Raw genomic sequence first — 72,089 nt, forward strand, 5'->3', positions numbered from 1 at the left:
CATACAAGGCTATCATAAAGAAAACCATTTTATCATATACACTAGAAAATTTAAAGTAATACACAAACTAAATGTAAAAGTCAATCTTCTTAGAGAAGGAAAAATAACTTCTCTTTCATCTGTTTGGCCCAAATTGGATTTTTACACTATTAAGATAAACAAAACTAAAGACAAAACCACAATTGATGTCATATTTACCTTCAAATGATTGTTTTACAAAAAATAAATAAATAAAACTAGGATTAAAAATCTAATAAAAGAAATAATAGACCTCTATGATGAAAAGTAAAACTTGAAGTAAAAATTTGATAATCAGAAAATGGAGAACATTCCTGTGTGCACAGACTGGCATGATTAAAACTATTAATGTAACAATGTTCCAAAAAGTATACTATAGATTCAATGCTATTCCTCTGAAATTACTGACATTTTTTCAGGAATGGAAAAAATCCTAAACCAAAAGCCAATGACCAATACCTATAATCTTAAATGAGAATATGAAGATGCTTGTGTGAATTCAGCTGGGGCAAAGTGTTTATGGGGGTGACAGATGTCTGTCATCCCAGCTCTGTAAGAGATGGAGATGGTGGCAATCGGGAATCAGAATTCCAGTGGAATATTGTAAGATATTGGTGAACACCTGTAATCACAGCTATGACAGAAATCTACAAAAGGATTGAAGTCCTGGCCTAGGCTTATGCCCAATAACATGTTGGTGTCATTTGACAAGTGTCTTGGCCTTGTTTATTTTCTACAGTATGCAGAATCACACTAATCATGGTGGCAGGGAACTTGATATGGCTCTAGTCTTGGATTGGCATCTGTTTATAGAGGGGCTAGGAGCAGCATTCCAGTACCTAGACCTCGTTTGAGATCTGAGGTGAAGACACTGGTTCCCACTATGATTTAAAGGGAGATTGTTCTCACACAACTGGATTGAGACAGATGTGGGCTTCAGAGGAGACAGGCTCCCACAGGCAGGTGCAGGATTCATATCTTAGGCCAGCATCTTCCTTGTCCCACTGTTGGTTTCTACTTCTCATGGAGTGAGGGACTCCAGCCACTGGACTGGCATGCTCGTGGGCCCTGGCTGGCTTGTTTGTACCTTGTTGGTGGCACTCACTTGGCCCTGGCTTGGCTCACACCTGGAAGGTGGTGTGCACTTGGCCCTAGGCTTACTCACACTGGGTGAACTAGGCTACTCTTGCCCCCCAGGCTAGCAAACTTTCCTCTGGATGGTGAGTGCTCTGGGTCGGGACTGGGGGAGGCTAAGTTCTAGGCAACGTGAGCTTCGGAAGAAACAGGTTCTCACCAGGTGTGAGGGAGATTGTCCCCACAGTCTTTTAGTAGTTGAGGTTATTCCACAAGGAGCCAGGGCTACATAGGATGCAGGGTCTTATTACACAACCAGTATTATTTCTTGTGTTATCCCACTGGAAGCAGACAAAGGATGGGGATGAGGAAAGCTTATGGAGATTGAACAACACATTGTGGAAGAACCAGTGGGTAACTGTAGAGATTAGAACAAAAATTCAAACAGTTATGGTATTTAATGAAAACAACCACACCAAATACTAGCTCCTCTGTGATATAGCAAAGGCAGTATTCAGAGGAAAATTTATATCACTGAGTGTATATATCAACAAATTAGAGAAACTTCAAACCAACAATTTATGATGCACCTTAAGCTCCTTGAAAAAAGGAACAAGCCAAATCCAAAACCAGTCAGTGGAAACAAATAATTAAAATTAAAACTGAAATGAGTGAGAGTCCAAAAATAGAAAGAATCAACAAAACAAAGAGTTAGTTCGTTGAAAAAATTAACAAAATTGGCAGACTCTTAGCAAATCAGATTTAAAAAAAAAAGAAAATACACCCAGGAATAGTGGGAGAAAAACAAGAAAGGGGGTAACAATGTTCAACAAGAAATGTACTCATTACCTTACTTATAGAACTTTAACCCCTCTGTACATCACCATGACAATAAAATTTTAAAAAGAAAAACAATTTATAAAAATGTTTTTAAAAGTATTTAAACAGAGAACACACCCAAATAAAATCAGAGATGTGAATGCGAACATCACAACAGAAACAAGCATCATTAATAACATTATAAAAGGAATATTTTACAAATCTTTCTGATAACAAATTGGAGAATCTTGGGGGGGCGGGGAGGGTTAGAGGGCAGGGGAAGGACGGGTAGGGATGGAAGGGATGGGAAGGGGAAACAAAGGAGGAGGCTACAATGCTTGATAAGAAATGCACTCATTATCTTGCTCATGTAATTGTAACCCCTCTGTACAGTATTTTCACTATAAAAATTTAAATTTAAAAAAGAAAAATAAAAAAAACAAATTGGAGAATCTGGAAGAAATGGAAGAATTCCTACCAAATTGGCACACCCAGACTAAGCCAAGATTTAAACCAACCAAATAGATGCATTCAAGTAATGAAATATAAATGGCAATAAAAGACCTCCTATTCAAGAAAAGCCTAGGAGCATATAGATTCACAGTGGAATTCTACAAAGCCTTCAAAGGAGAACCTACTCCAATATGCTCTCTTCATAAATCTTCAATATAGTATTGAAATTCCTAGGTAGAGCAAAAAGAGAAGAAACAAACATAAAGGGAATCCAAATAAGAAAATAAGTAAAACTCTCTCTTTGCAGATGACATGATCCTGAAGTAGCTCTGTTCTCCAGCACCACTGAAGTCTCTGCATGGAATTTGGGTCTAACATATGTTGACAAGTAGAAAACAGAGAGTTGCTTTTGATTTTGATTTGGGTTTGTGTTAAGAGAAGAATTTCCTCTAACTATACCAGATTCTCAACCCAGTGCATCATGGAAATATCTTGATCTATGTTATCAACTCAAGTAATAATGACCTGTTTGAAGATAAAATGTCAGAATGCAAAAGAGAAACTCAATTTCAACATTGACCTTGAGTTATTGACATGGAATTGCTAGTTTAAGCAACATCATTGCTACTTCAGGCAATAGTGAGTGAGTGTATTACTGGAGGCCGCTGCACATGAAATTGTTATAGAAAGCTGCCAGTGTCAACCATCAATGTTTTGTGGTTGTTATGGACATTGTGTGTATGTGAACACATCCTCTGGGTGTGATGCTCTCAAAACGTTAGCTGACATCTCACAGGCAAAGACTTTGTGTGGACATTTCACTAGTCACAGGACATAGCATCCTCTGAAGCAATCCAGTTGCATCATCCCAAATGGTTTTCATGCAAACAGTTTCTTGACAGGCATTGGATGAAAATATTCCCAAGATAACTCCATCTTGGGGGCCTCACTATCTTAGATGAAATCACAGCACCTGGGGTGATGAAGACAAATCTGCAAACATACTTTCCAACTCATGTTTTTCTCCTGGATGAAGGCCACAGATGTAGAGCCCCAGGGAATAATTTTACACATGACTTCTGGGGACTTACAAGAGGCTTTGATGAAAGGAGAGCTGTAGTATAGATCTCTGTCATTAAAGAGACAAATATGCACATATAAAAAGATATACAAATATACATGACATGAGGTTCTCACTTCTAGTCAGAATTTCAGTGTGGCAGATGTTTCAGGAATGTACCTGTTGACTTTCACACTCCTTCTCCAACTTCCCCTCCTTGTCAGGTCCTTGGCTGGCACTAGCTGCTTATCTACTATGAAGCACCGAGCACACATAGATGGAAATGTGATGGTCGCTGGGTTTTTCCCTCTGAACAGTTTGGGAATAGATCACAGCAACAGCCATGCTTCTGGCCAAGAAGAGAACACACAGTAAGTAACTCATCATTTTATTCTCATTTACTGTTTTGTTCTGAAGATGGGTGATGGCTGAGGAAACTCAGAGTGCACACATCAATATTCTCTGTCTTCTCTATGCTGAACTCCATCCTTATAGCACCAAGAGTAGCTCAATTTCATTACTTTGTCTTACATCTATTGTTAAGCAATTTTTTGCCTGCTAGTAGGAGAGGACTTTATTCCTTCCATACAGCTTCTTTCCAGGCTGGTGAATTCTTTACTCAAGTATGCCTGTATGTCCTCCATTTCAGCTGTCATCACAGAAGATGAAGTGATGCTATTACAATCACCCTGAGTCACTGGTGTGAGATCTGTACTAAAACTCTGCAACCTAGGTCAGTAGTGTGAGAATTTTGCTTTAGTAACAGCTATACTTTGAGAACATGGGTAAAATTTCTTATTGTAGGCTGGTAGTTCGTGCTTGTAAACTTAACTACCCATGTTGCTGATATCTGAGGATCATGGTTAGAAGCCAACCCAGACAGAAACATCTGTGCTATTTTATCTCCAATTAACCAGCCAAAAGCTGGAAGTGAAGCTGTGGATCAAGTGACGGAGTGTTAGCCTGGAACAAAGAAGTTCAAGGACACCATCCAGGCACTGATTCCAAGCCCATAGCCTCTCTCTCTCTCTCTCTCTCTCTCTCTCTCTCTCTCTCTCTCTCTCTCTCTCTCTCTCTCTCTCTCTCTCTCTCTCTCTCTCTCTCTCTCTCTCTCTCTCTCTCTCTGTCTCCTCTGTCTCCATGTCTGTCTGTCTGTCTCTCTCTCTCATCTCTCTCTCTCTCTCTCTCTCTCACACACACACACATTCTTACTGTAGACAAGTACTATTTCAAATTAAGCCTTCTGTCATTATTTTAGTCAGATATGCCTCATCAGGCAGGTTAGCATTATAATGATTACTTATGGGAGAATTTTATCTGCCCAAGGTGAATTCTACTTCACTTGTGCTCATGCATGTTTTGGTCTTTAACAGAGAGTCTCACTAATGTGACTATACTAAAAAAAGAAAATTGGCTGTACAGAACTTCAAGAAATTCTAGCATACTATCTGATTCCTATCACAAGATAAAATGTCATTGTGTCTATCACTTGCAATTGTTTACAAGGACTGGTGACAAGTAGACCCTGAGGTAGTTGTCCACAATTGAGAGCAGTGATCCCAGGAGAGGAATTACTCTCTACTATGCTATGGATTACATGTGTCCTTATCTTATATGTCACTGGTATGTTTATCTTTCTATCGTTTTTGCTGTTCCAAGGATCTTAGGACCTGGACGCTGTCCCTGAACACTTTTGCTGAAGGCAAGTGCATTTTCTGGTAGTTAAATGGAGATAAGAGTCTCATAAACATCCCTGCCCAAGCTGGCTTCAACACATGATCCTCAGACCTCAGCCTCTTGAGTATTTAACACTACAAGTATGAATATATAGTGCCTGTCTTAGCTTATTCTATGTATTCCCCACTATTTACCCATTTTCAGCTGATTTTCATTACCTTAATTGCTAAAAATATATTTTAGTACGTTTGTGAGTGTGCTAATGTAGACACATTGAGTACTATGGTTTCAGTTGATGGAGGTTCTTAGCTATACAAAGATAGGAAGTAAAGTCTGGTCTGGGTTAGTAACTTTTAATGTATGCTATTGACTACAGGTAGCAATATTTATCTACTAAGCTTTTCTTGCAGATAAATAGAGCACTGCAATTAGACATTAGTAGGTAAGAGATTTGACTCAAGTTTATGGCCAGTGATGTTACAGTGATGTTTACCAATTTTTATACAACATATGCTTGTGCCAAGTACCTGGTTCATATTGTAATTCCACACTGCAGGTAGTGTACTTTGATAATATTCAAACACTCATGTGTGGCCATGTTTTATATTTTATCACACATCCTTTTCTCCTCTCCCCTATCTCTAATTTCTTCTGCTCATTTTTACCTTTCTCAGTTAGTTACAATAGAGCCAGTGGTGATTGGCTTGCTTTGCACTCTTGGTTGGCTTTTTCTCTCAAAGATGACACTCCATCACTTGAGTTTCAGAAGCACTTCTAGGTTTTTGGCTAGAAGGCTTTGATTCAGGATCCTTGGCTCTCAGCTTCCTGTTAAGCTAGGATTACAGTCATAAGCCACCAGTAGAGGTAGTTTTAATTTCTTGAGGAATCTTCAATCTTTCATTTTGACACACCATTGCCAAAACTGCAATTTCTGTCTAGATGGATGGGTAACACTTGGGTGAACTGATTGCACATACCATTGAACATTTTTTGGTTCTGATTTCTATTTGTGCTTTATAATTTTTAAAGCACCTCTTCTCTGGATTTTTCTCTACTGCTATTTAATTTTAGAGTAGTTAGTTCTACATAATGTATCAATCTATCAATCCTCTGGGAACTGAGTAGTTGGCAAGATTTTTAACTATTCATTTTCTGTCTCACCATTTCTTTCAATGTGCTGAAGCTTTTTAATTGGAAAAAAAAGCATAACTACTTTACATTTCCATTGCTGGGGGTGGAATTAACCACCTTGTAAATGAAACAAAGGATTCTACCACTTAGTCAAAAGCAGCACTTAATTCTTGCTATTATTTTATGAGCTGAGTTCTACTTAAGTTACTTTTGTATGTATGTTTTCCTTCATTTTCTCTATTACTTGTAAAGTTCCGGTCTCTAGTAAGAACTAATTAGTTTTGATTTTAAAAATATCCAGGATCTAGTTTTAGTGTTTGACACATGGATATTGAATTTCACAATGCCACACTTTACTAAGGGTGTCATGTTTAGGCTGTATATTCTTTAATAACTTCTCCAAGAGTCATTTATCTGTAGCTGTTTGCAATTACTACTTGGTTTTAATTTCTTGATCTATGTGTCCATTTTTATCAGTATTTTTTCTGCTATTATGTCACCACAGTAGAAGAGAAAAACAGGTATAAGGATACTCCAGGATTACTCTTATGTCTAAAGATAGCTCTGACTAATTAATGAATTCCTTTTTTATAAAATTTCACTTTGCCTTTTCTATTTCTGTAAAGAAAATGATAGGAATTTTGATAGAAACAACTGAATCTGTAGTTGACTTTTCAATGATGTGGCTATTTTCACCATACTTATTCTGGCATCCAGAATAATGAGAGGTATGTGTTTACATGTATATTCTGTTGCTTTCCCCTTTGATGGTTTATGATTTTTACATCATCCTTACCTCTCTGTTGTTTTTGTAGAACTTCCTCTTTGCTATATTGATTATTGCTATTGTGTTTTTATTGTTTAACTTTCTTCTATTTGATTATTTTATTCCTTCTACTAAGTTTGGTTTTTTCTAGTTTCTTGAGATGCAACATATGTTCTTTAATACATTACCTGTACTCCTGATTTAAACAAAGGATGTTAAAATTTCATATTAGTCCTCATTTTTCTGTATCTATAGATTCCAATATACTATTTTCATTTTTATTTGTTCCAATATTTAGTTAATTTCTAGAAATTTTCCTTTAAAAACAGCTCATTTAACCAATTATTTAATCAGTTAAAGTGAATGCTTTCAATAACATTGTTATTCATTTATGATTGAAAAATAATTCATTGCACTTTCATGTTATGTGCATATTTTCGGTGTGTTCCTCGTTAATTTCTAGGCTTATTAAAGTGTGATTGGCATGTATGTTCAGTATACTTTCAATACTTTTAAAATCTGGTACTATACTCAGAGAAACCACGCAACATGTGTTTCTCTGGGTCTGGCTTACATTCCTTTCTTATAGTCATTGAGGGCCATTGATGGTGAATTGATTTTTTTGGAATCAACCTATTGTTTGGACTGGCAGCTTTATTCATTCAGACATTCTAACTCTTATTGGTAGAGTTTTCTGCATTTCCATTCCCAGTCATTGTTGACAGATCACTTCTCACTACTGCCATTATGTAACTTCTTTTCCAGTTTACTGAAGGTTCTTTCTCTCCTTTTAGAGACTTTGGTATTTATTGAGTTTAATAGTAGTGAGTTTTGACTTGTGGATTATGACTTTTTATTTGTCTGTTATACATTCAGTGCTACTTATGGTGCTTAAAATAAATTACAACAAGCTATTTTGGAATAATGAGAACTATCCGTGATGTAATAAGTGAGGTGCCTTGATTAAATCAATAAGTGAATGTACAGAAATGTTATAACATCTTTTCATTTAACTTCTAATGATGTGTTTCATTTAATAGTTTAAGATAATATATTAAAGTCATAAAAATGAAAACAGCAATTGTCTTGTATTTCTCTCAACATTTGTAATATTGGATATCTATATACTATACTAATTCCTAGATATATTAATAATTTTTCCTCTTCATAAGAATTATGTCTTTGGTTTCTCTAACACATTTACAATGTTAGCACATTTCAGCTCACCTGTGTAGTTACTCTTATCAGTAAGTTTTGTACATTTTTGAAATTTTATTTTCTTTAGCTACCTGTCTGAAGTTGCCATTTTACAGAGCAGTGTATAAATACAGTACCTCTTGATCAATGTCACCTCTTTTAACATTATCACTCACACATGCTACTCACAACTTCCTTCACTTGTCCTAATTGTAAATAATATATCCAATTTTTGCCATGTAACAAACAATTCATGTATACTTTAAGTATAATTATGTATATAGACCCACACAAGTATTCCTAATACTCATTTTGTGGGCTTTGACTCTACCTTTCTAAAGAATTATACTTTTTGTGTTATCCATAGATTTTTATTATACCACAGTTAATGCATGGATAAATGCTTTGGTGCCACCCAGGCACTTTCTACTTCTCACTAATCTCTGGATCTGGCTTAGTTTACTTAACATAATTTTCTCCAAGTCTTTCTATTTCTTTATAAATGGTTTAATGTCATTCTTTGTAATGGAAAAGCAATCCAATTGTGTAAATAAAGTACATTTTCTTGATCCACTGGTCCATGGAGGGACATCTTGGCTGTTCCCATATCTTGATTATTGTAAATAAAGCTGCAGTAAACATGATTGTTCTGGTAGCATTAGTGTATCCTTGTTTGTGCGCCAGTGCATAAATGCCTGAAAGAGGAGTTGCTGAGTCCTAAAGTAGTTCTATGTTTAGTTTTGGCTTTTATAATTTTTTCTTTTTATTTTATTGTAAAGATGTTGTACAGAGGGGTTACAGTTACACGAGTGAGGTAATGAATACATATCTTGTCAAACATTGTTACCCACTCTTTTTGTTCCGCTATCCCTTCCCTCCCCCACCTTTCCCACTTCCCCTCCACCAAAGTTGTAAAGTTTATATCTAACACAGTATCTTGTGAGTCTCATTGTTGCAATGGGTTATCCTCTGTCCTTATTTCAGCATTTTGTTATTCCTCTTCCCTTCCCCAAATTAGATAAATGTATATACAAGATGCAGGGTACCAAAATCAAATACACTGACAAGAGGGGATGTATTATAGGGGGAAGAACATACAAAACAAACAAAAGAAAATCACATAGTACATTAAAATCAGCAAAGAAAAACTTCTTGTGTCCATGTCTTGAGGTTTATTTTGTTTGTTTCAAAAAGATTATTATAATAAAACCCCAACCAAATGATAATTCAAACAAGTTTAAAATCTTGAAGATGTAAAGACACCTAAAAGAGCTCATTTAAATTTTACATTATTAAAATTCTTATCACTTTTATATTCCCAACTGCCAAACAATGAGTGATACAAGAATGAATTCACTAGATGTTTCCTGAGTTAGTAAGAGACAAGATTCATGTCATGTCTGGAGAAATTTATAATAAATGAGATATAATTTGGTAAGTGTTTTCTCCAGAAGACAGATGTGTCAAGGCAGAAATAGCATATATGCCCTTCCTTGACTCTGCTTTCCTTACATTCTGTTTTTTATTAAAAAGCTGATGAGCAGGGGAGTTACAGTTACATAAGTAAGGTAATAAGTACATTTGATTTTAATCATTGTTACCCAATCCCTCATTATCTCTCCCTAACCTCCCTATTCCTTCTCCCTAAGTAGTACTGTATATATCCAACATAGTGTCAAATGGATATTAATGTTGCTTTGGTTCATCCTTTGTCCTGCTATTTCTGTGATTCCCTTTCCCTTCTACATATTGAATGATCTTATATACAAGACACAAGGTACAGAAAAATAAGAGAAATGAAAAAAAAGAACAAACTACATTCAGGGCCTAATGAGAACCTCTGGTTTTCATATATTGGAGTTAATGCTGATACATTTCCTTTTATGGTTCTAGGCACTAAGCAGCTGGATTATTGAGATTATAATAGCTGGATTGTTAAGAATATAATAGATATATTCTAGTTTATACAAATGAGGGAAATCATGAAAGCAACTTTTCTTTGGTCTCTTAATTCACTTAATATAATTTTTCCAAGGCTTTCCATTTTCTTATGAATAGAGCAATTTTATTCTTTCTCATAAAAGCAAAGCATTCCAGTGTGTGTGTGTGTGTGTGTGTGTGTGTGTGTGTGTGTGTGTGTGTGTGTGTGTGTGTGTGTGTGTGTGTGTTTGTGTTTATGTGTATATCACATTTTGTTAACCCATTCATCTACTTAGGGGCATCTGGGTTGGTTCCATATATTAGCTATGGTAAATAATTCTGCTATAAACATAGTTGTGCTGATTGCTTTAGTATAACCTTGTTTGTGATCATTAAGGTAAATATCCAGAAGTGCTACTGCTTGGTCATAGGGCAGCTTGATGTTTAGTATTTTGAGGAATCTCCATACTGCTTTCAAGAGTGGTTGAACAAGTTTACACTCCCTCCAACAATGTAGTAGCATTCTATTTTAGTCACATCCTCTCTAATATCTGTTGTTATTAGATTTGTTATTAGATTTATTTGATTATAGCCATTCTAACTGGGGTGAGGTGGAATCTCAATGTTGTTTGATTTGCATTTCTTTTATAGCTAGAGAAGTTGAGCATTTTTCATGTCTCTTGGCCATTCTTATGTCATCTTCATAGAAGTCTCTCTTTAAATCTTTTTTAAAATTATAATTTTATTATCAAGGTGATGTATATAGGGGTTACAGTTTCTTAAGTAAAGTAGTAAGTGCATTTCTTTTGTGTGTGTGTGTCTGTGCGTGTGTGTGTGTATGTGTATGTGTTTTCTGTTTTGGAAATAGATTTCTTGTTGAATTTGTTACCCTCTCCCTCATTTTTCTCCCACAACCAACCCTCTCCAACCCCCCCCCACAAGTTGTACAGATTATTCAACATATTGCCTTGTGGGTATCACTGTTGCAATGGTCCCCCTTTGTCCTTTGTCTCACCAATTTTTGTTCCACTTCCCTTTCCTAATTCAGATAAACATACATACCCAGGGTAAGAAAATCAAATAGAGGACAACAGGGGATAAACCAAAACGGGGGGGAACACAAAAGAAAAAAAAGAAATTACATAGAACATTATGGAGTTCATTTCACTAAGCATCATCTTATATGGTCATATGTAAATAATTATTGTGCTATTCTGTTCATCTGCTAAGATTATCCTAGACATATACTATTTATTACAAATCATTTAATATGGTTTCAACCAAGTCCTCCCATTTTCTTAGAAATGGGGCACTGTCATTCTTTCTGATGAAAGCATATAATTCATTTGTGTGTGTGTGTGTGTGTGTGAGAGAGAGAGAGAGAGAGAGAGAGAGAGAGAGAGAGAGAGAGAAAGAGAGAGAGAGAGAGAGAGAGAGAGAGATTTTCTTGATCCATTTATCTACTGAGCGGCATCCGGTTGCTTCCATATCCTAGCTATGGTGAATAATGCTAGGAAAAGCATAGCTGTGCTGGTAACTTAATTAAGGCAATGTTTGTGATGATTTGGGTAAATGCCCAGAAGTGGGAATGCTGGGTCATAGGGAAGCTCTATGTGGAGTCTTTAGAGGAACCTCCATACTGTTTACTGTTTCCATGGTGGTTTAACAAGATTACACTCCCATAAACAGTGCAGTAGGGTTCCCTTTTGGCCACATCACCTCCAGCATCTGTTGTTATTAGATTTCTTGATTATAGCCATTCTAAGTGGGGTGAGGTGGAATCTCAATGTTGTTTTGAATTGCATTTATTTATGGCCATAGAAGCTGAGAATTTCCTCATATGTCTATTGGCCATTCTTATTTCCTCCTCAGAGAAGTCTCTCTTTAGGATTTTAGCCCACTTCTTAATGGGGTTGTTGTTTCTTTGAGATTTTCTTGTTGGAGGACTTAACTTTTTGAGTTCCAGATATATTTTAGATATGAGACCCTTGTCTGTTGTATGGCTAGTGAAGATCTTCTCCCAATCCGTGGGCTTTCTATTGATCTTTCTAGGTATGTCCTTTGCCATGCAGAAGCAATTTCATGCAATCCCATTTGTCCAAACTTTTTTTAATTTGTTGTGTTTCTGGGTCTTTATTAAGAAAATTTCTGTCTGTACCAAGGAGCCCTACGGTTTCTCTTACTTCTGGCTGCAATGTTTCTGGGTTTCTGCTTTGACTTTGAGGTCTTTCATCCATTTGGAGTTGGTTATGATGCAGGGTGATATATAAGGATCTAACTTTAGTTTTCTGTAGGTGTTTCACCAAATTTTCCAGCAACATAAACAAAAAATACTGTCTTTCTTCCATCCCAGTTTTTGGCTCCCTTAGCGAAGATTAGGTGGCCATAGGGCTACGGGTTCATTTCAGGGTCTTTAGTTCTAGTTCATTGGTACTCAATTCTGTTCTTGTACCAATACAAAACTGTTTTGAATAGTATAGCTTTATAGAGTTTGAAGTTTGATATTAATATTCCTCCACCAATATTCTTTCTGTTCACATTTATTTTTGCTACTCAGGGTTCCATAAAAACTTTGGATTGTTACCTCTATTTTATTACAGAATGATGTTGGGATATTGATAGGTATCACATTGAATTTGTAGATACCCTTTGGCAATATTGCCATTTTCATAATGGTAATCCTCCCAATCAGTAGCATGGGAGGTTTTTCCATTTCCTTAGTTCTGCTTTAATTTCCTTTTTCAGGTTAATAAAGTTTTCATCAGAAGGGTGCTTCATTTCTTTAGTTAATTTAATTACTAGGTATTTTACTTTTTGTAGGGCTATTACAAAAGGAGTTGCTTTCCTGATTCCAGCCTCACTTTTCCTATTATTGGTATATAGAAAAGCCATTGTTTTTTTAATTTATTATGAAAATACCGTACAGAGGGGTTAAATTACATGGTCAAAGTACTGAGTACATTTCTTATCAAGCATTGTTTCCTCCTCCTTTGTTTCCCCTCCCCATCCCTTCCCATCCCCCTTCCCACGCCTCCACCCACCAAAGCTATAGTTTGTTTTTTGACATAACGTCTTCTACATCTCATTGTTAGATGTATCCACATGTATCCCTATTTAAACGATTTTTTTCCTTCCCCTCTACAAATTATACCAACATCAAATACAGTGAAAACAGGGGTTATACCTGGGGGAGGGACATACAAAACAACAAAGAAATCACCTTATAAACATGTTAGAAATATTAGCAAGAGAAAAAAACGAACATTTGAGTCCTTATCTTGGGGTTCATTTTGCCTAGCATCAACTTATGTGACCTTTAGTGCTTGTCTCAGACATATACTGTTATTGAAAATAAGGGAAACCATGGGACCTATGTTTCTTTGGACCTGGCTTACTTCACTTAATATAATTTTTTGAAAGTCTTTCCATTTCCTAACAAATGGGGCAATGTCATTCTTTCTGTTGGAGGCATAGAAATCCATTGTGTATATATACCACATTTTCTTAATCCATTCATCTACTGAGGGGCATCTGGGTTGGTTCCATATCTTATCTATGGTAAATAATGTTGCAATAAACACAGTCATGCTGTTAGCTTTAGTATGTTTTTGTTTGTGATCATTCAGGTAAATGTCCAAAAGTGGGATTGCTGGGTCCTAGGGGAGCTCTATGTGGAGTCTTTTGAGGAACCTCCATATTACTTTCCAAGTGGATGAATAAGTTTACACTCCCACCAACCTTCTGTCCACATCCCCTCCAGCATCTGTTGTTATTAGAATTCTTGATTATAGCCATTCTAAGTGGGGTGAGGTGATATCTCAATGTTGTTTTGATTTACATTTCTTTTATGGCTAGGGAGGTTGAGCATTTCCTCATGTGTCTATTGACCATCATTCTTTCCTCTTCAGGGAAGTTTCTCTGTAAATCTTTAACCCACTTACTTATTGTGCAGTTGTTTCTTTGAGGATTTGTCTTGGGGGATGTAATTTTTTGAGTTCCAGGTATATTTTAGATATGAGACCCTTGTCCGTTGTATGGCTAGTGAAGATCTTCTCCCAATCCGTGGGCTTTCTATTGACCTTGCTAGCTATGTCTTTTGCCATGCAGAAGTTCTGCAATTTCATGCAATCCCCATTTGTCCAACTTTCTTTGATGTGTTGTGTTTCTCGGTCTTTATTAAGAAAATTTCGGCCTGTGCCCAGGAGACCTAGGGTTTCTCCTATTCTGTCTTGTAATGTTTTCAGAGTGTCTCTTTGACTCTGAGGTCTTTGATCCATTTGGAGTTGATTCTGGTGCAGGGTGATACATAAAGTTCTAGCTTTAGTTTTCTACAAGTGATTAACCAATTTTTCCAGCACCATTTAACTAAAGAGGCTGTCTTTTTTCCATTCTATTTTTTAGCTCCTTTATCGAAGATTAGATGGCTATAGATCTGAGAATGCCTAGCTACAGCAGTAAGACAAAATGCAAACATAAAAGGGATCCAAATAGGGAAAGATGAAGTAAAACTCTCCTTCTTTGTAGATGACATGATCTTGTATTTAAAGAATCCCACGGACTCCACTCCCATATTACTGAAGATGATTAAAAACGTTGACAAAGTAGCAGGGTATAAAATCCACCCTCAAAATCAATGGCTTTTCTGTAAGCCAACAATGAGAAAAGCGTGGCTGAAATCAGGAAAGCAACTCCTTTCACAATAGCCCCACAAAAAATAAAATACCTAGGAATTAACTTAACCAAAGAAGTGAAGGACCTCTATGATGAAAACTTTTAAAACCTGTAAAAGGAAATCAAAACAGAACTTAGAAAGTGGCAAAAACTCCCACGCTCCTAGATTGGAAAGATCAACTTTGTGAAAATGGCAATACTTCCCAAGGCTATCTACAAATTCAATGCGATACCTATCAATATTCCAACCGCATTCTTCTAGGAAATAGGCAATCCAAAAATTCATATGGAACAATAAAAGACCCCGAATAGCAAAAAAAATCCTTAACAGAAAGAACAGCGCTGAAGGAATATCAACACCAAATTTCAAACTTTACTACAAAGCCATAGTAATCAAAACAGCTTGGTACTGGCACAAGAATAGACCTCAGGACCTATGGAATAGAATTGACAACAGAGAAATGAACCTACAGGAAAGCCATTGATTTTTGAGTGTTAATCTTATACCCTGCTACTTTACTAAAGTTTCCAATCAGCTCAAGTAACTTAGGAGTTGAGTCTATGGGGTTCTTTAAGTACAGGATCATGTCATCTGCAAAGAGGGAGAGTTTTACATCAACCTTCCCTACTTGGATCCCCTTTGTGTTTGTGTCTTGTCTTATTGCCCTAGCTACACGTTCTAATACTATATGAAGAGGAGTGGAGAGAGCAGACCTCCTTGTCTCCTTCCTGAATTTAGAGGAAATGGTTTTAGCTTTTTGCCATTAAGTATAATGCTAGCAGTAAGTTTGTCATACACAGCCTTCATTATATTGAGGAATGTTCCATGGATTTCTAGTTTTTTTCCTGAGCTTTCATCAGAAATGGTTATTGGATCTTGTTAAATATTTTTTTTCTGCATCTATTAAGATGATTATGTGGTTCATGTCCTTGCTTCTGTTGATGTTATAAAATATATTAACTGACTTGTGTACTTTGAACTAACTTTGCATTCCTGGAATGAAAACTGATCGTAGTTCTCTTAAAGTCTTTAGCCCAGTCATTAATGGGGCCGTTGTTTCTTTGAGGACTTGTTTTTTTTGTTTTGGAGGATTTAATTTTTTGATTGGTCATGTTTCTTGTGTTTTTGCAGTTAGTCCTACCCATTTGGAGACAAGAACCACACTGGTATGACAATAGGACAGTCTTTTAGAGCCAGAGACAACCCAGTGTCAATTAGATGTATAAATCTAGGGTTTCAGAATTATGGGTAGGTGTTTCCCTATTTAGCTCTCTTTTTCTTTGCTTGGAGAGGGAAGTTGTGGTTCTGGGGTTGAGATTACATATAATTGTAACTTGTGAGATGATCTGGGTTTGGCTGATAAGTGGTCTGCACCTCGGAGTTAACAAGATGGGCCCCTTGTACTCAGTCAAAATGGAACCAACTGTAAGTTGGGTCAGATATAAGCCATTAGGGATCACTGGACTGGATCATATGGAGAAGAGAAGGGTTAGGATTAGAGAGATATAAATTTAAGCTCAGAAGAAAAATAGAGTATAATGATAGTAGAGGGGTAAAAACAGCTTAGGAGAGTGGTATATGTAGTAGGAAGAGTATAGAGACCTTGTTTCTGAGTGTAAGAGGTAGAAAAGAATTTGAAGAAATATTGTGTAAGGAATAGCTTACAGATCTAGATGAAGATAAGAATTGTATATAGTATATTTGGAGAATTACTGAGATGAGAAAAAGTTTTGTTCAAAGAGTATTGGAAAGATAACTCCTGTAATTATTGTTTACACACATAGAAGGGGGCCTTAGTTTCTGTATAGAACTATAACAGGTAGCACTGGCAGAGTAGGAGTATAATGTGGAGAGAAACAAAAAGGAGAGAGTGAGAGGAAACAAAAAATTAAAATTAGGAAACTTAAAAGTGGAAGAAAAAACTAAATGATAGTGAAAAATAGAAGATTTAAGTGAAATAGCAAATCCTAAAAAACAATACACAAAAAAATACACAGAAACAAAAACAAACAACAAATGATTAGACACAAAAACAAAAAAGTCTAAAGAGTGTTTTTTTTCAGGTTGTTTGGGCAAAATTGAGTCTCCAGGTAGTAATCTAAGCCGATTCCTGATAAAACCTTGTTTGCCTTGCAATAGTCCACTGTCCTTGTGGCTTGGTTGGGTCCAAATGACATGGAAGGGTGTTTGCTAACTAGAATCCCACTCTCAGGCCTGGTGGCAGGGAGTTTGGGGGTTTCAAATTTGTAGACAGCTATCACTGTCTTGGAGCTGTGTTCCCAGGCTTTTGCAGGTAGTCACAGGAGATTTAGGAACAGAGCTTAAGTCTGTGTTCACCTCTTATGTGATCCCTCCCTATTGGAAAGGAGAGCTTTGGGATATCACATAGAATTGCCACCCCCAGGGAGTGGACCCAATTGGGTTACACACAAGGTCTGTAGCTGGTGGTGCACTGGACAATGGAGTCTGTGTTTTGGTGGCCAGGTAGGTGTTAGTTGGTTATCAGCCAGAAAGTCTGGGTATTGCCAGGACCAGGTTGGCAGGGGACGGGGGCAGGTATCTGCAGCAGCTGAAGGGTCTTGCTCTGTGACTTGAGGAGTCCAGGCACTGGGAGGACCATGTGGAGCTTGGTTCAGTAGGCTGCTGTGGGCAGTAGTGGCCATCCTCAGCTGTAGCAGCAGTGGTGGGAGGCGGTGGGCAGACTTGGGGATGGCTTCCTGCAGCTATGGGCTGTGTCAAAGGTGGTACCTGCATCAGAAGGGAGCAGGTCCAAGCAAAGAGCCCAGTCAGCAGGGTGGTTGACTTCAACAACTCATCAAAAAACTCATACATCACAATCAAACAGGATTCATTTCAGGGATAAAAATCTGGTTCAATACACACAAATCAAATAATATAATTCATCACATCAACAAGAACAAGGACAAGAACCACATGATTATTTCAATAGATGCCAAAAACAAGATTTGACACGATCCAACAATGCTTTATGATGATAGATCTGGAAAAACTAGGAATCTCTGAAACATTCCTCAATATAATAAAGGCTGTATATTACAAACCAAAGCCAGCATTACATACTTAATGGTGAAAAGTTAAAGCCCTTAGCTCTAAATTCAGGAATGAGACAAGTATGTCCACTCGCTCCACCACTCCTCTTCATATAGTATTAGCATGCCTCGTTAGTAGAAACCCTAGGTCTCCGTGGCACAGGACAAAATTATCTTAATAGAGACCCAGAAACACAACAAATCGAAGAAAGGTTGGAGAATGGGATTACATGAAGCTGCATGGCAAAGGATATAGCTAGCAAGATCAATAGAAAGCCCATGACCTGGGAGAAGATCTTTACTAGCCATACAACAAATAAGGGTTTCATATATAAAATATACTCGGAACTCAAAAAATTAAATCCCAAGTTTGGAGGAAGATGGCACAGGAGAAGCTGGAGGATAAACAAGCTCTTGCATAGAAAGCAGTTTTAGTGTTCCAGTGAACAGTCCTAGCCTAGAGAATCACACCAAGTGTGCCATCACAGTACAGCATTTGGCCAGAGAGGGAGAATCCAGGCAAGGAGACAAATCTGACCATTTGCCAGTAGCCCTGGCTGAAGCGGCTGGGGCAGCACCGGTGGCAGCTGCAAAAGCCATAGCCACCATAACTACAGAAAGAGTCTGGGACAAAGACACCAGATGCAGCGGGTGAGCAGATTCTACTCAACACCAGCAAGAACTGACAAGGAGCAGTTATCTTCATCCTACAGATGGCAGACCAGAGATAGCCCAGGAACCAAGACTCTGGCATGAGTAGAACACTGACATCCTCACTCCTTCTCAGGGAGCAGAGGAGGGAAGGCCACCTCTCCCCCACCACCAGAAATCTCAATCTTTGATATTGACAAAGGTCCAGCTGAGCCATTAGCTCCAATTCAGGCCTTGGAAGAAAACAAAAGAGTCATTTAGCAGGTCACAGGAACCTGCCCTTACCTCCCAGACTCAGCCCCACCGTGGGGGGGGGGTAGTCACCCAGCACAGCAGGAGCAAGCTCCACCCCCTAGGAGTGGCTTTCTACACTGGGTAAACAGAGCCAGAGGCTGCCCCTCCCTACAGCAGCCTAGAAAATCAACTGAAATTCAGTAAACATAAACCCTGAGAATGGCTCCAGGCTGGGCTCTGTGAGTGTCTCAGAAGCTAGCCCCTCAGGGAAAAGCTACTGTTTGCTGAAAGGCCTGCACTCTACCCAGAACCTACTCTCATCAGAGCATCTCCAAACTAGAGGAAACAGCCAACTTCCTCTTTTGTAATACTCAAAGCAGATCTCCCTTCTACTGAACTAGCCTGGGAGGAGGATCACAAAATCTTGGGTAAAACAGAGCATTTTTTTGCCTGCCCAAACAAACTGACTTAAGAAACCAATCAAGCCACAGGAAAACCAAACACCAAAAGCAGACCAGAGAATCCACCAAGAGACTGGTTACTGACACAAGGGATATACAGGATCTTCCCATTTCCTACTACCCGCCCCCCACACAAAAAAATCAAAGAACTCTTTTTTGTACCTTTTTAAAAACATTTTATTTTTTCTAAATTGTTTTCTATTAATCCTTTTTTTCCTCTTATAATTTTTATTTTAGGTGTATATGAGTGTGTGCATTTTTTAAAAATTGCTTCTGACCTTTTGGTCCTTTTTTATTCTTTTCATTTTTTTCTCTTTCTTTCTTGCGTGACTTAATTGCTGTTCTGCTCATCCCCAGATATATTCCCATCGTCGATTATTTATTACTCAATTCAAAACCTCTTAGACTTAACTTCTTGAATAGCAGTATAATCTCTCTATACCTATAAAATTTTCAATTAACTTATTTTAAGAATTTTTAGTTTTTAGTTTTTCATATCTCCTTTCTATCTCTCCCTTCCTCTCAACCTATTTTTTCTTCTCTCAATATCATTTCTTTACAATTACATAATTTATAAGTGTTTCACTTTAAAATTCAAATATTTGTTTTGCAATTTTTTTCCGGTTTTTAAAAAATTTCTCTCCTATCATTCTGTCCAATGCATTTCCCTCTCTGAGATTAGGACTTGGTTAAATTCACTCTCCTTTTACCTCTCCACATCCCTCTAATCGCATAGATCAACAGATATCTACTGAAAATTTCACTCAGCAGCATCAGAATACACAGTTTTCTCAGCAGCACATGAAAATTTTTCCAAAAGAGCCTACATTTAGGTTACAAAGCAAACTTATACAAATTCAGAAACATTGAAGTTACACCTTGCATTCTCTCAGACCACAAGGGAATACAATTAGAACTCAATATCAGAAGCTACCAAAGAAAATCCTGTAACACATGGAGGCTGAATAACACACTTTAATCACCAGTGGGTAACAGAAGAGATTAGAAAGGAAATTCAAATGTTCATGATATTCAACAAAAATGAACACACAAATTACCAGCTCCTCTATGATACAACAAAGACAGTACTCAGAGACAAGTTTATAGCTCTGAGTTCCTACATCAACAAATTGGAGAGATCTGAAACCAACAATTTAATGAGACATCTGAACCTCCTTGAAAAAGCAGCAGCAAGATAAACCCCAATCTAGTATATGGAGAGAAAAAATTATAATTAAATCAGAATTAAAATAATTAGAATCCAAAAAAAGATAGAAATAATCAACAAAACAAAGAGTTGGTTCTTCAAAAAAAAATTAACAAAATTGACAGGCCCTTAGTAAGTCTTATCAGAAAAAAAAGAGAACACACCCAAATAAATAAACTCAGAGATGAGAATGGAAACATCACCACAGAAACAACTAAGATTTGGAACATTATAAAGGAATACTTCTCAAACCTTTATGCTAATAAGTTTGAGAACTTGGCAGAAATGGAACTTTTCCTAGCAAATTGTGACATGCAGAAAATAAACCAAGATGAGTTAAACAATCTTAACAGTCCCATCTCAGGCATTGAAATAGAAACAGCAATAAAAGACCTCTAACCCAAGAAAAGCCCAGGACCCTCTCTGTTCTATTCTAGCTCTCTCTCTGTTATTTTCTAGTTCTCCCTGCTCTCTCTGCTCTCTGCTCTCTCTCTGCTCTCTCTGTGTGTTCTTTTCTTGCTCTCTCTGTTCCTCTCTGCTTTCTCTCTCTGCTCTCTCTGCTCTCTCTTTTCTTTTCTAGCTCTCACTGCTCTATTCTGGCTCTCTTTGCTACCTAGCTCTCTTGCTGCTCTTTTCTAGCTCTCTCTGCTTTCTCTCTGCTCTAGCTCTTTCCTTTCTCTTTCCTCTCTTTCCCAGCTGTCTCTCATTCCCAGGCCTTTCCCAGCCACGTGGGGTGCCAACCTTGCCTGGTCCCAGCAGGTCTACTGAATAAACCTACCCCTTACCTGAATACCACGTGTGTGGTGCAGTTCTTACTCGGTTACCTCTTTTTAAAAACCTAACATAAAAGTCTCCACCTAGTACCTGTGTTACTTAGGCAACTGGGACACCTGGAAGAGGTCACATCTGCATCTGCTGAGGTCACATCTGAATTTGATGTGGCCACACCTTTCTCTGCCCATACCCTACATAAGGCCTAGCACAGGCCCAGGCTCTCTCTCTCTCTGTGTTCTATTCTAGCACTCTCTCTGTTCTATTCTAGCTCTCTCTCTGTTCTTTTCTAGCTCTCCCTGCTCTCTCTGCTCTCTGCTCTCTCTCTGCTTTCTCTCTCTCTGTTCTTTTCTAGCTCTCACTGCTTTCTCTCTGCTCTAGCTCTTTCCTCTCTCTTTCCTCTCTTTCCCAGCTCTCTCTCATTCCCAGGCCTTTCCCAGCCACTTGTAGTGCCAACCTTGCCTGGTCCCAGCAGGTCTACTGAATAAACCAACCCCTTAACTGAAAAAAAAAGAAAAGCCCAGGACCAGATAGATTTACAGTGGAATTCTACAAGGCCTTCAAAGCAGAACTCACACCAACACTCCTTCAACTTTTCAATGAAATTGAAAGAGAAAGTTCACTACCGAACTTTCTATGAAGCCATCATAACCCTCATCCCAAAACCAGGCAGGGACTTATCAAAGAAAGAGAACTATAGACTCATTTTTGATGAATATTGATGCAAAACTTCTCAACCAAATTTTGGTCAAAAGACTTCAACAATTCATCCAAAAATTTGTACACCACTATCAAACAGGATTCATTTCAGGGATGCAAAGCTGGTTCAATATATACAAATCAATTAATATATTTCATCACATCAACAAGAGCAAGGATAAGAACCACATGGTTACCTCAATAGATGAAGAAAAAGCATTTGACAAGATCCAACACCCCTTTAGGATGAAAGTTCTGGAAAAAATAAAAATCCAGGGAACATTCCTCAATACAATAAAGGCTGTATATGACAAACCTACAGCTAGCATTATACTTAATGGCGAAAAGCTAAAGCCATTTGCTCTAAATTCAGGAATGAGAAAAGGATGCTCTCTCCACTCCTCTTCATGTAGTATAGAATGCCTAGAGAAGATGCAAACATCAAGGAAATCCAAGTAGGAAAGTTGATGTAAAACTCTCCCTCTTTGCAGATGATATGATCCTGTATTTAACGAACCCCATAGATTCCACTCCCACGTTACTCGAACTGATTGGAAACTTTAGCAAAGTAGCAGTGCATAAAATTAACCCTCAAAAGTCAATGGATTTTCTATATGCCAATAATTAGAAGAGTGAGCCATAGGCGGTATGACCCTCACCGTAATTTGCTTTCTCAGTGGCCTCTCTGAGTGGGGCATGCTCAGTGCAGCTCTGAAAAGCTTGACCTTTGACCTGTGCTTAAGGTTAGGGTCCCCCTCACAACCCATCCTGAGTGGAGGCAGCCTGGCCTGCCATCAGGAGAGGGAGTTACAGAGTAATTATTCTACTCTTCTTTTTACATACAGAAATGTTTATTTAAGAATATGAAATGGGATTTTCTTTCACAGATACTGATTATTTCCAATTAAATAAAAATACTTGATTTAAAAAAAAATAATGAGAAGAGTAAGGCTGAAATCAAGAAAGGAACTGGTTTTGTAATGTTCGCCCACAAATAAAATATCTAGAAATCAATTTAACAAAAGAGGTGAAGGACCTCTATGATGAAAACTTTTAAAACCTGAAAAGGGAAAGTAAAGCTGAATTAAACAAACCTCCTATGCTCCTGGATTGGTAGGATTAACATCATGAAAATGGCAATACTGCCAAAGAACATCTACAATTTCAATGCAATAACCATAAATATCCCAACATCATTCTTTATGTTTATTCTTTTCAGAACTCTCCATACTGTTTTCCAGACTGGTTGAACAAATTTACATTCCCACCAACAATATCATGGCCATATCTTGTCAGCATTTGTTATTGTTATCTTTTGATAATGGCCATTCTAACCAGGGTGAGTTGAAATGAACGTGGTGTTTTGATTTACATTTTCTTTATGAAAGGGGATCATGAAAATTTTTTCATGTGTCTATTGGCCATTCTTATTTCTTATAATAAGAAAGCTCTCTCTAACTCATTAGCTCATTTATTACTCGGTTTTTGTTTCTTTCACTACTAAGTATATTGTTTAGCTTTAAGTATATTTTGAAATCAAAGGATATTTTGATATGAAGCTGTTCTCTGATGGACACCTGTTTAAAAAACTCTCAGAAGTGGGAGTGTTGGTGAATAGGGGAGCTCTAAGTGGAGTCTTTTGAGGAATCTCCATACTTTCCAAAGTGGTGAAACAAGTTTACACTCCAACCAACAATTCAGTAGGGTTCCTTTTTGGCCATCACCCCTCCAATATCTGTTGTTATTAGTTTTCTTGATTCTAGGAATTCTAACTGGGGTGAGGAGGAATCTCCAGAGAAGTTGAGCATTTCTTTTTTTATATAATTTTATTGTAAAAATACTGTACAGAGGGGTTACAGTTGCATGAGTAAGATAATGAGTACATTTCTTGTTTTTTTTTATTTTTTTTGGGGGGGGGTCAGGTCGTGGGGCTTGAACTCTGGGCCTGGGCGCTGTCCCTCAGCTCTTCAGCTAAAGGCTAGCACTCTACCACTTGAGCCACAGCGCCACTTCTGGCGTTTTTTTCTTTTTGCTTATGTGGTGCTGAGGAATCGAACCCACGGCCTCAGGCATGCAAGGCAAGCGCTCTACCACTGAGCCACCTTCCCTGCCCCAATGAGTACATTTCTTATCGAGCATTCCTACCTTCTTCTTTGTTTTTCCTCTACGATCTCTTCGCTCCCTACTTCCCCAACTTCTCTCTCCCCATCTCCTGGAATTGTAAGATTCATCATCAACATAGTGTCTTATACATCTCATTTTTACAAAGGGTCATTCTCTAACCTAATTTCAGCATTTTGTTATTTTCCCTTCCCCTCACCAAATTAGAAAAATGTATATACAATATTCAGGGGACCGGATTCAAATACACTGAAAATAGGAGTTATGCCATGGGAGAACATACAAAAAAAATGACATGGTATATTATAAATACATTAAAAACAGCAAGAAAGAGAAAAACCACTTGTGTCTCAATCTTGGGGTTGATTTCTCTTAGCATCATATTTTTTTATTGTGAAAACACCGTACAGAAGAGTTACAATTACATGGGCAAGATAATGAGTGCATTTCTTATCAAGCATTGTTGCCTCCTCTTTTGTTTCCCCTTACCATCCCTTCCCATCTCCTCCCCCCCCCCCCCCCCCCCCCCCGCCACCCCCATACCCACCCACACACGAAAGTTGTAAAGTTCGTTTTTCCACATAACGACTTGTACATCTCATTGTTCCAATGGGTCCACATGTATCCCTATTTAAACTATTTTTTCCCTTCCCCTCCACAAATTATATCAACATCAAATACAATGAAAGCAGGGTTTTTAGCGTGGGGAGGGACATACAAAGCAACAAAGAAATCATCTTATAAATATGTTAGAAACAATCTCATGAATTCAAAAATATTTGAATACTTATCTTGAGGTTCATTTCACCTAACATCAACTTATCTGACCATTTCTGCTTGTCTCAGACATATACTAATTATTGAAAATAAGGGAAAACATGAGACCTATGTTTCTTTGGGCCTGGCTTACTTCACTTGATATAATTTTTTCCAAGTCTTTCCATTTCCTAACAAATGACATTGCCTGTCATTCTTTCTGATGGAGGCATAGAATTCCATTGTGTATATATACCACATTTTCTTGATCCATTCATCTACTGAGGGGTATCTGGGTTGCTTCCATATCTTAGCTATGGTAAATAATGCTGCAATAAACATAGTTGTGCTGGTAGCCTTAGTATGGTCTTGATCATTTGGATAAATTCACAAAAGTGGGATTGCTGGGTCTTATGGGTGCTCTATGTGGAGTCTTTTGAGGAACCTCCATACTACTTTCCAAAGTAGTTGAACAAGTTTACACTCCCACCAGCAATGCAGTAAGGTTCCCTTTTGTCCACATCCGCTCCAGCATCATCTTATATGGTCATATGTACATAGCTTTTAAACTTTCCTAATTGTCCTAGATGTATACTAGTTGTTGCAAATAAGGGAAGCCATGGGACGTATGTTTCTTTGGGCTTGGCTTACTTCACTTGCTATAATTTTTTCCAAGTCTTTCCATTTCCTAACAAATGGAGTAGTGTGAGTCTTTCTGATAGAGGTATAGAATTGCATTGCATGTGTGTGTGTGCACACACACACGCATGTACCACATTTCTTGATGCACTCATCTACTGAAGGGCATCTGGGTTACTTCCATAACAGCTATGGTAACTAATGCTGCAATAAACATAGTTGTGCTGGTAGTTCTGATATGAACTTATTTGTGATCGTTTGGGTAAATGCTCAAAAGTGGGATTTCTGGGTCACAGAGGAGCTCTACATGTAGTCTTTTCAGAAACCTCCATACTGCTTTCCAAAGACGTTGAACAAGTTTACATTCCCACCTACAATGCAGTAGGGTTCCCTTTTGGCCAAATCCCCTCCAGGACCTGTTGTTATTATATTTCTTGATTATAGCCATTCTAACTGGCATGAGGTAGAATCTCAGTTTTTTTGATTTGCATTTCTTTTATGGCTAGAGAAGTTGAGCATTTCTTCGTGATTCTATTGGCTATTGTTATTTCCTCTTCAGAGAAGTTTCTTCTTACATCTTTAGCCCACTTATTTATTGGGCAGTTGTTTCTTTGAGGATTTGTTTTTGGGGGATTTAATTTTTTGAGTTCTAAGTATATTTTAGATAAGAGACCCTTGTCGATTGTATGGCTAGTGAAGACCACCTTCCAGTCCTTGGGCTTTCTATTGATCTTGCTGGCTATGTCCTTTGCCATGCAAATGCTCTGCAGCTTCATACAATCCCATTTGTCCAACCTTTCTTTGATTTGTTGTGTTTCTCTTTCTTTTTTATGAAAATTTAATCCTCTGCAGAGGATCCCTAAAGATTCTCCTATTCCTTCCTATATTGTTTTCAGGGTGTTTGCCTCGACTTCGAGGTCTTTGATCCATTTAGTTTACTCTGGTACAGAGATATAAAATAATCTATCTTTATTTTAATACAGGTGTTTAACCAATTTTGCTAGCACCATTTACTGAAGAGGCCGACTTTCTTCCATTCTATTTTTTTAGCTCCCTTGTCGAAGATTAGCTGGGTACGTGTCTGTGGGTTCATTTCTGGGTCTTCAGTCCTATACCATTGGTCCTCAGGTTCCTTTCCCAGTACCAAGCTCTTTTGATTACTATGGCTTTGTAGTAGATTTGAAATTCAGTCTTGTTACTCTAGCACTGTTCTCTCTGCTAAAGATTGTTTTTACTCTTCGGGGTCTTTTATTGTTCCATATGAATTTTTGGATTGCCTCTTCTATTTCCTTGAAGAATGAGGTTGGCATAGTGAAAGGTATAAAATTGAATTTATAGATAGCCTTTGGCAGTATTGCTATTTTCACCATGCTAAGTTTTCACCATGCATGGGAAGTTTTTCCACTTACTCAGTTCTGTTTTAATTTCCTTTTTCAGGTTTCTAAGATTTTCATCATAGAGGTCCTTTGTTTATTAAGTTAACTCTTAGTTATTTTATTTTTTGTGGGCTATTAAAAAAGGAGTTGCTTTGCTGATTTCAGCTGCCCTCTTCTCATTGATGCCAGACAGAAAAGCCAATGATTTTTGAGGGTTAATTTTATGCCCTGCTACTTCATCAAAGTTTTGAATTAGTTTGAATAATTTGGGAGTGGAGTCCATGGGATTCTTTAAATACATGATCATGTCAACTCCAGAGAGGGAGAGTTTAACTTCATCTTTCCATATTTGGATCCCCTTTATGTTTGCATCTTGTCTTATTGCCCTAGCTAGGCATTCTAATACTAGGTTGACAAGAAGTGGAGAGACTGGACATCCATGTCTCGTTCCTGAGTTTAGAGGAAATGGCTTTAACATTTCATCATTAGGTATAATTTCATCGTAAGTATAAGGTTTGTTTTACACAACCTTTATTATATTGAGAAATGTTACATGGATTCTTAGTTTTTTCAGGGCCTTCATCATAAAGGGGTGTTGGATCTTGTCAAATGCTTTTTCTGCAATTATTGAGATAATCATATGGTTCTTATTCTTGCTCTTGTTGATGTGATGAATTATATTAATTGATTTTCATATATTGAGCCAACTTTGAATTCCTGAAATGAATCCAGTTTGATCGTGGTGTATGAGTTTTTTGATGAGTTGTTGAAGTCAATTGGCCAAAAGTTGGTTGATAAGTTTTGCATTGATGTTCATCAAAAAACTGAATCTATAGTTCTCTTTCTTTGATGAGTCCCTGACTGGTTTTGGGATAAGGGTTAAGATGGCTCCATAGAGAGTTTAGTAATGAACTTTCACTTTCAGTTTCATTGAAGAGTTGGAAGAGTATTGGTGTGAGTTCCTCTTTGAAGTCCTAGTAGAATTCAGTTTTAAATCCATCCAGTCCTGGGCTTTTCTTGTGTGAGAGGGCTTTTATTGCTCTATTTTGATGCTTGATATAGGTCTGTTAGGTTGGGTTAAATCATCTTGGTTTAGTTTTGGCATGTCGATATTTGCTAGAAAATTGTCCATTTCTTCCATTAGCATAAACGTTGGAGAAGTATTCCGTATAATGTTCTGAACCTTGGTTTATTCTGTGGTGATGTTTCCGTTCTTATTTCTGAGTTTGTTTATTTGGGTGTGTTCTCTTCTTTTTTCTGATAAGATTTGCTAAGGTTCTCTCAATTTTGTTATTTTTTTCAAAGAACCAACTCTGTTTTGTTGATTATATGGTTTTTTCTAGTCTAATTCATTTAATTCTGATTTAATTTTAATTATTTCTTTCCATCTGCTGGATGTGGTTTATCTTGCTGCTCTTTTTCAAGGAGCTTCAGGTGTCTCATTAAATTGTTAGCTACAGATCTCTTCAATTTGTTGATGTAGGAACTCAGAGCTATAAACTTGCCTCTGAGTATTGCCTTTGCTGTGTCCCAGGGGTGCTGGTGATTTGTGTGTTCATTTTTGTTGAATATCCTGAATATTTGAATTTCCTCTCTAATCTCTTCCATGGTCCACTGGTAGTTCAACAGTGTGTTGTTCAGCCTCAATGTGTTACAGCATTTTCTTTGGTGGCTTTTGGTGTTGAGTTCTAATTGTATTCCTTGTGGTCTGAGAGAATGCAGGGCATAATTTCAATGTTTCTGAATTTGGACAAATTATCTTTGTGACCTAAAATGAGGTCTATTTTGCACAATGTACCATTTCCTGCTGAGAAGAACGTGTATTCTGATGCTATTGGGTGAAATATTCGGTAGATATCTGTTAAGTCTAGATTATCTATACAGTTGTTTAGGTCTGAGGTTTCTCTGTTTAGTATTTGCTGAGTTGATCTATCCAGCGGGGATAATGGTGTGTTAAATTCCCCAGCAATTAATGTTTTTGGATCTGTGTGTGATTTTAGGGAAAGTAGGGAAAGTGTTTCTTGGGTAAATTTGTGTGCTCCATTGTTTGGTGAATAGATATTTAGAATTATAATATCCTCCTGAAGAAGAGATCCCTTAAATAGTATATAGTGACCTTCTTTATCTCTTCCTGCTAATTTTAATTTGAAACCTACTTTATGTGATATTAGGATTGCAACTGCTGCCTGTTTATGGAGGACATTTGCTTGGTAGATTTTATTCCAGCCTTTCACTTTGAGAATATGTTTGTTTTTTTGGGAATGTGTGTCTCTTGAAGGCAGTAGATAAAAGGATCATCCTTTTTGATCCAACTAGACAATCTACAACATATAATTGGAGAGTTAAGTCCATTAATATTTAGAGTTAGGACTGAGAGGTGTTTGGTCGTTCCTGCCAGGTTATCTACCTTCTTGGAGACTGTGCCAACTGGATCCTTTTTGTGATTCTTTGATACTCTGTTGGGGGCTGTTTCTTGGTCTTTATTGTGCTCTTGTTGGTTTTCTATGTGTAGGACATCTTTAAGTATCTTTTGTAGGCCTGGTTTGGTAGAGATAAATTGTTTCCATTTTTCTTCATTGTGGGTACAGTATTCATGATTGACAGTTGTCTGTCTGTAGAATGTGGCATACATCATTCCAGTCTCTTCTTGCTTTCATTGTCTCTGCTGAGAAATCTGAAGTTATTCTGATTGGTTTCCTTTTATATGTGATTGATCTTTTCTCCCCTAAAGCTTTAAGGATCCTTTTCTTGGTCTCATCATATCCTGTACAAATTACTATGTGATAGTGGGATGTCTTGCTCTGGTCTGGTCTATTTGGGATTTTAAAGGCCTCATGCATCTGAGTGGGCCTATCTTTTTGCAACTTTTGGAAGTTCTCTGCTAGGATCCTGTTAAATCAGTTTCCTAGACCTTTAACTTCTGTCTCTAGGCCCTCCTATACACCCATTAGCCTTAAATTAGGCCCTCTGATAGTGTCTTCTAACTATTGAATAGTTCTGTCATATTTCTTGGATTTTTTTTCAATACTTGTCTGTTCTTTCTCTATAATGTCTAGGCTGTATTCAATCCCAGAGATGTGATGTTCTGCATGGTCTAATCTACTGTAAAGACTTTTTACTTTGTGTTTTCTTTTCTTTCCTTCTAATTGTTCAGATTTGATGGTTTTAACTTCTTTGTTGGAGCTCTATTTTAGATCGTGTATGGACTTCTTTACCTCCTTAATTTGGTTTTCAGTGTTCATTCTCCAATCCTTTATTTGATTCATTATACTTTCATTGCACTCCCTTTCCTTCTGTTGGGCTTCATTCAGCATTCCCTTTGTGGCCTCCATAGATTCCTCCAGCTTTCTTTTTGTGGATGCCATGAATTCCTCTATTAATCTTTTTTATTCTCATCCCGCTCATGCACTTCCTGTATTAATATTTTATTAGCTTCCCCATGCTCATGAAATTCCTGTATTAATCTTTGGTTAGCCTCAACATGCTCACAAAGTTCCTGTGTTAATCTTTGGTTAGCCTCATCATGCTCACATGTTTCCCTATCACACTCTCATAAAGACCTTTGCAGGCTTTCAATCTTTCATTCAGCATGTTTACCAGTAGTGTTTGTAGAGCATTTTGGGAACTCTCTTCTGGATTATTCATTAACTCTCCTGTTGCCTGATTATCTTGAGTGGGAGTTGAGATACCTGGACTTGCCATTTTTTGTTTGTTTTTCTAAGTTGTTCTGCCCATTTGCTTATGAAAGAAAAACTAATTCCATGCTAGAACTCTATTTTAAGGCAAGCATCATCCAGTCCTGTAGTTGCACAGATTTTTTTTAACTCAGTCAAAGTAAGTACAGATACAATCTAGCTCAACATATACAATCTAGTTCAACAACAAACTATTCTGGATAAATGGTCTAAGAAAGTCAAAGGAGTCAGCCGACCAGAAATTAATAGGTTTAGGGAGAAAACTAAGATTCAAAGAATTTGAGGGGGGGGGAATAGTGATGAACCAAGAACTAAATTCAGAGAGGAAAAAGATAGAAAAAAGGAGGATAGAGATAAAGGAAAAAGGAAAAATAAAATAGTAAAAAATTAAACACCTAAAATTATATAAACAATACTACAATTAAAGGAGTTAAGGCTGAGAGTTTGTAAATTGAGTATGCACACAATGAAGGATTAGGTCTAATAATCGAATACAGGTATATATCTGAGGATGAACAAAGCAGCAATTAAGTCACCCAACAGAACAAAAAACAAAACATAAAAATACCGAAAGGCAAAGAGTAAAAAAAATTTAAAAAACTACGCATACCTAAAATAAAAATGATGAAAAAAGAAAACAATTTAAAAAATTTAATTAGGTAGAACAAAGAGTTCTTCGAGTTTATTGGGGGTGGGCAGGATCTTGTGTCTCCCCTGTGTCCATAACCAGTCTCTTGGTGGAGTCTCTGGTTTGCTTGTGGTGTTTGGTTTTCCTGTAGCTTGATTGGTTTCTTAAATCAGTTTTTTTGAGCAAGCAGAAAGAAACTCTGCCTTAACTGGGACTTTATATCTCTTCTCCCAGGGTAGTTCAGTGGGAGGGAGATCTGCTTTGAGTATCACAAAAGAGGTAGATGGCTGTTTCCTCTAGCTTGGAGTTGCTGCGATGAGGCTAGGCGTAGGGTTGAGGCTGACAGAAATCAGTAACTTTTCCATGAGGGGCTAGCTCCTGAGACATTCACACCGCTCAGCCTGGAACCATGCCCAGGATTTATGTTTACTGAGTTTCAATTAATTTTCTTTTACCCCTCTGGCCACTGGGTCTGCTGTCTATGCTGAGGTGGGACGGGGCAGCCTCTGGCTCTGTTTTCCCAGTGAAGAAATTCATTCCTCCATGGATGGAGCTACCTCTGCCTGGGAAGGGCAACTTTTCAGCAAGTGTAGCTGAGCCCCACAGGTCAGGTTCCTTTGACTTGTTGAATTTCTTCTTCCAAGGCCTAAGTTATGTGCTAGCTGCTCTAGCCAGGTCTTTGTCAGTATTAAAGATGGAGTATACAGGTGGACCCATTGCAACAATGAGATGTACAAGACGTTATGTGGAGAGAGCAGGGAGATGGGAAGGGAAGGAAGGGAAGGGGAAACAAAGGAGGAGGCAACAATGATTGATAAGAAATGTACTCATTACCTTGCCCATGTAATTGTAACCCCTCTGTACAGCATTTTCACAATACAAAAAAAAAGATGAATTTCTTCTCAGGTGGTGGGGGAGGAGCTACCTTCCCACTGCTGTTCTGTGAGAAGGAGTGGGGATGTCTTGGGGGTACTCACTCCTTTCTCTTGGTTTCCAGACCATCCATGGTCTGCGACTGTCTATGGTAATCAGGATGATTTCCGCTCCTTGTCAGTTCTTGATGGTGGTAATTAGAATCTGCTCAAACACTGCCTGTGGTACCTTGGTCCCGTGCTCTCTCTGTTGATAAGGCGGCTGCGGCAATGGACACCAATGAGAACTGTTTCCTAAATCAAGGTGCCTGAATACTTCCTCTCTGTCCAAACTCTCTGCACTACGATGGCACTCTTGGTCTGACTTTCTAGCCTTGGACTTTTCACTAGAACACTAAAACTGGCATTTATGCAAGAACTTGCTTAGCCCCGAGCTTCTCCTCTGCCATCTTCCTCTGGAGTAAAGTTTAGCACTTCTTCATGTGTCTATTGGCCGTTCTTATTTCCTATTCAAAGAAGTCTCCCTTTAAGTCTTTAGCCCATTTATTAATTGGGCAGATGTTTCTTTGAGGATTTGTTGTTAGGAATTTTAATTTTTTGAGTTCTAAGTATATTTTAGATATGAGACCCATGTCTGTTGTCTGGCTAATGAAGATCTCCTCCCAGTCCTTGTGCTTTCTCTTGATCTTGTAGCCTTGCCCTTTGCCATGCAGAAGCTCTGCATGGCAAATCCCATTTGTTCAACCTTTCTTTGATTTTCTGGGTTTCTGTTCTTTACTAAGAAAGGTATGGCCTGTGCCAAGGAGCTCTAGAGTTTCTCCTACTCTGGCTGCAGTGTTTCAGGGTATCTTCTTTTACTTCAAGTTCTTTGATCTATTTGGAGTTGATTCTGGTGCAGGGTGTTATATAAAGATCTAGCTTTGGTTTTCTACAGGTGTTTCACCAAATTTGCCAGCACCATTACTGAAGAAGCTATCTTTCTTCCATTCTATTTTTTAGCTCCCTTATCAGAAATTAAGTGGCTATAGATCTATAGGTTCATTTCTGGGTCTAATGATCATATTAAAGCTACCAGCACAGCTATGCTTATTACAGCATTATTCACCATAGCTAAGATATGGAACCAACACAGATGCCTGTCAGTACATGAATGGATCAAGAAAATAATATATATATATATTATATATATAATTCCATTCTATATATATATATATATATATATATATATATATATATATATATATATATATAGAATGGAATTCTATGCCTCCATCGGAAAGAATGACACTGCACCATTTGTTTGGAAATGGAATGACTTGGAAAAAATTACATTAATTGAAGTAAGCCAAGCCCAAAAAACATAGGTCCCATGGTTTCCCTTATTTACAATAACCAATATATGTCTAAGATAATTTTACCAAAAAGCAGAAAAGGTCAAAAGCTACATACGTATGACCATATAAGATGATGCTAAGTGAAATGAACCCCAAGATAGGGACAGAAGTGGTTTTATCTTTGTTGCTGTTGTTTTTAATGTATTATGTGACTTTTTTTCTTTCTTTTTATGTTCGTCCTCCATGGTACAACCCTTGTTTTCAATGTATTTTATTCCGATGCCCTACATTTTGTATGTACATTTTTTCTAATTTAGGGTGGGGAAGGGAAATAACAAATTGCTGAAACAAGGATACAGGTTGACCCATTGTAACAATGAGATGTACAAGACACTATGTTGAAAACAAGCTTTATAACTTGGCGGGAGGGGGGGAGAGAGGAGTTAGGAATGTGGGAAGGAAACAATGCTGAATTGGAAGTGTGCTCATTACCTTACTCACATAAATGTAACCCCTGTACAGTATCTTTATAATAAAAGAATACATATTTTAAAAATTCACATTCTGTGATCTTTCTATTAAGCTTGTTGCTTATGTCCTTTGCAAGGCAGAACCTTTTAGGTTTGATGTATACCCATTTATCAATTCTGCTTTTCATTTATTCTGATTCCCCTATGCTTTCCTATAGAAGTTTCATGATTTCTGGCTTTACATTTAAGTCTTTGATGCATTTTGAATTGATGTTGGGACAAGAAGATGTGTGGTGGACAATTAGTTTCAGTTTTAGGCACATGGATATCCAGTTTTGCCAACATCATTTTTTTCAACCCATAATATTGGCTCCATTATGTAAGACCGATAGGTAGAGGTCTTTGTGTTCCTTTCTGGGTCTTATATTCTGGTCCACCATTTATCCAGTAGCAACATGTTATCTTTACATGGCTCTGTAATCGAGTTTGAAATTTGGTAACATTATTCATGCAACACTGTTCTGAATGCTAAGTATTACTTTGGTGTTCATTGTTCTTTTTATTTTCCATAATTTTTTGATTGTTCACCTCTCTCTTGAAGAATTTTGTTGGGATTTCAATGGATATTGCACTGAATTTGTAAATTTGTTAATTTGTAAATTTGTAAATTGCTTTGGGCAGTATTGCGATTTCTCATAATGCTAATTCTTCCAATCCAGGAATACAACATATCATTCCATCTGTTTAGGCCTTACTCCACTCCCTTTTTCAAATTTTTAAAGTTTTCACTATAGAGGTCATTCACCAATTGGATAATTCCCAGGTATTTTATATATTTTTGAGGCAATTGCAAATGAAGTTGTTTTATAATTTCAGCCTGATCTTCTTTCAACAGCATAAAGAATGGAAATTGATTTGGGGGGGCTGATTTCATACCTGGCTATTTTGCCAAAGTTCTAGATAAATGCTAAGACTTTGGGGAGGACATTTCCCCTTTAATGTCATCTTTCAAAAGGAATAATTTTATTTCTTGCTTCCCTATTTGGTTCCCTTAAATGTTTTTCTCTTGCCTACCACTCTTGCTAGAAATTCCAATACTATGTTGACGAGGAATGAAGAAAATGGATATCCTTGTCTTTTTACTGATTTTAGGGAAATTTTTTTTTACCTATTCACCACTGAGCATAATGCTGGCTGTAGATTTGTCCTATACAGCCTTTAGTATATTGGGGAAATTTTCAAGGATTCTTAGGTTCTCCGAAGCTTTTATTACAAAGGAGTGTTGGATCTTATCAAAGACTTTTTCACTGTGGATCAAGATGATCATGTGGTTTTTGCCCTTGCTTCTGTTGATGTGTTGTAATATGTTAACTGACTTACATATGTTAAACAAGATTTTCATCCCTGAAATAAATTCAGTTTGATCCTAGTGTATGAATTTTCTCATCAGTGTTTGGATTCTATTTACCAATATTTTGTGGAGAACTGTTACATCAAGGTTCATTAAGGAGATAGATCTTTTTTAAATTATACATATATATATATATATATATATATATATATATATAAAATGAAAATACTGTACAGAGGGGTTACAATTACATGGGCACCCATTGCAACAATGAGATGTACAAGTCGTTATGTTGAAGGGAGATAGATCTTAAGTTCCCTTTTCTCAATGCATCCTTATCTGGTTTGAGGATAAGTATAATACTTGCTTCATAGAATGAATAGTATTCCCTCAATTTCTATTTCATTGAAGAGTTTGAGAATAACTGATAATAACTGGTAAGTCTCATTTATAAGTCTTTTATTCAATCTCCTTGTTTGTGATGGGTCTGTTTAGATATTTTATTTTATATATTTGGTTTTATTTTTTACTGTTACTGTAGAGTTGCTATTAGAGTTACATGAGCTAGGTGATCAATAATGAGGACAATTATTTTTGAAGCATGTCTTCCCTTTCCATCCTGTCCTCATCCACAAATGGACAGTTCATTTTCCACGTAGTGTTTAGTATCACTTTTGTCCTTTTTCGTCCTTGTTCCGCCTTTTATGACCCCTCCCTTGCTCTTCCAAATACAAACAAGAGAAAAGGTAAGGAGAACGAGAGACAGAAACAACATCAAATAAAAATGTCTTCTATTTCTTTGTCTTACAGTTCATTTCTTTGAGTTGGGGGGTATTTTTTTGAGCTATGAGGCCTTTGTCTGATAAATGAGGATTTTCTCCCATTTTGTGGGCTATTTATCTTGTTATCTATGTCCCTTCCTATGCAGAAACTCTTCACTTTGATACAATCCCATGTATCCAATCTTTCTTTGATTTGTTGTCATTCTGGATCATTGTGTACAAAGTTTAGCCCCATTCCTAGAAGGCTTAGCATTTCCCCTCCCCCTTCCTATAATATTTGCACACTATCTTGCCTTACATTGAGGTCTTTGAACCATTCAGAGATTATTCTGGTGCAAGGTGTTCTATGAGTATCTAGCTTCAGTTATCTGCATGTAAGAATCCAATTTTGCCACCACCATTTGTGTAAAGCTATCTATCTTCCAAGCTGTGTTTTCAGCACCTTATCAAATATTAGGTGGCAGCAGTTAGGGAGACAGGGGTACAGCTATGTGTTATGGGTCTGATTTCCATTCTAGTCTAAAGAATTTTCTCTTTATATGCATTTCACTTGTGAAAGTTTGATCACAAGACAGATTTCTGTAGATGTCACAGTCAAAAATTTAATTATCCTTTCATCTTTATGTCTATTACTTTGTATTCTTCTCTACATTTGCTTTTTTAAATTACTGTCATCAACTTTTAACAAACCTTTATCACACAATTTCATTCTTTCTTCTTTATTCCTACTTACCCATTATTCTCCAATATGTGTTTGTTCAATAAGATTTTCTTCTAGATCACTATTTTCTTCATTTTAGAAGACTGCACGAATATGATAGGTTTTCGTTGTGATCATTTCACATATACCAACATTTTATATTAAACAAGTTAATCCTTTCATTAGTCTGTCCAAGGTGACTTCATTGTTTCTTTTTAAACAATGCCAGTTGATTTCATTACATTAATTTTTTTGACTATGCACACATGCACACGTGCTGCACACACAAACACACACACACACACACACACACACACACATGCACCATGATACACACAGACAGGACACCGAGAGAGAAAGAAAGAAGAAAGAAAGAAAGAAAGAAAGAAAGAAAGAAAGAAAGAAAGAAAGAAAGAAAGAAAGAAAGAAAGAAAGAAAGAAAGAAAGAAAGAAAGAAAGAAGTAAGGAAGGAAGAAGGAAGGAAGGAAATAAAGAAAAAACTTTGATGTTCTTTATTTTGCTCTATTGGCTCCTTTTCAGTTCTCAACCTAAATATATTGGAAAGACAGTAGTGATCAATGCATTTGACCATGGAGACCATGGAACTGAAAATTCAATGTAAAGCTTGCTTACAATTGGCTCCTCAACCCTCATGGATTGGGTTCCTTTCTCCATGATGATTTCCTTGTATTGGATGCATCCCTTTTGCATAAAAAAATAAAATTCCCTGTCCTGATATTTGAGCTCTTGTTCTAGTTTTTATTTCAGTAAGACCTGTTCAGCATATTGGATCTGTGAGCACACCTTGCTATAGAATTTTCCATCAATAACATTTTGCTTATGAAAGTTGCTCTTAAACTGAACATTTATTAGTTAGCTTGACATACCATATGAACACATAACAAAAACTAGATGATTTGAAACACAAGGTTTATTTTTTCACCCAGGTGTACTTAGTTGCCCTGAGATAAAGGCAACAGAATATTTCCTGTCTCATTAAAACCTAATCTAACAGACAATAGCTTTCTATTCTGGTGCATGTGGTAATGGGGAAAAGCAAGCTCTCTTCTGGTTTAAGTAAGTGTCTCAATCTCTTTCATGATATGCTCCTTTCATGTACTTACCTAATCCTATATACAGGCATGAGACAATATGACCTAACAGAGGGTAACGTTTTAACATATTCATTGGCAAAGAAATAAGGATTTACTGCACCAAAGTTGTAAGTTTTGAAATACTCCTCAATTTCTATGCTCATTATGCAGGTTTATCTTCAAGAATTATCAGTTTGTTTTGGCTTTGGCTTTTGCTATTGAAGAGATCAACAAAAACCCTGATCTTTTACATAACTTGACTCTAGGATTTGAAGTCTATGATATTCAATTCAGAACTTGGACCGTGTATAAGAATCCCTTCATTTGGCTCTTTGGGAAGTACAAGATTCCAAACTATTCTTGTATAAGAAACAGCAGGTCTATAGCAGTACTTACAGGACCATTAGGAATAACATCTGACCAAATTGGAACATTACTGGGACTCTACAGATTTCCACAGGTGAGAGTGGAGGTGTAGAAAGGTGTAAAAATGTCAAATTTGATGTCATTTCAGGAGTTAGAAGAGAATGGTAGAAATGTACTGGATTTATGAAGCTATCAAATTTTGTGGTATCCAAGAGAAAGTACTCAATGATAGTGAGATATATAGATATAGATGTAGATATTTCCACTGTTTGGAAGAGTTGGAGCACACAATGAGATAATTTATTGTTGCAAGCTTTATCATTAATTTTTTGTAAATGAATCAGGAAATGGAAAACGACTTTGCAGTGTGAAGATATGTTGGGCTACTCCTGTAATTTAGACTATTTCAGAAACTTGTATCTGCAATTAACCAGCAACAAGCAGAAAGTGAATAAATGGCTCCAAGTGGTAGACCCATCAAGAGAGAAAAATCCACCAAAGTGCATAAGGACATGAGTTTGTGCCTCTATACTGGCTTGTAACTGCACATTCACACATAGAGACATGCAAGGTATTACGTTGAATGAAGTAAGTCAGGCTCAGATCAAGAAGGGAGAAATGTGTTCCCTCATATGTGAAAGTTAGATCTGAAATATGAGCATGTAATATGAAATAAATATGGAATACACACATAGCCTCTTACATATATACATGATCAATCTGACTAAAGTATGGTATATATATATACATACATATATATGAGTGTGTGTGTGTGTAACTCCACGCTTTGATTTTTATGATCTACTCACAGTACAAAATAATAAACACCAGAGAGCTGAAGAATATCTTTTCTGAGAGGAGTAGGTGTTGAGGGAAAACATGAGAAGAATATAGAATGGATGGTTGGGAAAACAACAGAATATTCAGTATGTGTTTGTGTGTGTGTGTGTGTGTGTGTGTGTGTGTGTGTGTGTGTGTGAAAATAGAATTAGGAAGGTCAGGGAATGGATGGAGTTGATATAGATTGAAAGGATTGATGAAATTAGTGACAAAGATCAAGAGACATTTTACAAATTGATAAGGTGTACAACTACTCAAAAACAAATTATATTACTTTTTTCAAAAACTAAAATGAAACCTAATTCAACTGCTTCTTCACATACTTCAAGACTCAGATTTTGATGAATGGCAATCCTCTAATTCATGAAGCATCTGGTTTTCTGTCCCTTTAGCTTACCTTTGGGCCATTTGTTCATGCCCTGAATGACCATCACAAGTTTCCTGCTCTCTATCAGATGGCCCCAAAGGACACATCAATAGCCACAGCCATTGTCTCCTTACTGCTTCACTTCAGCTGGAGCTGGGTGGGACTGTTGAATTTACGAGATGAGAATGATTTGTGGGTTCTTGCTGAATTGAAAGAAGAGATGGCCAAGAACAGAATTTGTATAGCCTATGAGCTAGTTGTCTCAAGCCAATCAACATCATATATGTTAAAAGCCATGTCAGTTTATAATGAGATAAATAAATCTTCAGCAAATGTCCTCATCATACATGGTGATAATGATTCACTAATAGTTTTAATAATGGGCATTGAGCAACTTTTAATAAAAGGCAAAGTTTTCATCATGAACTCACAGTGGGAATTCACCATGAAAAGGAGATATTTCATGTTAGGCTCACCGCATGTTCTTCTTATTTTTTCACACCATCATGCAAATATTTCTGGATTCACAGATTTTGTCAAGACAGTTAACCCTTCCAAATACCCAGAAGACATTTTTCTTGCTAGGCTGTGGTTTCTGTTGTTTAATTGCTCAGATGCTGAGTCTGACTGTGCTACATGGGACAACTGTCCTCATGACGCCTCTTTGGATTGGTTGCCGGGGCTTATTTTTGACATGAATATGTCTGAACACAGCTACAATATATACAACTCTGTACATGCTGTAGCCCAGGCTCTTCATGAGATGCTTTTTCATCAAATAGAAGTTCAAACAATGGTAAATAGAAAAGGGACAGTGCCTTCCCATGCACAGGTAATTTAATCTATGTTGGATGGCATGCACCATGAGTAGAGGCACTTCCTGAAATATGTCTTATTCTATGAAATTAATATTTCAAATTATTTTTCCAAACCCAGAAATTTGTTTATGTTTACATGTGAGGTACTCTGAACATGACTTCATATACTCATAAGAAAAAAAGCCATATTATTAATAAGAATAAATATGATTCTGTAAATTGTTTTTGTATTGCTGCTCCTGGGGCTTGAATTCAGGGTGCGGGTGCTGTTCCTGGATTTCTTTGTGCTCAAGGTTAGCGCTTTACCACATGAGGCACACCATTACTTCTGTCTTTTTCTGAGTAGTTTATTGGAGACAACTCTCATGGACTTTAAGCCCAGTCTGGATTTGAACTATGATCCTCAAATCTCAGTCTCCTGAGTACCTGGGATTACATCCAAGAGCACCTAGCAAGTAACTTATGAATTTGTTTAGTTACGAATAACCTCAACATCCCACAGCTAATGACTTGAAAACTGTAAATTCAGCTTTTCCCTATACATTTCATTATTAATAGCAAACTGTGACTTGCTGAACAGAATTTTCCATATTTTTCATATGTGACCTAACTTCATTCAACTTTGGAAATAAAAATCTAGCAAGCTCAAACTATACACATTCATTTTAAAAAGTGCTTATAGTAAACTGTAGCAAGGCAATTGAGGGTCATTCATGACTATGTCATATTGATTTCTCTTGCACAAATACTTGTACTCCTTTTCTGAGTGACCAGGACTCAGAAAGATTATTTTTATTCCTCCATAGATTTTTTGTAGATACTTCAATAGTTGATGGTGCTATTCTTTAATTCAGAATAAGGGATAAAAGGCAGTCAGGAGCTTTACTTAATTCAAATTTTCTATCATAACTTTGGGACGTACTTCACCATAACATGATGTATCTCTTCAGCTACTCCATTTTCTGAAGAACACCGAGTTTTACAATCCTGTTGGAGATCAAATGATTTTGGATGAGAAAAGGAAATTGGAACCAGAGTATGACATTCTGAATATTTGGAATTTTCCAGAAGGTCTTGGACTTGAGGTGAAAGTAGGAAAGTTTTCTCCATATGCTCTCCATGGTAATGAACTGTCTTTATCTGAAGATATGGTAGAGTGGGCCATAGAAACTACAGAGGTGGGTTGAATCTAATGCTAATAATTTTAAGGACAAAAAATAAGCAAAATCACCCTTTAAATTTATAACTGGCTGAGTGCCAACAACTTACTCTCATAGTTACTCAGACAGATAAGATCTGAATGTTAGGCTTAAAAATAATCCCTACCAGGACAGTCCTTGAGAATGTTATCTCCAATTAACCACCAAAAATCTGGAAGCTGAACTGTGACTCAAGTAGTGGAATGATAACTTTGAGCAAAACATGCTTAAGGCCAGTACCTACACCTTGGGTTATGGCCCAGCATCAGAACTAAATATATTAAATGTGTTCTTAGTTCTTGATTCAGAATACTGTCATAAATTATAAGTAGTAGTTTTCTAAGAGGTATCCTACAGAGTGATAAAGTAGTTGACAAATAATGTGGTGGGAAGCTTTACTGTGTTCCCTTATGTAGAGATATCATTCAATGGTTAGTTGACCTGCTATTTAAGCATCTCTGCTGAAGAGAATCATTGAAGGCTACTGTATCAAGATTCATTCTTCATGGCCACCAGAAACATAATGGTGGGCCTATAAAATGGAAGTCTCAGTCATAGTGGCTCACACCTGTAGTCCTAGATACTCTGGAGGCTGAGATCTGAGAATTGGGGTTCAAAGCCAAACCAGGCAGGAAAGTCCATGGGACTCTTATCTCCAATTAACTATCAGAAAACTCTGTGGCTCAAATGGTAGAGTGCTAGTCTTGAGCTGAAGAGCTGAGGGACAGTGCCCTAGCCAAGTTCAAGTCCCACAACTGACGAAAAAGAGAGAAAGTTCTGTAAGGTTATAAACTGGGACTTACTTCCTCACCATAGGTTCCACCATTTTAAAGATCCCATACTGTTGTGTAGTTCAACAAGCTAGAAAACAAGCTCGTAGCACATAATTCCTTAGGAATCTGGGATCTGGAATTGATAACACAATTCAATTTATCATCTGCTCTTAGCTACATTGAAACATTATACTTAATAGTTTGATTCTTTAAAAGAATGGACTTAATGGAGCATGTATCAGTTCAAGAAGCAAGTAATTGTGCAAATAATTATAAATTTATGTATAAGATATACCTTTATATATTTGATTATACTATGGTCTCTCTCTTCAGAAAGTACCACATAATTTAAGAATAAAAAGTCATTCATAAAGACTAGAATTATTTTATCAGCAATACAGTACATTCTTCTCTCTATACAATATTAAATAAAATTTTAATTAATGGAAAAAATAGACTTTTTAGAGTTTTAACTATGTAAATTTGAAGAGTTACTGACAGACCAGATTTTCCTCAGACTCCTCGCTCTATCTGCAGTGAGACTTGTGGTCCTGGATTCAGGAAATCTCCTCAGGAGGGAAAGGCTGCCTGTTGCTTTGATTGTACGCCTTGCCCAGGGAATGAGATTGCTAATGTGTCAGGTAAGTCCATGACTTACAATGAAACTTTTCATCTTTCCTGTTTTCCTCATCCAACCAAGTCAATGCAAAACTTGTACTTTATAATGACAGAGCCCATTTGGCTTCTCTCTGTTAATAAATTTTTGAATAGAGATAAAGGTGGACCCATTGCAACAATGAAATGTACAAGATGCTATGTCCAAAAATGAACTTTACAACATTGGCTGGGGGTGGGGAAGATGGAAAGGCAGGGATGGTAAGGGGAAAAAAAGGAGGAGGCAACAATGCTTGATAAGAAATGTTCTCATTACTTTGCTCATGTAATTGTAACCCCTCTGGACGGTATTTTCACAATAAAAACCGTATTAATAAAAATATAGATAGATAAAAATAATAATTTAATTTTGACATGTAATTTGCTAGTTGAAATGTGATAGATCATGGCCTTGAATTACATAATTTTGTAATATTTTTCACTGTATTGCAGGCAAAATTATCTGTGGAAATCCTTCTTGTAACTTAGGGCTAATATAAGTGTAAACTCCTATAAGAAAGTAAACACAAGTCTTATTAGGACTGTGCTGAATTTTACATTTTGTTCACACAGAAACATAGATCATGGACATCTTTATTTCTCTCTGCCCAGAACTGTTTTTGACAGAAAACAAGTATTCAGAAAGGTGGATTCACTTTAAGAAGTGAGCATGACTATTGAGAGTTCAAGAGTGTTTTCTCTGTTCCTACTGCTTCCCAGATGAGGTGGAGAGAAAATTCAAGGGTTGAATTCAAGGAAATGCAACAGGGATAAAAATAATGTTTTACAATATGTGTAGGAAAGGGTAAGCTTTATTATTTACAACTTTTAATTGGATTGCAAAACAGGGCACAGTTCTATTAATAAGTGTTAGCACAAAGTGTAGGAAATTGTTGATAGGAGATAAGGCTGCCCCAAATGGCACATAATCAACACATGTTTCCTTCCAATGAAGGAAAAAAAGAACTTGAAGAAAAATGCCAGAATAAAGAAGAATATGATAATGGGAGGAGGTTATGGTTTAGAAAAGAAATAAAAGTATATTTAGGATACTTAAAAATAACATGTTACAATTACATCTAAGGGAACAATTTCCTAATTTCTTTGAAGTAAAAGAAGTTCAAATGAGAACTAATGGTAACTTACACTCATTACCAGAGATGGACCAGTGTGTGAAATGTGCAGATCATCAGTATGCCAACACACAGAGAAATCAGTGCCTCCGGAGAGATCCAAGTTTCCTGGCTTTTGAAGATCCCTTGGGCATGGCTCTGGCCTGCATGGCTCTATGCTTCTCTATGCTAAGTGCTTTTGTTTTGGGGATATTTGTGAAACACCAAGACACTTCCATTGTCAAGGCTAATAACCGGACTCTCAGCTATATCTTGCTCATCTCCCTCAACTTCTGTTTCCTCTGTTCCTTGCTCTTTCTTGGACGTCCCAACACAATCACGTGCATCCTGCAGCAGATCACATTCGGAGTTCTCTTCACTGTGGCTGTTTCCACAGTGTTGGCCAAAACAGTGACTGTGGTCCTGGCCTTCAAGGCCATTTCTCCAGGGAGAAGGATGAGGTGACTGATTTTATCAGGAGCTCCTAATTTCATCATCCCCATCTGCACTATCATCCAGGTGACCCTTTGTGGACTCTGGTTGGGAACCTCTCCTCCCTTTGTGGACACAGATACACACTCTGAACATGGCCACATCATCATCCTGTGCAACAAGGGCTCCCTCACTGCTTTCTACTGTGTCCTGGGATACCTGGGCACCCTGGCCCTGGCCAGTTTCACCCTGGCTTTTCTGGCCAGGAACCTGCCTGACACCTTCAATGAAGCCAAGTTCCTGACCTTCAGCATGCTGGTGTTCTGCAGTGTGTGGCTCACCTTCCTACCTGTCTACCACAGTGCCAAGGGGAAGGTCATGGTGGCAGTGGAGGTTTTCTCAATCTTGGCCTCTACTGCAGGACTCCTAGGCTGCATTTTTGCCCCAAAATGTTACAACATTTTGTTAATGCCCAGTAGAAATTCTCTTCATGGCTTCAGGGATAAAAGACATAGTAGGAGAAATTAGCTTTCTTATAATTAGACTCCTATGTTTATTAGTATACAGAAGGTCTGATCTAAAGCTAACGTAATTTTCCACTATTTTATTAGTTTGCATTGTAGAATTTTTACTTCAGTGAATAAGTGTCTTTTGCTCCATATCTTAGCTATGCTGAATAATGCCAACCCAGATGTCCCTCAGTAGATGATTAGATCACAAAAATGTGAGATATAAATGAATTCTATGCCAGAAAGAATGACACCACCCCCATTTGTTAGAAAATGGATAGACTTGCAAAAAATTATATTAAATGAAGTTAGTCAGGCCCAAAGAAACATAGGTCCCATGGTTTCCCTTATTTGCAGTAATTAGTATACATCTAAGATAATCTTACCAGACAAGGAAAAAAGCTCAAAATCCATGCACATATAACCATATAACATGATGTTAAATGAAATGAACACCATTATAGGAACACCAGTGTTTTTTTCTTCGTTGCTGTTGTATTTAATGTACTTATAATGTACTTTGTGATTTTTTTGTTTCTTTTGTATATTTTCTCCCCATGGTATAACCTTTATTTTTACTGTATTTGATTCCAGTACCCTGCATCTTATATATACTTTTTTTCTAATTTTGGGAGAGGAAGGGAAATAACAAAATGCTGAAACAATGATACAGGCTGACCCATAGTAACAATGAGATGCACTAGACACTATGTTGAAAATGAACTTTACAACTTCGGTGGGGGATGGAGGAGTTGAGATGATGGGGAGGGAAGGCATGGTAGGGGAAAAACAAAGGAGGAGGTAACAATGTTCGATAGGAAATGAACTCATTACCTTACTCATAACTCATATATTCTCTCTGTACAGTATCTTTACAGTAAAAATATATATTAAAAAAGAGTTTTTGCTCATTTTCTAGATGTGATAGTCACAAATGTTTGTGATCACCACATAAATTTGAATTTTTCTTGTATGCTTTTGGTTCCTCCTGTTTAATCTGCACTTAATCTTGTTATCCGTCCTTCTCAGTTTCCTTCATTGTTGTCTTTCTCATTTTTCTAAATTTTCAAGTATACTAACTTCCTGTCTGCCCCCTACCATATTGCATACTTTTCTAATACATTTCCTTAGTATTTTCCTCTTCACAAAGTTTCACCTTTTAACATGATACTTAGAGATAGTTTTGTTCAATACTTGTATATTTCTATTCATACCTTTGGTTTTTGGAATAATCCCAAGTCTCTTTTGTGGGAGCTTTCCCTATTTCTCTGTCTCTTTTTCTCTTCCTCATTCTCTATCTCCTTGTCTCTCTTCCTCTTCCCTCTCATTCTGCTTTGTGCATAGGGCTTTGGGAATGACTTGTATATGTTACAAAACTACTATTCAATTCAAGATCGCAATTTAGAAGACTTTGTGTGTTTTCTCTTAAGAGTTTAGTCTTATGGTTAAATGCCTATAATAAAAGGTACATAGTTTGCTCCAACATGGCACAGCATGACTTTCAATTTAGCCACTTTTTATTAATTTGGTGCATAGAAATTTGTGCATTAAATATACATAAGATCATTTCTGGTAACTTTACATTAATTTGGCATATAGAAATGACTGCATTCAATATACATAAGATTAATTCTTGTAATGGAATTACTTATGCGAATCTGTTGACACATAAACATATTTATCTGTCACATTTCAAAACTCTTAATTTGATAAGGAAAGCATTTCTTATAGTTTCAAATAGGTTGACTTAGTGAGCTCTATCTTATTTCAACAGAATCACATATTTAATACAGATATATACATTTGCATCCATTTCTTGTCTGTTCCAGTGCACCTTATGTGTGTCTTTTGAATTAATTAAATTTCTTTTTACATTTTTGAAGTCAGGGGCTAGACTGTCCTTTACCCTTTTCATTCAAGGCTGCTTTACCACTTACCATAGCTTCATTTCTACCTTTCTCATCTTTAATTAGAAATAACAGTCTCATGTATTTCCCTGCCCAGAATGACCTTGAATCTTTTCTCACATTCAGTTGTCTAATAAATACATGACTATGTAACTATTAATTTCTATTAATTAAATTTTAGTTGAAAATAAAACAATGTATTGACAAATAAAATTTTGTGTGTGTTCTTTTTTTGAGGACACACTGTTTAACAAATGAAAATGTTAAAGTATACTGTATTTCCAACTTCCTCAGTATGGTAATCAAAATATGATCAAAATACTTATCAGTTTCTACAATGTTTTGTCTATCTTTCTTATTTATTTTACAATTTCACTATCAGAGTCGAGTTTATATTATTGTGTAAAATACTGAATCCTCATTGTGTGATATGAAGTGGATGGGAGAATATTTTATTTTAGTGCATTTGCATAGTATTTTGCATTCCTTGCTAATTTCTTCTTGAGATTTCAGCAAAGTTACGCAACTCTCTTTTTTCTAACATTAAGGAATGAAGAGAATGCATATATGTATGGTTTTATGTGTTGAAACAAGTGTGTCTGGATGGCAGGCAGAGAGAATGCTAATGGCAATAAAAAATTTCACAGATAAATTGAAGGACAGAAATATAAAGAATGGAACAAGGAAAATGTAGCCACACGAAATTAGTTTTCTTTTGTGTTGCAAGAAAACTTTATTCATGAAAGCAGGCTGGATTTGGCCCCTGAGTCATGGTTTGCCTATCTTGGTTTTATATGGGCATGTGCGTGTCTGTGTGTGTGTGTGTTGTGTGTGTGAGAGCACGTGCGCACATGTGTGTCTGTGTGAGAGAGTGGTATTATGAATCAAAAGCTGTATGAAAATTTTTATCTGATTTTTTGTTTAGATATATTCAGTGAAAACATTAGGGATTTCAAATGCATGAATGAAATAAAATCCTGCAGGCCATTAGGATAATTTAAATTTTTAGAGGAAATAGCAAATAATGGATAAAGGCATGTCAGATCAAAATAATTTATGTACCCACATATTGTTATCATAATAAAATCCATATTTAGGGGCTGGGAAGGTGGCCCAGTGGTAGAGTGCTTGCCTTGCATAAATGAGGCCCTGGGTTCGATTCCTCAGCAATACATAAGTGGAAAAATAAAACGGAAGTGGTGCTGTGGCTCAAGTGGTAGAATACTATCCTTGAGCTGAAGAGCTGCCGGCCAGTGCCCAGGCCCAGAGTTCAGGCCCCATGACCGGCAAAAAAAGAAAGAAAGAAGGAAAGAAAGAAAGAAAGAAAGAAAGAAAGAAAGAAAGAAAGAAAGAAAGAAAGAAAGAAAGAAAGAAAGAAAGAAAGAAAGAAAGAAAGAAAGAAAGAAAGGAAGGAAGGAAGAAAGGAAGAAAGGAAGAAAGAAAGAAAGGAAGAAAGAAAGAAAGAAAGAAAGAAAGAAAGGAAGGAAGGAAGGAAGGAAGGAAGGAAGGAAGGAAGAAAGAAAGAAAGAAAGAAAGAAAGAAAGAAAGAAAGAAAGAAAGAAAGAAAGAAAGAAAGAAAGATCCATTTTTACCATATACCCTAGAAAATTTAAAGTAATACAAAAATTAACTTTAAAAGTCAATCTACTGGGGCTGGGAAAGTGGCTCAGTGGTACAGCGCTTGCCTTGCATGCCTGAGGCCCTGGGTTCAATTCCTCAGCACCACATAAGCAAAAAGAAAAAAGCCGGAAGTGGCGCTGTGGCTCAAGTGGTAGAGCGCTAGCCTTGAGCTGAAGAATTAAGGGACAGCGCCCAGGCCCAGAGTTCAGGCCCCATGACTGGACCCCCCACCAAAAAAAGTCAATCTACTTAGACTCGGAAAGATAACTTCTGTTTTATCTGTTTGGCACAAACTTAGTTTTTAATCCATTATGATAAAAGAAGCTAAATATACAAGCCCACAATAGACTTCATATATACCTTCAAATGTTGACTTTACAAAAAAATTTCCTAGGATTCAAAATCTAATGAAAGACCTGTAAAAGACCCCTACACTGAAAGGTAAAGGTTTAATGTAAGAAATTAGAAAACAATACATGATAAGAAATGCACTCATTACCTTGCCCATGTAATTGTAACCCCTCTGTATGGTATTTTCACAAGAAAAAAAAAAAGGAAAGAAATTGGAAAACCAGAAAATGGAAAGAATTCCTACGTTCACAAACTGGCAGAATTAAAATTCTGAATGTGGTTATGTTCCTAAAAGATACTATAGATTCAATGCTATTCCCCTGAAAATATCTGGGCATTTTTTGTGTTTTTTTTGTTTGTTTGTTTGCTTTTTGCAGGAACAGAAAAAGGAATCTTTGTCTGAATGTAGGCAGGGCAAAAAAGTTTATGGTGGACAAGAAATGTACTCATTACCTTAGGTATGTAACTGAAACCCCTCTTTATATCACCTTGACAATTTTAAAAAAAAGTTTATGGGATTTCTTGCAGTATGGATGGCAGATGTCTGTCCTCCCAACTCTGTAAGTGATGGAGATTGAGGGAATCAGAGCTCCAGTGCAGTCTTGTACAGATGTTAGTGTCCACAGTAGTGCACTCCTGTAATCATTCCTATGATGGGAATATACAAAATGATTGAATTTCTGGCCTATATTTAAGCCCAGTGGCTTGTTCACGGTATGGCACACAGTATACAGGCCAGTGTCTTGGCCTGGTTTGTGTCTCAGATAGGCAAATTCCTGCTAGTCATACTGAGGAGGAGAGGAGGGAGATAGGGACTTATTATGGCCCTAGTCATGGATTTTCATCTATTTCCAGAGGGGCCAGGAGCAGTATTCCAACACTCAGATCTCATTTAAGATGTGGGAAGGAAGGCACTGGTTTTCTTGAAGAATGAAGATGGAATATTGATAGGTATTGCATTGAATTTGTAGATAGCCTTGGGAAGTATGGCCATTTTCATGATTTTGATCCTTACAATCCTGGAGCATGGGAGGTTTTTCCAATTTCTATGTTCTGCTTTGATTTCCTTTTCCAGGTTTTTAAAGTTTTCATCATGGATGTCCTTCATTTCTTTGGTTAAATTAATTCCTAGGTATTTTATGTTTGTCGGGCTATTATGAATGGAGTTGCTTTCCTGATTTCAGCCATGCTTTTCTCATTGTTGGCATGCAGAAAGCCATTGATTTTTGAGGGTTGATTTTATACCCTGCTACTTTGCCAAAGTTTTGAATCAATTCAAGTAATTTGGGAGGACAGTCCATGGGATTCTTTAAATACAAGATCATGTCATCTGGGAAGAGGGCGAGTTTTACTTCATCTTTTCCTATTTGGAACCATCTTATGTTTTCATCTTGTCTTATTGCTGTAGCTAGGCATTCTAATAATAGATTGAGAGCAGTGGATAGAGTGGACATCCTTGTCTCATTCCTCAGTTAAGAGGAAATGGCATTAGTTTTTCACCATTAAGTATAATGCTGGCTGTAGGTTTGTCATATACAGGAATTGAGGTATTGAGGAATGTTCCCTGGATTCCGAATTTTTCCAGAACCTTCCTCATAAAGGGCAATTGGATCTTGTCAAATACTTTTTCTGCATCTATTGAGATAACCATGTGGTTCTTATCCTTGCTCTTGTTAATGTGATGAATTATATTAATTGATTTGCATATATTGAACCAGCTCTGTATCCCTGAAATAAATCCTGTTTGATTGTGGTGTAAGATTTTGGATGAATTGTTGAAGTCAATTGGCCAAAATTTTGTTGAGAAGTTTGCACCAATGTTCATCAAAGAAATGGGCCTATATTTCTTTCTTTGATGAGTCCCTGCCTGGTTTTCAGATGAGGGTTATGATGGCTTCATAGAATGAGTTCAGTAGTGAACTTGCTCTTTCAATTTCATTGAAGAGTTGGAGTAGTATTGGCGTGAGCCCTGCTTTGAAGGCCTTGTAGAATTCTACTGTAAATCTATCTAGTCCTGGACTTTTATTACATGGGAGGTCTCTTACTGATGTTTCTATTTCAATGCTTGATATGTGACTATTAAGATGGTTTAATATCTCTTGGTTTAGTTTTGGCATATTGAGATTTGCTAGGAAAAAGTCCATTTCTGCCATGTTCTCAAATGTATTAGCATAAGGTTTGAGAATTATTCCCTTGTAATGTTCTGAATTTTGGCTGTTTCTGTGGTTCTCTGAGTTTATTGATTTGGCTGTGTTCTCTTCTTTTTCTGATAAGATTTGCTAAGGGTCTATCAATTTTGTTAATATTTTCAAAGAACCAACTCTTTGTTGATTCTTTCTATGTTTTTCTTGGATTCTAATTAATTTAATTCTGATTAAATTATTATTTTTTCTTTTCATCTACTGGATTGGGGTTTATCTTGCTGCTCTATTTCAAAGAGGTTCAAATGTCTCATTAAATTGTTGATTTCAGATCTCTCCAACTTGTTGATGTAGGAATTCAGAGCTATAAACTTGCCTCTGAGTACTGCCTTTGCTGTGTCCCAGGGGAGCTGGTGATTGTGTTCATTTTTGCTGAATATCATGAACATTTAAATTTCCTTTCTAATCTCTTCCATAACCCACTAGTGGTTCAACAGTGTGTTGGTCAGCCTCCATGTGTTACAGGATTTTCTTTGGTGGCTTTTGGTGTTGAGTTCTAATTTTATTCCCTTGTTGTCTGAGAGAATGCACCGTATAACTGAAATGTTTCTGAATTTGGACGTTTGCTTTACGACCTAAAATGTCCTCTATTTTGGAAAATGTTCTGTGTGCTGCTGAGAAAAATGTGTATTCTGATGCTGCTGGGTGAAATATTCGGTAAATGTCTGTTAAATCTTGTTGATCTATGCAGTTGTTTAGAGCTGCGATTTCTCCGGTGTGTTTTTGCCGAGTTGATCTATCTAGTGGAGATAGTGGTGTGTTAAAGTCCCCAACACTTAATGTCTTTGGATCTATGTGAGATTTGAGGGAAAGTAGTGTTTCTTGGGTAAATTTGGGTGCTCTGTTGTTTGGTAAATAGATAATATAATCTCTCCTGAAAGAGAGATCCCTGAATTAGTATGCATCGACCTTCTTTATCTCTTCTCACTAATTTTAATTTGAAGTCATTTTATCTGATATTAGGATTGCAACTCTTGCCTGTTTTGGGGGAGGGCCGTTTGCTTGGTACATATTTCAGCATTTCACTTTCAATATGTGTTTGGTTTTATGGTGTGACTCCTGAAGGTAGTAGTAGAAGGATCTTGCTTTCTAGTCCAACTAGACAGTCTATGTTGCTTAACTGGAGAGTTAAGTCCATTAATGTTGAGAGTTAGGACTAAGAGGTGTTTGGGAGTTCCTGACATGTTACCCACCTTCTTGGGGGCTGCAGCAACTGGGTTCTTCCTATGGCTCTTGGATTCTCAGTTTGGGTGCAGTTACTTGGCCTTTATTGTGGCCCTTTTGGTTTTCTATGTGTAGGACATCTTTAAGTAATTTTTGTAGGGCTGGTTTGGTGGAGATATATTGTTTCAGTTTTTCTTTGCTATGGAAGGTTTTTATTTGGCCTTCAGTTATGAAGGAGAGTTTGGCTGAGTACAGTATTCTTGGATGATAGTTGTTTGTCTTTAGGGCATGGCATGCATCATTCCAGGCTCTTCTTGCTTTGATTGTCTCTGCTGAGAAATCTGAGGTGATTCTAATTGGTTTCCCTTTATAGGTGATTGATCTTTTCTCCTTGACAGCTTTAAGGATCTTTTCCTTGGTCTGAATTGATCCTGTGTGGATTATAATGTGACAGTGGGATGTCCTATTCTGGTCTAATCTATTTGGGATTCTAAAAGATTCTTATATCTGAATAGGCCTATCTTTTTGCATGTTTGGGAAGTTCTCTGCTAGGATCCTGTTAAACAAATTTCCTAGACCATTAACTTTTGTCTCTAGGTGCTGCTCTACACCCATTATCCTCGTTTAGGCATTCTGATGGTCTCTTCCAAATGTTGAATAAATCTATCATATTTCTTGGATTTGTGTTGGATAGTTGTATGCTCTTTCTCTTTAATATCTAAGCTGTCTTTGATCCCCGAGATTCGATCTTCTGCATGGTCTAACCTACTGTCAAGACTTTCTACTTTGTTTTTTATTTCTTTTCCTTCTAATTGGTTGGCTTTGATGTATTCAAATTCTTTGTTGGATTTTTGCTTTTGATCTTGTATGAACTTCTTTACTTCCTTAATCTGGTGTTGTGTTTATTCTCAAATCACTTAGTTGATTGTTCATGGTTTCCTTGGACTCCCATTCCTTCTGTGGGGCTCCATTCAGCATTCCCTTTGTGGTCTCCCTGAATTCTTTCAGCTCTCTGTTTATGGATTCCATGAATGCCTCTATTGATCTTTGTCTATTCTCAACTTGCTCTTGCAATTCCTGTATTACTCTTTGAGTAGCTTCCTCAAGTTCATTCAATTCTTGTAGTTCTTTGACTGTTCTCAGCCTGCTCTCATAATTCCTGTGTTTCTCTTTGACTGTTCCCAGACCGCTCATGCAATTCCTTTATTTCTCTTTGTTCTCAGCCTGCTCGTGCAAGTCCTGTATTAGTCTTTGAGTAGCTTCCTCATGCTCATGAGATTCCTGTATTAATCTTTGGTTTGCCTCCTTTTGCTCCCTATCACACTCACACTGAGTCCTTTGTAGGTTTTCAATCTTTTCATTCACCATGTTTACCAGTAGTGTTTGTAGAGTTTTTTGGGAACTCTCCTTTGGATTATGCATAATTGTTATGTCACCAGATTATCATGAGTGGGAGTTGAGATACGCAGACTTGCCATTTTTCTTGTGTTTTTCTGGCTTGTTCTGTCCATTTGATATGAAAGTAACACCAATTTTGTGTTAGAACACTATTTTAAGGCAAGCATCAGTCAAAGTCCTGTAGTTGCACGGTCAAAATGGCTGCAGATATAACCTAGTTCAACAGATACAATCTGTTCAACACCAAACAACTATGGATTAATGGGCTAATAACAGCAAGGAAGAATTTGGCAAGCCAGAAATTATTAGGTTTAGGGAGAAATGTGGGGGAAAATAGGATTAAAGGGATGTGGAGAGGTAAAAGAAGAGTGAATTTAACCAAGTCTTACTCTCAATGAGGGAAATGGATTGGACAGAATGATAGGATAGAAATAAAAAAGTGAGGAAAAATGGGAAAACAAAAATTTAAATTTAAAAAATGAAACAATTAAAAATTATGTAAGTCTAAAGGAGTGATATTGAGAGAAGAAAAGGATAGGATGAGAGGAGGGATGTGATAGAAAGGAGGCATGAAAAACCAAAAAGTAATAATTCTTAAAATTAGTTACTTGAAAATTATATAGGTATAAAGAGATAACACTGCTATTGAAGAAGTTAAGCCTAAAAGTTTAATTGAGTAATAAATTTCTGGATTAAGTATATACACAATAGGGGATAAGCACCAATAATCAATGATGGGTTTATATCTGGGTATGAGCAGAACAGCAATTAAGTCACAGGAAAAAAGAAGGAAAGAAATAAAATGAAAAGAATTTTTTAAAAAAGACCAAAATGTCAAAATAGATTTTTTAAAAAGCACACACACACACACACACACACACACACCTACACCTAAAATAAAAATTATGAGAGAAAAAATGAATTGACAACAATTTTTTAAAAATTAAAATGTACAAAAAAGGCACAAAAAGAATTCTTTGATTTTTTAAAATATTTTTTATTGTGAAAATACTGTACAGAGGGGTTATAATTACATGGGCAAGATAATGAATACATTTCTTATTAAGGAGTGTAGCTTCCTCCTTTCTTTTTTTTTTTTTGGGGGGGGGGTCCGGTCATGGGGCCTGAACTCTGGGCCTGGACGCTGTCCCTCAGATCTTCAGCTCAAGGCTAGCACTCTACCACTTGAGCCACAGAGCCACTTCCGGCTTTTTTCTTTTTGCTTATGTGGTGCAGAGGGTCAAACTCAGGGCCTCAGGCATGTAAGGTAAGTGCTCTACCACTGAGCCACATTCCCAGCCCTAGCTTCCTCCTTTCTTTCCCATTCCCATCCTTTCCCATCTTCCCCCATCCCCACCACCCAATCCTTCCCCCCCCCCCACCAAAGTTGTTTTCGACATAACAACTTGTACATCTCATTGTTGCAATGGATCCACCTGTATGAAACATAGGTCCCATGGTTTCCCTTATTTGCAATAACGAGTTCTTTGATTTTTTTTTTCGGGGCGGGGGAGTGGGTAATGGGAAGAGCCTGTATCTCCCCTGTGTTTGTAACTAGTCTCTTGGAGGAGTCTCTGGTCTGCTTGTGGTAATAGGTTTTCCTGTGGCTTGATTGGTTTCTTAAGTCAGTTTGTTTGAGCAGGCAGAAAAATGCTCTGTGTTACCCAGGATTTTGTGATCCTCATCTCAGGCTAGTTCAGTGGGCGGGGGGGGGGGGGGGGGGGGAGATTGCTTTGAGTTTCACAGAAGAGGGAGATGGCTGTTTCCTCTAGTTTGGAGATGCTGTGATGAAGCTAGGTTCTGGGTAGGGTTGAGGCCTTTCATCACACAGTAGCTTTTCCTTGAGGGGCCAGCTCCTGAGACACTCAGAGAGCCCAGCCTGGAGCCATTCTCAGGTTATGATTACTGAATTTCAATTGATTGTCTAGGCTGCTGTAGGGAGAGATAGCCTCTGGTTTTGTTTACCCAGTGAAGAAAGGCATTCCTCCAGAGGCAATGCTTCCTCTGCCTGGGCTGAGTGATTTTGCCCTTATTGGAGCTGAGCCTAGCAGGTCAGGTTAGGTTCCTGTGACCTGCTTAATGACTCTTTTGTTTCCTTCTAAGGCCTGAGTTGGAGCTAGCTGCTCAGCTGGGTCTTTGTCAGTATCCAAGATGGAGATCTCTGGTGGTGGGGGAGTAGGGGCCTTCCCTCCTCTGCTCCCTGAGAAGGAATCAGGATATCAGGGTTCTACTCACACCAGAGTGTTGGTCCCTGGTCCATCTATGGTCTGTGATCTGCAGGATGAAGGTATCTGCTCCTTGTCAGTTCTTGCTGGTGTTGAGTGGAATCTGCTCGCCTGCCGCGTCTGGCACCATTGTCCCGGACTCTCTCTATTGTAGGTATGGTGACTACAGCTGCCACCACAGATGTCTCAGCATTGGCTACAGACAAGTGCTCAGATCTGTCTCCTTGCCTGGATTTTCCCTCTCTGGCCAAACTCCCTTTACTGTGATGGCACACTTGGTGTGATTCTCTAGGCTAGGACTGTTCACTGGAACACTAAAACTGTCTTCTATGTGAGAGCTTGTTTAGCTTCTAGCTTCTCCTCTGCCATCTTCCTCCAGCATGGTCAACTTTTTTATTTCTGTATTCTTTTTTACTTCTTTTTCCTTTCTTTTTTTTTCTTTGTCATGGGGCTTGAACTCTGCGCCTGGGAGCTGTCCCTCAGCTCTTCAGCTCAAGACTAGCACTCTATCACTTGAGCTACAGCACCACTTCCGGTTTTCTGATGGTTTATTGGAGATAAGAGTTTCACAGAATTTCCTGCCCAGGCTAGCTTTGATCCTCAGATCTCTGTATCCTTTGTCTTTCATATAATTTTATCTGATTAAGGGAAGTAATGGGGAAAACCACAGAAACAGTGGAACAAAAGGTGAATCAGTTCAAAAGTGATACTCGCTAGACCATATGTTAGAAATGAACTTCACAACATGGGGTAGGGGAGTCAGAGGACTATGGGATAAACTGAGAGAAGATGTAACATTGTTCAACACAAAATATACTCATTACCTTACTTATGTAGCTTCCAGCAATGGCTGGTCATATTCTACAAAAATTCTCCTAAATTTAATCTTACAATGAATTGAATTTATGGAATAATACTTGATGAAAGTTACAGAGGCAAAATAGTATTAATTTGCTTAACCATGATCTGAAATACTTTTCAATTAATACTACCTAAATTACCCTTTCTTGTATTAGAAACATTACATTGGTTAAATATACGTATAAAGCAATTCCTTGCTATATTATCACTTAGTGGTTTTAGGATATGCTAATAGTCTGAAATGTTTATCTCCAACAATTAAAATAACTTTTTAAGGAAAATATTATTTCAAACAAATGTATTGGATTCTAGTTTATAGAATCATATGTCTATCTCATGTGGTTACATAATGACAATTTTTTTTCTGTTCTCTTCTATGCATCATTTCCTCTTTCTTCTGTTTCATATTGCTAATACTACGATTGATTAAATATCCAATTATGGGTTTCCACTCTTATCTCTGTGGGAATATAACAATATTTTAGCAAAAAATATCTGAATGTTGTGTTTTGAGGTGGTCTTATTTAGCACATGAAAAAATATCCTTACATTTGTAATATCCTCAATATGTATATCAAGTTATGGTTAAAATATTTATTTCTAATGAACTTCTTTTTCACATTCTTTCTTGAATTTAGAAATCTTATTAATGCAGTTGAATACTGTGTGAAATACTGAATCCTCATTTGTAATGTATTTTATGAGGCTACTGGGAGAATATTTGGCTTTAGGGCCTGGTATAATTTTGTGATCAGTCCAGGAGCCTGAACTCTGGATCCTGAAAGTGTCACTGGCCTTTGTGCTTAAGGCTAGTGCTCTACCATTTGAGCCACAGTTCCACTTCCAAATCTTTAGTGGTTATTTGGAGATGAGAGTATTCTGGACTTTCCTGCTCAGGATGATTCATAACCAATATATACAGGAAGCTCAGAAAACTAAACTCCAGAAAATCAACAAGCCAATTAAATTGGCAAACAAAATCAAAGATACTTCTCAAAACCAGAAATATAAATGGCTAATAAAGGCAATTTGAAGCCAAACAGCACTTAATTTTATCTCACTCCAGTGATAATATCTATCATCAAGAATACAACCAAGGAATGTTAGTAAGAATGGAGGGAAAGGGCAAACTTACACACTATTCATAGGAATGTAATTTCATGCAACAACTGTAGAAATCAGTATGTAGGTCCCTCAAGAAACTATAGATTTATGATATGAACCAGTGCCACCACCTTGTAAGGATGAGGCCCATTACATGCATACATGTACATGTCTAAATAAATTCTCTGCCCAGCTACCATATGCTACTAAGAATTTTAAAAGTAATTTACAAAATCCTATCAATGTAATAAACAAATATAAAAGACCCTTGGCAATATCATTAGAAAAGTTTTTTTATTTTTCCTCCTGCAGTTTTAAAGTACATATATGATATATTTTCTGACACCCAGTGCATGATGATGGGTAAATGTCCCACAATATGTATCCAACACTACAGCCTTGTACAGATTGATCACTATCCTGAAGTACCTCTCTTATCCATGGCCACTGAAGTCTCTACATGGAATGTGCATCTAAAATATGTTGACAACTTGAAAATATAGAATTGCTTTTGATATTGACTTAGGTTTGTGATAGAAAAAATTTCCTCTATTATCATGTGTTCTCAGACTGCTACATCCTGAAAATGTCTTGATGAATATTAGCATATTTAGTAATCATTATCTGTTTGAAAGGGAAAATTCAGAATGCAAAAGTGGAGTTATTTATTCACATGTAATTGCTAGTTTCAGCAGCATCATTGCTTCCTCAGGCAACAATAAATGGGTACATTTCTAGAGGCCAATGCATATTGAATTCTTGTGGAAACATCCCTGAATCAACCACCAATGTTCTGTGGCTGTTATGAACATTGTGGGTGGGAATCAACCCTCTTGGTATAATACCCTTGTAACTTTAGTTGACATCTCAGAGGGATAGACCTTTTTTTGGACATTTCACCATGCACATCAAATGGCATCCTCTGAGGAAATCCAGTTGCATCATCCCAAATGGCTTTCATGAAAAAAGCTTCTTGACACAGATGTTGACCAAAAAATCCATCCAAGGTAACTCCATCTCTTGGGCCTCACAATCTGTGGTCTTGGATGAAATCATAGCACCTGGGGTAATTCCACAAACATGTTTCCCAACTCATGTTTTTCTCCTGAATAAAGGCCAACGATGTAGAGCCCTAGGGAATACTTTTACACATGACTTCTGGGGACTCACAGGAGGCTTTGATGAAAGGCGAGCTATAGCATAAATACCTATCAATAAGAGGACACATATGCACATAAAAAGATATCTGTCTTGAGGTCCTCACTTCTGAACAGAATTTCAGTGTGGCAGAGGCTTCAGGGATGTATCTTTGGCCTTTCACACTCCTTCTTCTCCAGTTTCCCCTCCCTGTCAGGTCCTTGGCTGGCACTAGCTGCTTCTCTACTATGAAACACCGAGCACATATGGATGGAGATGTGATGATCGCTGGGTTTTTCCCTCTCTACACTTTGGGAATCGATCATAGTAATAGCGATTCTTCCAGGAAAGAAGAGCACACACCGTAAGTAACTCGTCACTCTATTCCCATTTACTATTTTGTTCTGAGGATGGGCCGTGGTTGAGGGAGCTCTTGGTGCACACATCAATGTTCTGCCTCCTCTCTACTGACCTCCTATCCCTATTGCAGCAGGAACAGCTCAATTCCATAATTTAGTCTTATATCTACTGCTAGTAGGGAAGGACTCTATCTTGTTCCATGTATCTTCTACTTTCCAGGACTGTAGGGTCTTCATTTCAGGCCAGAAACTCTGCATCTTCTCCATCCCAGGTGCCATCACAGAAAATGAAGAAATGTTATTACAATCAACCTGAGTCCCTGGAATGAGTTTGGGACTAAAAGGCTACAGCTACATTTTTCTGTCCCCCTGGGCCAGTAATCTGATAACTTTTCCTTATTATCACCTATATTTTGAAGACATGGATAAAAATTCTTATTGAAGGCTAGTGGCTCATGCTTGCAATCCTAACTACTCATGTGGATGATATCTGAGGATGCAGATTTAAGTCAGACAAGGCACAAAAATCTATGAGACTTTTATCTCCAATTAGCAAGCCAAAAGCTGTCAGTAGAAATATTTCTCAAGTGACAGAGTAAAAAAACTCAAAGACAGTTTCTGATGCACTGATTTCAAGCCCTAGGACTGCCACACACACACACACACACACACACACACACACACACACACACACACACACACACACACACACATACACACATTCTTACAAATAGATATTGTTGCAAACTAAGCCTTGTGTCATTTCATGTCAGAAATGTTCCACAATCCAAGCATACCATGCAGCTCAGCATTATCAAAGATCCCTTATGGGAGAATTTTATCAGCCCTGAAGAGTTCTGCTTTACTTGTGCACATGCATATTCTTGGCTTTTAGTATATGCCAGAGAGTCTCACCAGTAAATGAGTATAGCAAATAAAGAAAAATGAAAAATGATTGTAAAGAGCTTCAAGAAATTCTAACAAACTATCTTATTTCTACTGCAAGGGAAACTGTCATTGTTTTATAATTTGTACTTCTTTCCAAGGGCTACTATGACAAGTATAGCCTAAGGTAGTTGCCCAAAGTTGAGAGCGGGGATAGCAGGACATGAATTACTCACTTCCCTGCTATAAAAGATATATACCTTTGTCTTATATGTCACTGGTGTGTCTATCTTTCTTTTGTGCTGGTCCTGGGAACTGGCCCTGAATTGTTTTGCTGAAGGCTAGTGCTCTAGCATTTGAGCCATATCCCCACTCTGGCACTTTCTGGTGGTTAAATGGAGATAAGAGTCTCACAGACATCCCTGCCCAACACTATCCTCAGATCTCAGTCTCATAAGTATTTAAGAATACAGGTGTGAATCACTAGTGCCTGGCTTAGTTTATTCTTTTTATCCACATTTAGTTGATTTTCATTTTCTTAATTTCCCAAAATGCTTGAGTACTTTTGTTAGTGTGATCATGTAAGCACATTGAGTATTACAGTTTCACCCCATGGATGTTTCTTATCAACCCACAGATATAAAATGAAGTCTGGTCTGGGCTAAGTAAAATTTTATGCATGCTATTGGCTATGGATAGAATTATTTATCCACGAAGACTTTCTTGTAGATAAATGGGGCATGGCAATTAGACGTCAGTAGGTCAGATCTTTGACTGAACTCTGTACCCCACTGATGTTACAGCAATAATTTGCACTTTTTACACCATATGGTGCTTGTGCCAATTCTCTGGTTCATATTGTAGTTCCACCATGCATGTCTCATACTTTTAGTGGAGCCACTCACTATATTTATGACCACTTTTTTATTTTTATTTTTTGTGAACATACTGTGAAGAGGGGTTACAATTACATGGGCAAGATAATGAGTACATTTCTTATCAAGCATTGCAGCCTCCTCCTTTGTTTACCCTTCAGACCACTTTTTATATCTTGAACCATGTCTTTTTTCACTCTGCCACATCTGTCATTTCTTCTGCTCATTTTCAGAGTCCTGAAATAGCTAGGATTACAGGCAGGAGTCATGGTGACTGGCTTGCTTTGCACTCTTGATTGGCTTTTTCTCTCAAGGCTGATGCTCTATCACTTGAGCTATACCTCCACTTCTAGTTTCTTGAAGCTTAACTGGAGATGAAAGTATCATGGACTGTTCTGACACAGCTGGCTTTGACTCAAGATCCTTGCCTCTCATCTTCCTGTTCATCAAGGATTGCAGGCATGAGCCAGGAGTGGAGGTGGTTTTAATTTCTTGAGGAATCTCCAATCTTTAAGTTTCATATAACATTAACAAAACTGCAGTCTGTATCTTGGTTGGTAGGCATCCCATTATAACTTTGATTTGTATTTTCCTGATTGCGCAAATAGTTGAATCTTTTTTTCTTTGTTGATTTTCCACTTGTACATTTCCATTTTTGAATTGTTCCTTGATTGAATTATCCTACTGGTACTTAACTTTTAAAGTTTTTTTCCCACTATGTTATTATTCCTCTGTGCGATGAATAGCAAGCAAGAAATTTAAAAATGCATATGGCTAATTCAACATTTCTTTCATTGTGCTGAAGCTTTTCAACTGGATAAAACCAGCTACTTTACATTTCCAGTGCTGGGAGTACAATTCAGGGCCTTGTGAATGAGACAAAGTATTCTAACACTTAGTCAAATCCAGAGACTAATTCTTGCTGTCATTTTATGAGCTATTTGAGTTATGTTTAAGTTACCTGAATATATATGTTTCCTCTCGTTTTCTCTATTACTTTCAAAGTGCCAGGCTCTGTAGGAAATGACCAAGTTGGAATTTATTAAAATACAGGTTGAAGTTTGAAATTCGGAATTGATACTCCTCCAGCACTTTCTTTCTGCTAAGGATTGTTTATGCTATTTGGGGTCTTTTATTGTTCCATATGAATTTTTGGATTGCTTCTTTTATTTTATTGAAGAATGAGGTTAGGATATTGATAGGTATCACATTGAATTTGTATATAGCCTTTGGAAGTATTGCCATTTTCATGATGTTAATCCTCCCAGTTCAGGAGCATGGGAGGTTTTTCCACTCCTTTCAATTCCTTTCTGCTTTCAATTTCCTTTTTCAGATTTTTAAAGTTTTTGCCTTCACCTCTTTTTTAGTTAACTCCTAGTTATTTTAGTGTTTGTAGGCCTATTACAAAAGTGGTTGCTTTCCTAATTTCAGCCATGCTCTTCTCATTATTGGCATACAGGAATGCCATTGACTTCTGAGGGAAAATTTTATAGCCTGCTACTTTGCCAAAGTTTCTGATCAGCTGAAGTAACTTAGGAGTGGAAACCATGCGGTTCTTTAAATACAAGATCATGTCATCTGCAAAGAGGGAGAGTTTTACCTCATCTTTCCCTGTTTGGATCCTCTGTATGTTTGCATCTTGTTTTATTTCTCTAGCTAGGCATTCTAAGTTGAAGAGGAGTGGAGAGAGCAGAAAACCTTGTCTCATTCCTGAATTTAGAGTAAATGGCTTTAACTTTTTGCAATTAAGTATAATACTGACTGTAGAATTGTCGTACACACCCTTTACTATATTGAGGAATATTCCATGAATTCCTAGTTTTTCCAGGGCCTTCATCATAAAGAAGTGTTGGATATTGTCAAATGCTTTTTCAACATCTATTGAGATAATCATGTGGTTCTTATCATTATTTTGTTGATGTGATGAGTTATGTTAATTGATTTACATATATTGAACCAGCTTTGCATCCCTGAAATGAATCCTGTTTGATCATGGTGTATGACTTTTTTTTGAGGAGTTGTTGAAATTGATTGGCCAATATTTTGTTGAGAAGTTTTGCTTTGATATTCATCAACAAAATGGGTCTATAGTTCTCTTCCTTTGATGAATCTTGACCTGGTTTGGGGATGACGGTTATGATGGCTTCATAGAGAAGGTTTGGTAGTGAATTTTCACTTTCAATTTCATTGAAGAGTTGGAGGAGTATTGGTGTAAGTTCTGCTTTGAAGCCCTTGTAGTATTCAGCTATAAATCCATCCGGTCCTCGGCTTTTGTTGTGTAGGAGGTCTCATTGCTTTTTCTATTTTGATGTTTGATATGGGTCTGTTAAGTTGGTTTAAATCATCTTGGTTTAGTTTGGGCATGTCAATACTTGCTGGAAATTAGCCCAGATTTTTCAGATTCTCAAACTTACTAGCATAAAGGTTTGAGAAGTATCCCCTGATAACATTCTGAATCATGGTTGTTTCTGCAGTGATGTTTCCATTCTCATCTCTGAGTTCACTGGGGTGTGTTTTCTTTTTTTTGATAAGATTTGCAAACTGTCAATTTTATTAATCTTTTCTAAGAACCTGCTCTTTGTTTTGTTGATTCTTTCTATGCTTTTTAAATACAAAACCATAATACTAAAAATAGCTTAGTAGAAGCACAAGAACATAATGAAGACCAATGGAATGGGACTGAAGACCAATAAATGAACCAACAGACCTACAGCCACCTAATCTTTGACAAGGGGGCTAAAAAAATAGAATGGGAGAAAGACAACCTCTTCAGTAAATGGTGCTGGCAAAACTGGTTAAACACCTATAGAAAAACAAAGCTAGAAATGTATATATCATCATGCACCAGAAAAACCTCCAAATGCATCAAAGACCTCGAAATAAAAGCAGACTCCCTGAAAACATTACAGTAAGGAATAGGAGAAACTCTAGGGCTCCTTAGCACAGGCCGAAATTTTCCTAATAGAGACCCAGAAACACAACAAATCAAAGAAAGGTTGGACAAATGGGATTGCATGAAACTGCAGAGCTTCTGAATGGCAAAAGACATAGCTAGAAATATCAGTAGAAAGCCCACAGATTGCAAGATCTTCACTATCCATTCAACAGAAAAGGGTCTCATATCTAAAACATACTTAGAACTAAAAAAATTAAATCCCCAACAAAAAATCCTCAATCAACAACTGCCCAATTAATAAGTGGGCTAAAGACTTAAAGAGAGACTTCTGTGAAGAGGAAATAAGAATGGCCAATAAACATATGAAGAAATGATCAACCTCTCTAGCCATAAAATAAATGCAAATAAAGACAACATTGAGATTGCACCTCACCCCAGTTAGAATGGCTATATTCAAGAAATCTAGAAACAGATGCTGAAGGGGATGTGGCCAAATGGGAACCCTATTGCATTGTTGGTGGGAGTGTAAACTTGTTCAACCGCTTTGGAAAGCAATATGGAGTTTCCTCCAGAGTTCACATAGAGCTCCAATATGACCCAGCAATCCCACTTTTGGGCATTACCCAAATGATCACAACAAGACCATACTAAAGCTACTAGCATAACCATGTTTATCACAGTATTATTAACCATAGCTAAGATATGGAACTAACTCAGATTACCCTCAGTAGATGAATGGATCAAGAAAATGTGATATACATATATGCTTCCATCAAAAAGAAGGACATTGCCCCATTTGTTAGGAAATGGAAAGACTTGGAAAAAATTATATTAAGTGAAGTAAGCCAAGCCCAAAGAAACACAGGTCCCATGGTTTCCCTTATTTGCAATAACTATACATGTCTAGAATGTAAGGGTCGAGAAGTTCGCCGCACACAGGAAGACTCCAAGAGACATTCTCTCATGCAAAGAGCAAGGGAATTTATTCACCAAGCATGCATGGGGCTCACTGAACACGCAGGAACAGAGAGCCCCAAGCTGAAAGCAGGCAGGATTTATAAAGGCAAAAGACTACAAAGTGACAAAAAGATACATTAACCAGGTGTTAACATTCCAGGGCGGTTAGCTTCAGCAGGGGTTTACAGAACCAAAAGCTACAAAGGGACAGTAACCAGATGTTAACATCCCAGGGCGGTTAGCATCAGCAGGGGGTTACAGAACCGGATGGGTCATCTGGAGGGGTAGTGAGGGTCTGATGGTTTCAGTATCATAAAACTTCACCTGAGTATCGCCTGAGTGAGATGAAGTTGTTTTTGCTAGTTATTTTTGCTCTTTTACTTTCTCATTCCCCACTTCTTCTTGTGTATATCTGTAATCCTAGAGATTCTCTGAATCATTTACAACTGAATATTGCTGTCTGATGAGCATTAATTTAACACTTCCAATCTGTCCCTGTAAAAAGTTCATTATCCTATTAAGTATACATGGTCCTATGATAATTATTAAGAGCAAAACAATAAGTGGGCCTGCTAAGGCAGATAGCAATGTAGTAAGCCAAGGGGATTCAAACCATCCTTGTTGGGCTTCCCTCTCCTTCTGTCTCTCCTTGAGATGTTCCCGGAGTTTGGTCACAGACTCTTTTACTACTCCGGAATGGTCAGCATAAAAACAACATTCTTCTTTTAGGGCTGCACATAATCCTCCCTCTTTCATAAACAGTAAGTCTAGCCCACATCTGTTTTGCAACACTACTGATAGGGAGGTTAGTGATTCCTGTAGGGTGGTTACAGAAGTTTCAATTGCCTTTAAGTCCTGATCGATGGCGGCTTGTAATCATGGTCCCTTAATTGGCACAATCTTTTATATTTACAGTTTGGTATTGGGATCTCAGAATTAATAGATGGACTGGGCTGATCTTTTTCTTTTACAAAGGACACCAGTCTGTTGACAAGATCCGATTGTAACAAAATTAACAGTACTAAAGGCCCTTATTTTTTTTTCCCACCAGTCCTGACTCCGTGTATCACAGTTAATTTTATACCAGCTGTACTTGTAAGCTCCAATTTTAAGACATACTCATACCATTTGCTACATACTTAAACTTTCTGAGGTTTGTCTTCTTTCCTTTTTTCAAACATTTAAAGACTATCCTTACTTTTCAAATCCTTTCTTATCCAGGGTACCAATTTTTCCCCAATTCCTTTTTCAAGGCTTTTTTTTTTTACCACCCTCTTTCTTTACAATTCCTTGAGCATCTTTGTGGCTGGAGTTTAAAAGTGCTCAATTTTCCTTTGGCTTGAGGAACCTTTATCTTAGAACAGCCTTAAGGCACCACTGTGATGCAGAAGCTTGCTAGATTTTAAGGGTAAGAGCAGTGCCGGGTCTCATTACTACCTGCATTGATAACACACTCAGGTTATTACCATACCAGAGCCAAACTAGGCTGTGACTATAGAGTGGCTTTCTAGTCACTATGCACTGAAGTGCCTAAGACAAGCCAGTGATATCCTTGTCCCCAATATCCACTGTGGGAATAGAGAGGATTTCTGGATATCACCCAAAAGAATGTCCCACAAGATCTTAGATTTAGCAGCTTTCAACCAGGATGCAGTCTCAGGTGATGGAACCAGGCAGGAGTTCAGTCTACTTTTACCACGGTGGAGGTGGTCTGGGTGATGACATAGATTTCCTCCAGGAGACTGTGAGGCTGTCTTCAAACTCTACCCATTAGGATATGCAGCAACAGCAGCAGCAGCAGGATCTCTCAGTGGCTCCAAAGGACTGTCGCACCTCATGCTGGGCTGTAAATTCCTACACAGACTGGTTAAGGATACATTGCATAGGCTTGACAGGCTTTGATCCTGATGGTTTTTAAGACCTTTAAACAATAGCCCAGGACAATTTACCAAAATCACAACTTTTTTACTCACCAGATATTTTTGTAAATAGACACAGAAGGCTCAGAAAGCTTAGTCTTGTTACCATCTCTAACAGATGCAGTCTCCACACGTTGCACATCTACAACTGTTAACACTATTCTTTATGCCTTTTTCTAAAAAAGAAATTATTTTATCTATTTTGCCTCATTTCTCCAAAACTGACTCTGGACCCTTGATCTTAAAAAGGGGGTAGAAGGGCGAAGGTCCATCTTCTGTAACTTCTTCAAGCTGACTTCAGGGGTGTTGATCCTACCTAGCCAGGAACCTATAATCTTAGCCTATTTTACAAACAGGCTATCAGGGTTAGATGTCATTAAGAACAATATTTAACTTTTGACAACTGCACAGACCTTTTCTCCGGCTACAGCAGTGTAGCTTGTTTAGCACTCTGGTTTGCAAAAGCATCTTTCTAGATGGCTTAGGAATGTGATCTCTAATGATCCCAACAATGCTTAAGTTACTTTTGCAGGCCTTTAGACAGATATCAATAGAAACACACTCTCAGGTTTACAAACTTTTTCCTGAGCAGATGAATTTCATGTAGCTGGTGTCAGCTCAATAGTTACTGCCAATTAGAGCTTTTGGCACATAAAGGGGTTGAGATTTAAACTATCGCCCATATTTTATAACATTAGCTTTTTACTATCACAGAGGACTGGCAAGTTCCTGTCCCTTACAAGGTAGATAGTCATGGACATTAGGCATGCTTACAAACTCTTCCCATGACCTCCCCGCTCTGACCAGTTTTGAAGGGCCATGCACAAATTACTCTAGGATCTGACACTTCTTTCATCCAAGCAGTGGCTTACTGCCTATGGATGGTCCTCCATTGCTTTCATCCCAGGAGTGTCTTCTCCACATTGTTGGATAAATGCCTCATTGGCATTTCCCTTTAGCTGGTCACTGGACTTGAACTTGGGGCCTGAGCACTGTCCCTCATCTCTACAGTTCAAGGCTAGCACTCTGCCACTTTGAGTCCCAAAGCATCTCTGCTTGCTCTTTCAGCACTCTGCTGGCTGAGTAGAGGTGACAGTCTCACAGGGAACTTTTTCTGCCCGGGCTGGCTTTGAACCAGTTTCAGATCAATGAGTCTTATAAAAGGCCACTTTACTCCAATTAAAAGCAACAAGGTGGTCAACATAGAAGTAGCTTTTAAGCATGCTCTTACCTGAAAATTATTAAGAGTCAAAGTTACATCTGACAAACTTGTAAGAATCCTCTGTGCTTTGCTCTGGGCTTGCTGGAAACTTAAAAAACCTATAAGATCAAACTGGAATAGCAATTATTTTGGTAATCCTAATTTTTCCTTTGCACACATTGAGGCCAATGTTAAGAACAATTTTACATTTAAACTTTATATCCCAAAATCCATTCCTAATTTTTAAGCCTCTTATTAATCACTTTTAATATTTTATACTTTAGTTTTCATTTGCGTTTTGAAAAAATCCCTTGAAATCTTGAGGCCAAGTGTCACTCATTGCCTCTTGGCTGCTTGTTTTAAAACAGATACACATTAAAAATCTTGAACTCAAATGACAATTTTTCCTTAATGCAAGAATTACAGTCACCATCACTATACCATGAAGCTAGACTTAACACCTTTATAACTTTTAAAAACATCCTAATTTTAAAACATAATTAAAAGTAAGCTACATTATACAAATAACTTTTTACCCTCTTTTTAAGGCCTTCCTAATTTTAATGTTAACACATCCAAGGGGACGTTTTAGCAATACTAATCAGATTATCACATCACTCATTTTAACCATCATGTTTCCAGTGTCTATCTTCAGGGAAAAGAGACAGAACAACGATGGGCCACTCGGCCCCTCCTATGGAATGGGCACACACCCAATCCGACTCTTTAGGGTTAGATGAACTGCGTTTGTGCCAGCTTGCCCTCTTTTACCATGTGTGGACTCCTCCCAGGGCCTGTCCCACCATGCATGACCAGCTGAACTGCACTTCTGCTTGTTCACCCCTCATCCCTAAAGATAGGTCTTCTGTTGGCTTCTAAGTTTTTCCCAGTCTCTTCTCTTGGTTCTTGAATGAAATACGCAGTTTTAGACAGACCGAACAGGTAACATCTTTGACAGTGTTAAACTAACCTTTACATTTAAATTTCTAATATTTATCCCCAAATTTTAGCCAAGGCAACTAAATCCCAAACTGCCAATGCATTTTTGTTAAGCCAGACAACTTGATTACAGTATAAACAGTCTTATGTATTTTAAAATATTAGTTTTTAAAATACCAGATTTTCCAATTTGCAAGTTAAGAATCTTTAAAAAGCCATTTAAAACAATGTGAAGATTTTTTTAAATTTTTGTTAATGTCCAAACCTCATAACCTTTTGAATTTTGACAATTCTTATCTTTGAACATGTTCACAAACACATACAAAACATTCACACAGATCTTAAAGCACACAAAAATCAAAATCAGTTGTACGTACATTATTTAAAGTTTTTAAACAAAAATTTAAGACAGTATTTCTTTTAAACTAGGTACCTTTGTTGGGCTTCATTTTCCCAGAGCTTGCTTGTTTAGCAAGGCAATTCACTAATTAGTCTTTTGAATCCCTTCTGTTGGAGGAAGGCTGGGGGGGGAGGGGGGAGGAGGAATCACCTGAAACTAAACTGGCCTGATTTTTACCCAATTTTGACAAGCTGTCTGGAGCAGCTGAAAGTCCAGACCAGGCTCACTGCTATCTACACCCTTGCCTCTCCTCCAGCAGCCTCCACTGGGAGAAGGTGCATCCTGAGGCTTGCCCATGCCCCACCTCTTGGCTGCTGTAACATAACGGGGGGATTTAACAGGTCTGTGACCAAGCCCAGTGGGAGGCTGGAACTTTTATTCCCCCAGAGATGTTCAAATAAATAAATAACAAAAACACAGATAAACACAAAAACCAAGGATCCACATTTAAAACTGGTACCAATTCTAAAAAAGAACTAGACAAGAACCGAAGGCTGAGTTGGGGACTAATGGGACCCAGTTTATCCCTACTGAATCTCTGTACTGCTCCCACTCAGCAAGCTGAATCCAGTCTGCTGAGTGAGCCTGCCACACTCACCCAGAACTTCCCTACCTCAGAAAACATAAAACACACACACTAAAGTAAACAAGACAAACAAGTGGCCACAAAGACAAACTCAGGTCTCAGTGAATGGGTGACATCTCACCACTTAGCAGGGGACTCGAACCCCCTCTACTCATTCCAGAGAATTTTTCTTTTTAGATTCTTCTGAGATTTCCAATTATACTTAAATTATACCCCCTCTCTTTTACCTCTTTGAAATGACCCAGCAGGAGGTTGAGAGGAGTAAGTTTGCTTTGTCCTTGCCCCATCTCTCTGACAAGGAGTGTCCAAATTAGTAAAACCGAGATAAGAAAGAAAAAGAAGTTAAAATTAAGCAGCATACGGGGGTTGGTAATGTATGCGCACTTGGTCACCTTTCTCTGGGGGGGGGGGGGCGCGATCAGTTCAGGGCACTCCTGGAATTCCAAAAAGGTGGATGGGGCAATTAAGCAGGAAATGCAAGCTCTTCCTCCGGTCTAGGGGATCAGTAAGCCCCTCATCCACCGGCCCCAGGATTAGAGTTAACAGAAGACATACATGCAAACTCAAGACAGACACACAAAATAATGTTGATAGAACACAGAATAAGACAACTCTATCGGACTAACAAACTCAGTTTCTGGCAACAGAATTGCAGAATCAGATTCTGCCCGACAGGAGATTTCCAGGCATCCCCGGAGCTCCTCTACCAATGGGGCTTCCCCCGTGGCCTGCGACTCCCAGACACATCTGTCAGTCGCAGTCGGGGAAAGCTCACATGTCTCCCCAACAGCCACAGCCAGCCTGGGATCGGAACTGCGTCGATCACAAAACAGAACTGAAGCCTGAGACAAAACCAAGCACAGCTAGCCTGCGATCGGAACCGCCTTGATCGCAAAACGGAACAGAAGCCTGAGACAAAACCAAAGTGATCACAGAAGAGAATGGCTGGTGCCTTACTTACCCCAAGAGAAGCCTGTTGGAGATGCTCCCCAGGCAGCAGAGGAAATCTCGGTGGGACCTCCAAATGTAAGGGTCGAGAAGCTCACTGCACACAAGGAAGACTCCAAGAGACGTTCTCTCATGCAAAGAGCAAGGGGATTTATTCACCAAGCATGCATGGGGCTCGCTGAACACGCAGGAACAGAGAGCCTCAAGCTGAAAGCAGGCAGGGTTTATAAAGGCAAAAAACTACAAAGTGACAAAAAGATACATTAACCAGGTGTTAACATTCCAGGGCGGTTAGCTTCAGCAGGGGTTTACAGAACCAAAAGCTACAAAGGGACAGTAACCAGATGTTAACATCCCAGGGCGGTTAGCATCAGCAGGGGGTTACAGAACCAGATAGGTCATCTTGGGGGTAGTGAGGGTCTGATGGTTTCAGTATCATAAAACTTCACCTGAGTGTCGCCTGAGTGAGATGAAGTTGTTTTTGCTAGAGTTATTTTTGCTCTTTTACTTTCTCAGAACAAGCAGGAAAAGGACAAAAGCTATACACATATGAACATAAAAGATGATGTTAAGCAAAATGAACCCCAAGGCAGAGACAGAAGTGATTTTTTTCCTTCTTGTTATTGTTGTTAATGTACTAATAATTCACTATGTGATTCTTTTGTTCTTTTGTATGTTCTTCCCCAAAGGTATAACCCCTGTTTTCCCTTCATTAAATTCCGGTGTTCCTCATCTTGTATATACATGTTTATAATTTGGGTAGGGGAAGGGATATAACAAAATGCTGAAATAAGGATACAGGTTGTATCATTGTAACAATGAGATGTACAAGACACTATATTGAAAATGAACTTTATAATTTCAGGAAGGAGGGAGGAGTTGGGGAGGTGGAGAGGGAAAGTATGGTAGGAGAAAAGGTAACAATGCTTGATAGGAAATGTACTCATTACCCTACTCATGTAACCGTAAACCCTCTGGACAACATTTTTACAATAAAAGTAGATATGAAAAAATCACAAAAGAAAAAAGAAATCAGAGTACATTAAAAACAAAGAAAAACCAAAACCCATATATAAACATGTATATATGTGTCATATATATATATATAGGTATATCTAACTATAGACTTTTTTCTGCTTCTTATCTTTTGTCTCTCACCAAAATTTTAAAAAATCATAACTACATTGTCAATGTAAACTTTATCTGTAAAATAAAATAAAGCCTTCTAGTTAAAAAAAATACAGGTGGAAGGATAGAAACTTGTTTCAGTGTGCATATGGAAACCCAGTTTTACAGTGCCACTCCATACTAAAGGTGCCTTCTTTAGGTTGTTTATTATTTGGTAACTCCTCCAAGAATCAGATATCTGTAGTTGTTGGCAATTACTTCTTGGTCTATTTCTTTAATC

At 37.6% G+C, this 72,089-nt stretch overlaps 1 protein-coding gene across 1 annotated transcript; it reads left to right on the forward strand.

The window, feature by feature from the left end:
* The first annotated feature begins 22,508 nt into the window (after positions 1–22,508).
* LOC138814273 (vomeronasal type-2 receptor 116-like) lies at positions 22,509–44,767 on the forward strand. Its single transcript, XM_070003278.1, is given in 7 exon segments — positions 22,509–22,603; positions 37,125–37,202; positions 37,850–38,138; positions 39,277–40,083; positions 41,020–41,247; positions 42,559–42,682; positions 43,854–44,767. Coding segments are annotated over 7 exon segments (2,535 nt in total).
* Positions 44,768–72,089: the final 27,322 nt, after the last annotated feature.

The sequence above is a fragment of the Dipodomys merriami genome, unplaced genomic scaffold (genome assembly GCF_024711535.1).
Source record: "Dipodomys merriami isolate MVZ:Mamm:240054 unplaced genomic scaffold, mDipMer1.0.p SCAF_6, whole genome shotgun sequence".
In the NCBI taxonomy this organism is placed as follows: domain Eukaryota; kingdom Metazoa; phylum Chordata; class Mammalia; order Rodentia; family Heteromyidae; genus Dipodomys; species Dipodomys merriami.